The sequence below is a fragment of the Nuphar pumila genome, chromosome 2 (genome assembly GCF_984573655.1).
Source record: "Nuphar pumila chromosome 2, dmNupPumi1.hap1.1, whole genome shotgun sequence".
Classification (NCBI taxonomy): domain Eukaryota; kingdom Viridiplantae; phylum Streptophyta; class Magnoliopsida; order Nymphaeales; family Nymphaeaceae; genus Nuphar; species Nuphar pumila.
Window position 1 is genome coordinate 138,057,817 of NC_143250.1, and position 72,089 is coordinate 138,129,905.

The window sequence follows — 72,089 nt, forward strand, 5'->3', positions numbered from 1 at the left end:
CTGTGTCAAGTTCAATATCTTTGAGCCCTTTTCTCTTTTTTTTTGGATTTCCCTGATCATGTCTGAGTTATTTGTCATCATCGGCGTCATTAGATTTTCAATGTTGTTATTTATCATTATTATTATTATTGTATTGCTGTTGTTGGTTTGATTAAGTTTTCAGCAAGTCTTGCTTTTCGGATTGTGTTAAACATGAGTTACTATAAAATTAAAAAAAAAAAAAAATTTAACTCTGCCATTGGCATATCAACCAATGCCAGTCCCCAGCCTGAAAAAAGGAGGGGAAACCATTTGTAGCATTGCATTTGTATTAGTGATGCTTGGCCTCAGTTGTAATAATTTCCTAAAAAAATTTGTTGTATCTCTTGAAACTGTTCCATTTCCCATGTCACTCAATGAAGGGTTTTTCAAGCGTTCTTCCAATTTATTGCCTGGTCCACAATTGAGAGGATCTGTGCTTCACAACTTTACACATTTCTTGCTTACGCACAACCTAGGTACATGGATACATGTTAAAGATGCCTAGTAATATGTTATGCATACATTCATGAATATGAACAAGTTAAATGCTGCACAGAACATACATGGACACAGTTAGTTTTGCTTTCTTGAATTTATGTTCTAATCAAGGGACATGCTTTGCTGAAAGAATGACAGCACTTGAGTTTGTCTTTCTTCCTGAATTTTGAATCTATGTTCTATTTTTATAATTATGGGTGAAGTCTAGTTATAATGCAATTTTACTATCAGAGAACAAGGGAAAGTGGGAAACGTGTGATATATGGGCTTCTTTGCATCACAAAAGTTTTAACTGCAGATCGTATGTTTAATGCCAAAAGTGAATTGTTTTATAGTGGGAAACGCTGTATGATATGGGCTTCTTTTGATTTTTCATCTTGAAAAGATGAATTATACTTCAAGTGTTATAGTTACTTGTCTGTGAGTGTAGGAGAATACATGATGGCTTCGTGGTTGGGAATAATGGTATGTGAGACTCTTTCTGTTGCATTATAAATCATGATCAACAAATATGTGCAGGATGAAGTAGCATTTCTTCAATTGGATGGCCGCCATTTATGAACTTCATGTCAAAGTTATATAGTTAACTAACAGATCATGATCATTTTTATTTTTATTTTATTTTGTGTTGTGCCAACTTTTGAAGTTCATACAATTCCATTTCTATGTTTATAGAAGAAAGCACTAGAAATAATGGTATCTATGTGGTTTGTTTAAGTTGCATCGTCAGGCAAAATCTCTGACATGCTATGTCACATGGGTGTGGGTGCGGGTGCAGGGGTGCGGCAAATATATATATATATATATATATATATATATATATATATATATATATATATATATATATATATATATATATATATATATATATATATATATATATATATATATATATATATATATATATATATATATATATATATATATATATATATATATATATAAAGTCCAAAAGTTGAACATAAATGACCCTGGGTGCGGTCAACACACCCAGGGAGGTTGACCACACCGGGTGCCGCACCCGCATTGCATCGACGTGGGTGCGGCACCCAGTTTGCCGAGTCCCTGTGACATAGCTGATATGCATCTCTAATAACATTATTGCAGGTGCTACTTGTATTTGGGCTTGTGCTTTCTGGTGAGTTATCAAGGACACTAATCTATTATTTGACTCTTCTTACAGTGAGAGGCTCAAAGTATGCATCTGATCCATGAACATTGACCCCTCAATGTCATTATTTACGACTGCCCTTTCTTGCAGTGATCCTGAGGCTCTGTGTTACCAAAGTAGCGAAGTCATCTTTGGAAAAGGCTTGTTACACAAAATGTTTTGAAGTGGACTCGTGCTCAGCTGGAGAGGGAGTTTCCGTTAAAGGATGTATATAGGATTGAGGATATGCCATCATATAGCTATCTTGATTATGATGGTCTATTTGGATAGACTGTTGCAGCTCACCATTTGCATTGCAAGATTAGTAACAGGATTTCCCTGTTTTGTTGCAGCTGTAGCAAATTTTAGTTGTAGTTATACTCTTCTTGTGATGACCAGAAGAATGACAATGTACAAACTTAGCGAGGTGTTGACACTGTCCAGATTAGAGTTGAAATGTTCCAAGGGTGGCCAAAAATTGATGTTTATAGGAACATTCACATGTGGTTGGAAAGTACTGCCAAGGGTGGCCAAAATAGAGTTGAAATGTTTTTTTTTGTTGCTTTCTGTACACCATGCATATTTTTATTGTGGCACATGAACCATGTCTATAATTGAGTGGAGGAAGGCCAATATCTAATTATTAATCGGTTAGGGAGACCTGGGGGATCTTACAATTTTGATATTTGTTGTACTGGTTTTTGAACTAGCCAACTCAGGCTTCAACAGGATTGATGGTTCAACAATACTATCAGAACTGACTATCAGGTACTCATCTGATTGATCTGTCACTTGAAGATTTATGTAATTTGTGTTGAATGTAATAAAATATTTTATTTTATATAATATATATTCAACATAAACCTCTGTTGAGAGGAGTGGTTCATGAGAATACTATATACAATTGTTTCCAATATTTTAAATATGTAAAGCATTATGTGCAGAGTATAGATGAATTTATGGCACACCTAGGTATTTGGATCCAATTCGAGTTCCATATATGGGCGCAAAAATTCATGATTTTAAACATACATTCATAATTGGATCCAATATGATACCAATTATATCTTTAGGACATTGAAAAAATTATTGTGTATTTGTTTTTACATAAGTTTTATATTGTCTTGGTATTTGGATTCAATTTGATATCCATATTCAGGGCAAAAATTCATAATTTTAGACATACTTCATAATTGAATCCAATTTGAGATCCATATCCAAGGTTAAAATCCATAATAAACTTGTTACAATATGGATAATGGTGGGCAGATATGATCCAAAACAAAGTTAATTGATCCATTACCCATTTTAGAAGGTCAAGGATAATTTGGTCATTTACTATAAAAACAATGCTTTAGAAGGCCTTCTTAACTAATGTGCCAAACACATCATTAATGTTTAAAAGTCCTTTCAAGTTACCGTTTTCAAACAACTTCTTTATCCTGCAAATGAACTTTTAAACGGTGTCGTCCCAAGAACTGACTTCTAAAAAAAATTATCCGGGGTGCCAAACGTGGCCCTAATCTAGCATTCATGAGCTAATGCAACGGTTTTTCTTTCTTACAGCTAATATAAACTAGACACTATCAAGAATAGGTTCTCCTCATTAAAAGGGAGGGGGGAGAATAGGTTCTCCTAAGCCTTGTTTGGATGTATTTTTATTTATTATGTACAAACATAAATAAAAAAACATTTTATAAAGAAGAGTTTGACCTTTATTTATAATCAAGTGAATGATCGATCACAGACAATTTTAAATAGAAAGAAAGAGAAATAAGTGGTGATTGGGAGAGAATGAACAGAAGGCATAAAATGTGAAGATTAGGAATGTGGTAGTGGACTTAATGTCAAAACACGGTGGTGGTGATGGTGGTAGTTTTAGTTTTGACGAACGAGGTAGTGGCAGTGATGGTGGTCTTGGATTGAAGAAAGCGAAGTGGTGGTGGCAGTCATAGCGAAGAAAGCGGTAGCAATGGTGGTGGTGGAAATGATGATAAAGGGTGGCGGTGGTGGTGGAAAGGATGACAAAGGAAGGGTGGCAGTGGTGATGGAAAGGATAATGGTGGTGGAATGGAAGAAGAGAAATAATAGTATAAAGGAAAAATAAATCTTCCCCTTTTTCAAGAGTATTTTATATTTAAGTTTATGAAAACTTGTTGAAAATTTAAAAAATAAAATAAAATAAAACCACCAAAGAAAAAAACTTGCTATACAAAATAAATATAAAAAGCAAGAAGCTATTTAAAAAACATCCAAATGGGGGGTTAATAAATCTGTTTGGAAACGGATCTCTTTTATCATTGAATTAGCCCTGTTATTATCGTCGCCCTCATCCGTCAGTGGTGTTGGCTCTTCCGCTTGGTTGTGGGTTATGGAACATGTAACACTTGAAGAAATAGGGAAGAAGACAACAAATCAGTGATTGTCCATTTATTGAAGGAGCAACAAATAGTTCTACAATTAATCACAAGCAGAATGACAATGTCAACATAAATGCTTAACCTGGAAGAATCTTGCATCTTTAATTTTAAAAAATAAAAGAAAAAAGAAAGCCAAAACCTAGAACTTTCATAAAAAAAAAACATTAAGCATGTTTGCATGCTTTAGGCACAAGCCTTGCCACTAGCATGATGCTGGGGAATTCTGATAACGAACACATTGTTTTCCCCAAATTACTGGCTTTTCATTTATCGCTCAAGTTGAAACATAAAGAACCCTCTGAAAAGTTATGCCAATCGATACATATATTTTCACCCAGCAATATATATACTGAACACATTCAAAATTTAAACATAATATACAAATAATACACTAGTAAATTTGTGCCGATCAATACATATATTTTCACCCATCAATGTATACACTGAACACATTCAACATTTAAACATAATATACAAAGAATACACTAGTATGGAAACAAGGCAGTAACAACAGAACAATTACATAAGGTATGTGTTAAATGGCCTTGTCAACCAGGTACAAAGTAATCCATTTTGTCCACGGGAAGATTTAGAACGGATGTTTCAACCTGTAACCATAACAAGATATTTTGAGTATCTGGCAAGAAACAACGTCAACAAAAATAGTTTGGGGAACATGAAAATAGGAACAGCAGCCAATGAGATTTCACCTCTTCAAATGGGACAAACACAAAAGGTGCCAAACCCCTTCTGTGGGAGATAGCGGGGACATCAGGATTATGTGTCTCATCATCTTGCCACTGTTCAACTATTCCAAGCATGTCTTCATGTTCATCAAGTTCATTATTACTTATTCCGCTAGTAACTAGTGAAAGAAGATCCAGCCTATTGTTTGCTCCCACAGTCGTTCCTCTCAGCCTGTTAATATTCACTTTGGTATCTGTAAACAACATACGATACCAAGATGCAAACAAGGACACTTTTCAAGTATATGAAATTCATGGTTGCATTATACAACCTTAGGCGAATACGAAGAACAGTGGGGCGCAAGCCTGGGTACAGAATAGCAGCCTCCACCTGCAAGAGGTTCACAAATCAAAATTTTGTTGGAATATAGATGCAAAAGATGTCGAATGTAAAACCCATAAAGTGCATAGCTAAAAACACGTACTGAATCTACGAGAAGCTGGAGATGCCTAAAAACAATGGAGCAACTAAACAATATGAAAGGTAAAACAGCTCATCTTAAAATAGGGCTCAAACCCTATCAAACTACACTTGGACAAAAAACAGACTTTGGCCTCTTTAACACATACTCAGGATGTCATTTCCATGTATTTCAGGAAGCTCTCAACTACGATAATGCAATCTGGGGTTTAATATGAAGACACAAACTATCAATTTCTTATCTATAACTGATTTTCTTAATGTCTTCTTTTTTCTTACTTTCTTGGAAAGCACGTGTTCATGGATTTTCTCTAAAAAAGCATATAACCCCTTCTGATTGACTATAAGTGCAAGAAAATTACCAGTTAGGCACTCTAATGCCTTGGTATAAGAAGCAATTTTTATATCAAATAAAGTCCAAAAAATGGAAGTCATTTTCTCAAATTGAAGTCTTTCTGCTAGCAGCAGAGTTTTCCTTCTGGTTGTTCCTTAACTCATGTTCAGATTGAGATGGTGCATTGGAAAGCTGAATTTAACTCATTCAGTAATATAGTTCGTTTAGTTCCATATTGAAGGTTTTGCAATGTAAACATTGTAAAGCCTGGATGTGGTATATGCATGCATGTGTGCATGCGAGCCTGCATGCTTACTAGTAAGTGTAAGCACACATAGTTACACATATACATAAATACAACCCACCCCACACCTACCAAGAGTTCTTTTGAAAAAAATAGATATAAAAGCAAAATTTTATTTCTTTCATAACAGTAGCAAATACGTCAATGTTTCTAAGCAACTTTTTATTCAGTATTCTGTAAAACAAAAAGATCCCCATCATTAGAATGTACTTCACAAGCTAAAGAAACTAACGGAAGAAAATAATCAAATATTACAACTAAAAATGTTTCCATTAACAAATTATAAGAAATCTACTTCTTACGAACCTGGTCATGTGTCAAAGTGTAGTGACCGCTAAAAACACAATCAGCCTTTGATGCACGAAGATTCATACATTTTGCAACTTCTTTAACACGTTGAGAAGAATTCTGATTAACAATTAGCAGAATTTGAATAACAGTAACATTATTATTTATTCTCAATGGCAAAAAAGTGTACATTTTCTGAAAACTGACCTTGTAAAGAAATTTTCCTGATGGAAAGAACCTTATGTAGCGGTAGTAGCACACCTGCATCACCACAGATAAGAAAAACAGGCATACATAACGAAGATAAGATGGAAAACACATCCTACAAATTTTATTCCCTGTTGTAGACAAGGTATACAATCCAATCATATATCTATTCTATCCAATGGAATTCATGCATAGAACTGTGAAATCCAGAACGTAATGCATGATTTACCTCCCCTTGCCTAAATGTAACTACATATCAATTCCACATGTGAGAATTAAGATATATGCAAATTCAATGCATTGCCATATATAGAACTGTAATGGAGTACAAGAAAGGTGTGAAAAATACTGAAGCTACCAAGAGCTATACAATTACAAGAGTGTCCACAATACAAAGCCACTAAGGCAATAAAAAAGTCCACCAAGGGCAGCACACAAAAAATATACTTTTATTAATAAGAACGCTTAAGAAAAACATGATTTACAATGGGAAGAAACCCATATATATACATGAAGAAGAGGACAAAAGAGAAGGCATTCTAGCTATTAGACATGCCTAACGGCTAGTCTAACGTTGGGCATGGCTTATGGCTAGTAAATATGCCACAAGGGTGTAACAGTGGACGGCCTTTTTGCTTGAATATTGTATTGTCCCGTAGTGGACTATTGGTTGTGTAATTTTTTTTATTTTGTTTGGTTTAAGTCCTTTGTGGATTTGCCATTCCATTTGTTTCTAAACATGTGCTCTTGAAAGTTTATTTAATGGTCCATAAGCGACTTTTTTATTATATGACTGATATTGCTTCTAAAATATAATTGATCTTTGTAATGATAGAAATCATTTCTTATATCTTCCACTATGTGAAAATAATTTATAATCCTTGTGAATTTCTTCTTCATGATATCAACGATGTTGAAAATTTCATTATTAGATACATAAGTGCATGTTTTTTTATGACTTTATCATTACCATTATTTGTATTCCTTTATTCTATCATGTTCTCTTATGAGTTAAGATCTTTTGATTAATTATCTATTAAGTTGAATCTTTAAACGACTGTTGTGTTTAAAATTAATGATTTTTCAACATTCATTTAAAGCAAGGTTGCCAAACTAGGAAGCGGAAGCGAGACACGATACGGGAAGCGGAAGCGAGAAGCGAGGCATTTTAAATTTATACGAAGCAGGAAGCAAAGTTTCAATTTAAAAGCAAAATATGAATAAAAAATGAAGCAATATGGAATCAAACAAGAAACAAATAAAAACTAAAATAAAATTGATCATTCTTATATTTCATGATTTTTCTGAAAAAAAAAATAATTTTTTTGTTAAAATCTAACAATGTTGGTTACCAATTTAAAGAAAGTACATGGAAAGTGAGTGAAAGCGTGAGAGAAAATACATGAAAAAGATGAAAAGAAACGTGAGAAAAGTATATAGCATGCATAGACCATGTATATGAGAAGCATAAAAGAAGCATGGGGGAATCGAGCTTCCCATGAAGTTTCGGAAGCGAGGAGTATCGCGCTTCCGAAGCGAGTTTCGGGGAAGCAAGCTTCCCACCTACCTAAGAAGCTTCTGGTAACTCTGATTTAAAGTAAAAACTAATTTTGAAAAATACTATTGTGTGTTTGGCCATCATCTCTCCATAATTTATATAAGTATAGTTATTTCTTGTTAGATTTTTTTTGTTAGATCTTCTTGTAGGTTTTTCAAGTATTGATGACATTGACGATCCTCTATGTTATGGAGTGAATGATTAAGCACCATTTAAAAAAGCACCAAATGGAAGAACTTGACGAAGTCCATGGAGACATCTTATGTAATGGGTTTCTTCGTTTGTATTTTCAAACTTACAGTGAGTTACTATAAGTTTGAGGGGAGGTGTTAAGATAAATGTATCCTTGGTATGTATACATATATGTATTGTACATATAGTATAAACATATATTTATAATATATATATATATATTATATATATAATATGGTCAAACCAAGTTGACTGAGTTCTAGCCGTTGGAGGCTAGTCCAACGGCTAGAATTCTAGCCATCGGACTAGTTTCAATGGCTAGAAGGGTCACTTTCTTCCCTTTAATCCCTCTCTCTTTTCTCTTTTTAGGGACTATAAATATAAGTGAGTGTGACATTGTATGTGAGAGAGTGATGGATAGTTTTTTAGGTTTTGAGTGTTTTTTAGTGTTTATAGTGAGGCTCCTTTGTAATTTTTCATTTCTTTTGTATTATTTGAATTTCATCCTTAATGAAATTGTTTATTTTTAAGTCTTGTCTTTAATGGGTATTTCGATTGTGAATGTTTGTTAAACTACATTGTATTTTTAGCGTATGGGACGCATTCCGAGTGCATTGGGATACGTGACATTTCATGACAGCAACAACTATGAGAATTTTAACTAAAGTCAACCTAACTACAAAGGCAAAAGTCTCATCATAGTCATATTTTTTAGAGTAACCTTTCACTACTAATCTAGCTTTATATATTTTTAATGATTCATCACTTTTAGTTTTGACTTTGTATACTCATCTACATGTGATTGTTTTTTTTTCTCTACAGAGGTCCTTTATTTCCTAAGTTTTAGATTTATCAAGGGATTCTAATTCTAAGTTCATTTCTTCTATCCACTCATTGGCTTGAATGAACTCTAGCTAAGAAAGCTCTAAACTAGGGAGAATAACTCATAGGAACCTATCTGGAGGTCTAGAAATTCTATTAGAACGCCTAAGGTTATGTTATTCTTGTTCTCCTAATTCAGAATATTTTTCTAATGCATTGGGTTGTCTATCATTGCCTTTTCTACTATATTGAATTAGGGTAGGTTCAGTTCTTACACTATCATTATTTTCACCATCTTCGATATTGAGTTGAGGTTCTTCATTAACAATATCATCCACAAGAGTATCATTGAATTAACATTCACTATTACAATTTTTAGGTAATAATTCTAACAGAAAAAGCATTCAGTAGCTTTCTTTGGCACATTATGATCTTAGTTGTCATAGGTGGAGCCCTAGGTGGTATGCTAAATAAAAAAAATTAAAAAAAACATAATAAGAAACATGTATACATCATAAAATCAATCAACAATAAGCAATAGACAAATAATACGTCAGTTGAACACTGTAAAGCAATTATATTACATAACCTTAACTTACTTAAACAAATTAAGAATAAATTAACAATTGAATAAAAAAATCATATAACTAACAATGTAAATGAATAATACACAAAAAATTAAAATCATGTATACAAAAAAATTAACAATAGACAAATAATGTTCTCTTCTTCTTCTTCTTCTTCTCAACAATAGACATAATACAAGCAATAGATAAATAATGTCTTCTACTTCTTCACGACAATAGACAAATAACATGTCTTCTTCTCCTTCTTCTTCTTCTCGAAGAAGAAAACAAATGATATGTCTTCAAAAAAAAACCTAGGCTCTAAAAAAAGCCTAGGCGGCAATATAGGGCCCTACCACCCAAACCTGGTTGCCCAAGTGGTGGGGTTATGCCTAGGTCGCCTAGGCGGTGCCTTTGACAACTAAGATTATGATTAAAGCACTCTTTTTCAATAAATGAAACATTTCTTAAAACATGGAGTTTATCATTTTTAAAAGCATAACATCTAAATCCCTTTTGATTTTCACCGTATTCAAGAAAAATGCAAGGTATAGCTTTAGGTGATAATTTAGCATTTTTGTTAGTTAATACAAAATACTTACATCCAAATACCCTTAGTCTCAAATAATCAGGAAAATTTTCATACATACACAGTTATAAGGGTGGCTTCAACCCAAAACTTTGTTGACACATTGTTTAATGTAAGAAGAGTCCTTATTTCAATTATATGTCTATGTTTTCTTTTTGTTAAACCATTTTGTTGAGGTGTATTTGCACATGATTTTTGGTATAAGATTCCACAAGTTTCTAAATAATTTTTAAATTCATTTGACATGAATTCTCCCCCTGAATCTGAATCAAAAATAAAAATGTTTGAATTAAATTAATTTTTAATCGTATTATAAAAGATCTTAAAATTTTCAAAGACTTGATTTGTGCTTAAGAAAATAAATTCAAGTATATCTAGAATAATAATCTATGAAAATAACCTAATATACATATCCACCTTTAAAAGCAATGGGAGCGGGGACCCAAACATCGGAGTGCACAAATTCAAGGGGTTTAGAGACAAAGAAATTTCCTTTTCCAAATGATAATGCTTTCATTTTTCCAAGGATACAATCCGTACATGAGAAATCTTCATTGCAGAACTTTTTTAAATGAGGTACAAAAGATAGTTTAAATATGATAGGATGTCCTAGCCTTTTGTGTCACAAAACAATATCTATATTTTGTACATTACAACAAAAATTGTCTTTAAAAATAATCAATTGATCCATGTAGTGAAGACTTCCTTTTCTATGGCCTTCCCCAATTAGCTTCCCTAACTAGTGATCTTGCACCCAACAACGGTCTAATGAGAATGACATTACAACCATGGTTGGTGATTTGGGAAACAAAAAACAAATTCAAATTTAGTTTGGGAATAACTCTAATTTTGGGAATTAAAAAGTTTGAAAAATTTTCAATTCCTTTAATATCAATGGATGTTCCATCTCTGAGAAATCATACCAGAATATGTTGCTGCAGTGAAGAGAGAAGAGTCGTGAAAGGGGGTCGTCGACTGATGATTTTGTTCACTACTTCATGTCGTGCCCTATAGCCTCAATATATAATACCTAATGCACAATGTGGGTCGGGTCGGGTATGCTACATCATACCCAAATACAACAAGACCCAAATAACATTTACATGATATGGATCGGGTCCTAGACCTATAAGGAAACAATACTGATACCAAAGCAATACCCTCCCTCAAGTTGTGCATGGTGTTGCACCATGGACAACTTGCTTTTTAAGAACCAAAATTTTACACTGGTAAGACCTTTGGTGAACAAATCAGCTACTTGATCTGCGGTCGGGATGTAAGCAGGTTCAACCTCTTTGTCTTCAATTTTCTGCTGAATGAAGTGCTGATCAATTCCTATATGCTTCATGCGACTATGATGAATGGGATTGAAGGCTATTTGTATAGCACTCTGGTTGTCACACAAGAGTGGTGGGCAGAACATTCTCCCCCAATTCAGTTAGAAGATGTCTCAGCCATGTAGCCTCTGTTGTGGTTGTTGCCATAGATCTATATTCAGCCTCAGTGCTAAGTCGTGCAACGGCACACTGTTTCTTGTTGTTCCAGGCTATTAGGTTCCCATCAATGAAAACACAGTATCCTGATACTGACCGCCTGTCATCCAGGTCTGCAACCCAATCTGCATCTGTGTATACAACAAGTTGGTATCCTCCACCTTTAGTTTTAGATTGATGATAAACTAGGCCATCCCCAGGAGTTCCTTTCAAGTATCGAAGAATCCGCTTAACGGCATTCATATGCTTTATGCGTGGTTCGTGCATAAACTGAAACACTTGATTTACGACATATACAATGTTTGGTCTTGTGAATGTAAGGTATTGAAGCTGTAAAAGTATCTTCAACAAGATACCAAGAACAATATTACAATATTCTTGGAAACAAATGTGAATACACACGCACAACAAGAACACTTGTGCACAAAGAGCACAATACAAACTCACAAATGCGCAAATGCAAACCCCAAAGTCATAAGTTTCACTAAAAGAGCTTGGGCTATAATCCCACAAGCTTAGCAAATACAAAGGGGAGAGCCCCTTATTTATAGAATGCAAGAGGCCTTGGAGAGGCCAAACATGTAGACGTTGGAGCCCCTCCAACTGTCACAATTGTGACTTATGGAGGGGTCCAACGTCTACATGGTTGGGGCCCCCATGGCAAGTCAAAGTCAAAAAGAAAAAAAGAAAAAGACAAAAGAAAATAAAAGAAGAAAAAAGAAATTACATGCATATTCGAAATGTGAATATGCATAAAAATAAAAGGAAATACCTAAACTACCCCTATGGCTAATATTGAGAAAAATACATATTTTATATATATAAGTACTATATATACATATACATATATATAGTATATGGATATGTAGTACTTATTATATATATAATATGTATTGTATTACAAGATTGAGATACGTAATTTAACACCCCTCCTCAAACTTAGGGCAGAATAACCGAGAGTTTGCCAAGAAGAAAGTTGAATCGCGGAGCACACAATGCTTTGGTGAAAAAATCAGCCAACTGATATTCTGATGTGACATATGGAAGGTCAATGACTCCTTTCAGATACGCCTCACGAACATAGTGACAGTCCATCTCAATGTGTTTAGTCCGCTCATGGAAGGTGTGATTTTTTGCAATGTAGATTGCACTTTTGTTGTCGCAGCACAACTTGGTGGGCCCTTCTATTGTGATCCCCATGACTTCTAGTAATTGATGGATCCATACAATTTCCATTGTAGTAGTTGTCATGACACGGTATTCAGCTTCAGTTGAGGAAAGTGATATTTTTTATTGCTTCTTGCACCTCCATGAAATCAGTGAGTCTCCTAAGAACACACAGAAACCAATGGTGGAGTGACGGTTATTTGGGTCACCTCCCAAATCAGAGTCAGTATAAGCAATTAATTTTAAATCAAAAGAGGAAGACAGAAAAACTCCCTTATTTAGAGTACCCTTTATGTATCTTACGACTCGTAAGATGGCACTCATGTGGACTGAAGTTGGTGCATGCTGAAACTGGCTTGCAGTATGGACTTCATAAGAGATATCTGGTCTGGTAATACTCAGATACATCAAAGACCCTACAAGTTGTCTGTAGGGGATAGGATCTGAAAGAGGAATCCCATCATCAATTTTCATTTTTGCTTCTATTATAACAGGAGTTTCACAAACCTTTTCATCTGTAATGCCCGACCTGTCAATGATCTCAGAAGCAAGCTTAGTTTGAGATAAAAAGTATCCTCTATGAGAGTAAGCTACTTCAATACACAAAAAATAAGTTAGAAAACTCAAATCAAACATTTCAAATTTATCTTTTAAAACTTACTTTATATTTTTAACCTCATTAGTATCCCTTCCTGTAATGATCATATCATCCACATACAACAGCAAAATCACAATCCCTGTATTGGATTTTCTAACAAACAAAGCAGTGTCAGTAAAGCAAGAAGAAAAACCGTTTTCCAACATCACAGAATTAAACCTATCATACCAAGCCTTAGGGGCTTGCTTTAGGCCATAGAGTGCTTTCTTAAGACGAAACACTTTCCCTTTGGGAGCATTCTTAACATCCATTTGATAGATGTTCCAATTGTTAACAGATGCAACAGTGATGAGACATCGAACAGTGACCATTCGGGCCACAGGTGCGAAAGTTTCTTCATAGTCAATCTCATACTCTTGACTATAACCCTTGACAACTAATCGAGCCTTATATCTCTCAAGAGATCCATCGCTCTTAGTTTTAACCTTAAAGACCCATCTACACCCTATTGTTTTCTTACTCTTAGGAAGATCTTGAAATTCCCATGTCTTGGCCTTTTTTAGAGCTTTGAGTTCATTTTTCATCGCAACTATCCATTGAGGACTTTTACTAGCTTCCGCAAAGTTTTTAGGTTCTACATAAGAATGAATAGCACTGAGACAGACTCTATATCTGGGTGAAAAGGAGTCATACAATATGAACCTACAAGGAGCCTTTCTGTGTCTTTCGGTTCTACAAAGATTTTCCTCTTCATGAACAGTCTGACTATCATATCTTTCAAGAGCACTTCTAAAGGTGCTTCTATCTCTATGAATATAGGTGATGGGATCTCTAGATGGTCCTTCATTGATAGGTTGTTGTGAGGAGATTTCCTCAATATCAATATCACTTGAGTCATTCTGATTTGACTCATCATCACTAGAATCATCATCTTTGGCTAATAGTTCAAATAAAAAGGAATAGTCAACATTTTCATTATGTGATTTGAAACTTTCAAAACCACTCAGATTTTCCAAAAAAAATCACATTTCTGGAAACATATAGTTTGTCATTTTTAATGTCATAACACCGAAAACCCTTATGGATTTCTGAATACCCAAGAAAGGCACAAGGGATGGCCTTTGGCGAAAGCTTATCATTTCTACTTGTAAGGACAAAGCACTTACATCCAAACACCCTTAACCTGCTATAATCAGATTCTTTTTCATATAACTTTTCAAAAGGAGAAATTTTGCTCAAATTTTTTGATGGAAGTCTATTTATGAGATATACCGAGGTAAGGGCGGCTTTAGCCCAGAGTTTCTTTGGAATGTTTTGCGAAATAAGCAAGGTTCTAGTAGTTTCTATAATATGCCTATGCTTCCGTTCGGCTAACTCATTTTGTTGCAGGGTTTTTTCACAGGATTTCTGATGGAGAATACCGTAACTTTCAAGATAATTCTTGAATTCATTTGAAAGATATTCACCACCAGAGTCAGACCTAAGAATTTTTAAACTTTCATTAAATTGATTTAAAATCATCATATGAAATGTTTTAAAAGTTGAAAAAAGTTCATGTTTATATTTAAGAAAGTAAATCCAACAAAACCTAGTGAAATCATCTACGAAAATAACATAATACGAGAATCCTCCTTTAGATATTACAGGAGCGGGACCCCATACATCGGAATGAACAATTTCAAAGGGTTTTGTCGAAACATGGATCATTGAGAAAAAGGTAGACTTTTCATTTTTCCAAAAATACAATCATTACAAACAAAATCTCCTTTACAAAGATGTTTAACAAAAGGCAAATAAGAGATTTTAACAATGTTGGGAAGACCCAGTCTCTTATGTCATACATGAATATCTTTGTTTTGAACAACATTACAAAATTGATTCTTGGGAACTTGAAGAAAGTCAATGTAGTAGAGGTCGCCTCTCCTAGAGCCTTCCCCAATCAATCTCCCGGACTGGCGATCCTAAATCCAACATTTATCAGAAGTGAATTTTACATTGCAACCATGATCCGAGAGTTGAGAGACCGAAAGTAAATTTAAATTTAGTTTAGGTATAAGACGGATTTTGGGGATAAAAAAATCTTGTTTTTCAAAATTTCTTATTCCTTTAATTTCAAGAGGTGTTCCATCCGTCGTTGAGACAAAGGATGGAATAGAATTTTTAGAAAATTCGGAAAGGGAACAAACACTTGGGGTCATATGAAAAGATGCGCCGAAATCTAAAAGCCAAGATATCTTACCGAGAGGCGAGGAGGTAGACATAGCGGCTCCGGAAGTTCCTCCTTTGAGGAAAGGTTGCAAAGCTTATACAATTTGATGAAGAGAAAGAGACCCATTTGATGTTGATGGTTGTTCCTCCGGTTGAGATGTCATGGCCATAGCAAGAATTTTCTTCTATTTAGGGTATATAGGTTTAATGTGCCCCGGTTCTTTACAAAAATGACATGTAAGTTTGCTATAGTTTTTTTTCACTCCTTGACCACTTGAGTTTTGATTCTTGAAATAAGGAGGCTTGTAGGACTTTAAATTACTCCCCGGTCTTGATACGACATTAGCACCTTCATTCTCTTCAATGTGACGAGTAGCAAGAACACTTAGATGGTTCTTGCTAATCCCCATGTGAGTCTCTTCCTCACTAAGTTTAGTAATTACATCTTCAAGAGAAGGGAAAGTGAAAGCGGATAGAAGGGAAGACCGGATTTGTTCAAATTCGGGCCTAAGCCCATTCAAAAAATTGAAGAACCTATCTTCTTCCAATTGTTTGTGGCGAAGCACTATTGCTTCTTCACTCCATTTTGGTTCGAGCATAGCAAGCTCGTCCCAAATAGAAGAGAGCTTCGCAAAGTACTCTCTTATAGACATCTCCCCTTGTTGAAGCGTTAGCGCCTTCTTTTGAAGATAATATTTATGGGATAAATCTCTAGACGTGTACATCTTCTCAAGATATTCCCAAGCTTAGAGGCCTTCTTGAATTTGATGATATTTGCATTGATTCTTGTTTCTACGGAGGAAAAAATCCAAGAGAGGATCTTAAAATTCCTCATTTCTCATTCCTCATGTTTTTTTAAATATTTTTCAAGAGCTTTGATTCTTTCATCTCCATCGAGAATTTTGATTTCACCCTCATTAACAATGGTAATTTTTTGTTCCGGTTCGGGGATTGTGCCTTGCACATAGCCCCATAGACCCTTCCCCTTTATGTGAGTCTGCATGTTCCCGACCCAAACATGATAATTGGATCCATTTAGCTTAAAGCCCAGAGCAAAATGAGACTCTTTTTCACCCATTAAGGAGTAAAGAGAGAGGGAGAAATACGCACCAACACAAAATTTAAAGCTCTTTCTTGCATAAGATTCTTCCAAAATATTTGAGAAGCAAGCTCCACCACTTCAATCTTCAAATATCCGAAGGCATGCTTTTCGAGGCACTCGAAAATCAAACAAATTCACGATCCTTTATCACTAACATGGCTCTGATACCATGTAAAAGTATCTTCAACAAGATACCAAGAACAGTATTACAATATTCTTGGAAACAAATGTGAACACACACGCACAACAAGAACACTTGTGCACAAAGAGCACAATACAAACTCACAAATGCGCAAATGTGAACCCAAAAGTCATAAATTCCACTAAAAGAGCTTGGGCTATAATCCCACAAGCTTAGCAAATACAAAGGGGAGAGCTCCTTATTTATAGAATGCAAGAGGCCTTAAAGGGGCCAACATGTAGACGTTGGAGCCCCTCCAACGGTCACAATTGTGACCGTTGACCGTTGGAGGGGTCCAACGTCTACATGGTTGGGCCCCCCAAGGCAAGTCAAAGTCAAAAAGAAAAAAAGAAAAAGACAAAAGAAAAGAAAAGAAAAGAAAAAAGAAATTACATGCATATTCAAAATGTGAATATGCATAAAAATAAAAGAAAATACCTAAACTACCCCTATGACTAATATTGAGAAAAATACATATTTTATATACAAAAGTACTATATATACATATACATATATATAGTATATGTATATGTAGTACTTATTATATATATAAAACATGTATTGTATTACAAGATTGAGATACATAATTTAACAGAAGCATACCTACAATGTTGCAGTATTGTGTGGGATCTGCATATGGTTTCGCATCCTGAGAGCTAAGCTTATGATTGAGCACATTAGGGGTAGAAAGGGGTTTGCAATCTTTCATTCTTGCCTTATACAATAGATCCAAGGTAAATTTATGCTGAGTTAGAAAGAGACGTTCACCTTGTCTATCAACTTCGATGCCCAAGAAATACCACAAATTACCCAAATCTTTCATCTTGAATTTCTGACTCAGTAAAGTTTTTGTGACTTCTATATGGGCATTCGAATTCCCAGTAATGACAATGTCGTCAACATATATAAGAAGCAGAGTGGTTACCTGATGATCTCGAAAGAAAAATAGGAAATGATCCAGATGACATCAAAGAAATCCATGCCTTTGAATTTCAAGAGAGAAATTGTCGAACCATGAGCGAGAGGCCTGTTTTAAACCATAAATTGACCTTTGTAGTTTGCAAACATGTGTGTTAGGGGTGTTTTCTGCATAACCAGAGGATTGCTCCATATACACATCTTCTTTCAGATTAAGAAAGGCATTTTTGACATCTAGTTGACTGATGAGCCACCCATAGTTAACTGACAAAGACAAGATTAGTCGAATGGTTCCCATTTTGACCACAGGGCTAACAGTTTCTTCGTAGTCTTGTCCGTATTCTTGTGTAAAGCCCTTAGCTACTAACCTCGCCTTATAACGTCTAATAGATCCATCAGGTTTATACTTTATTTTATAAACTCATTTAGATCCTATGACATTGGTATTTGAACTAGGAACAACCTTCCAAGTTCCACACTCATGTAAGGCTTTCATCTCCTCATTCATAGCCTCTACCCATTTGACTGATTTAGATGCTTGTGAGAAGGTGACAGATTCGTCCAGATTCGCAACTTGGGAAATGAATAATTGTAATTCTGTAGAGAAGTTATCATAACGAACCCACCTTTCAATGGGATGACGGGTCCGCGCAGATTTCCTGGGTAGAACATCAAGTTGTTGTTCATTGGTCCTGTTCCGCAGTGTATAGACAGCTCCTTGAAATCTTGTGACCTCTGAAATGGGCCCTGAACTAATTTGTTTATCTGGCAGTTCTTCCCTTTGACACGGTGCATCTGTCCCATTCTGTCCAACAGATTGTATAAGATGTGAGGAAGTACCTTGTGTTTCTAGATGATCAAATAGTTCAGCAGCAAGCCATGGCTAGTATCCTTTAACATCTTTGTTGTGCCTGTCTGCACTCATTGAGGACTTCAAAATTAGTCTAATCGAAAACAACATTCCTTGAGACCCTGTTGCGGTTAGTGACGGGGTAATAGCAACGATATCCTTTGTAATGATCAACATATCCCACAAATTTGCATCTACAGGCTTTGTTTTGGAACTTGTTACGTTGAGAACTGTCAATATGAACATAACACACACCCAAAAACTCGTAATTCATTATAATCAAGGTAAACTCCAAATAATGTAAAATAAGGAGATTAACTTTCTAAAAGCTTCATTGGCAGGCAATTTATAATATGCACAGTAGTATGGAAGGCTTCTGTCCACAAACTAAGAGGAATGTGGCTATCATGTAACATACTCAATGCACTTTTCACAATATGGCGATATTTTCTTTCTGCTACACCGTTTTGTTGTGGTGTATGTGGGCAAAGATATACAACCACTTATTCCATTATCTTGAAAGAATTCAATAAATTCCTTTGATAAATACTCTCCACCACCATTACATTAGAAATGTTGGATTTTAGACAAAAAATTGTTACAAACTAGAGCATAGAATGAACGAAAAAGCTTAAACACTTCAGACTTATGCTTCATAAAGTAAATCCAGGTATATCTGGAATAACTATCGATGAAGATAACGTAATAACAACTTGCAGATAAAGAAGATTGAGGGGCAGGCCCCCAAACATCAAAATAAATAATTTTAAAAGGAACAGAAGTTCTTTGATTTATTGAATTAAATGGAAGAACATGACTTTTACATAATTGACAGTTAAAACAAAGTGAAACATCTGACTCAAGACTCACACTGGACTTTGGAACAAGTCCTCTTGACACAAGTTTTTCAATAAAAGAACAGCTACAATGAGCCAAACCACGATGCCAGACTTATAACTTATTAGATCGAGAGAGATTAAAAATATCTTTAGCCGATAATGCCAGAATGGACTAAGAGCTCTGTAGGTTTGAGGAAGTATCACGAACTGAAGAAGACTCCTTGAGGACATACATATTTCTCTGTCGTTCTCCTTCAACGAGCGTCTTCTTTATGAGAAGATCCTTGACACATACAAAATGAGTAAATTCGACAAAAGAATTAGTATCGTCAACAAGTTTAGAAATGGAAACAATGTTTTTAACTATGCTGGGAGAATAATAGACATCAGATAAATGTAGGGAAGAATTAGATAATGGAAGAGTATTTCCAACATGAGATATGGGGTGGAGAGTACCATCTCCAGTTTTAATACTGTATTTACCACGATAAGGAACAGGTTTCGAAATCTTACCAACATCACTTGTCATATGTGCAGCAGCACCAAAGTCAATGTACCAAGTCCCCTACTCACTCTGTTTAAAGCTCAGGTCTGAAAGGGCAAATATTAAGAGATTCTTCACATTGTCCTTTTCATCATCTTTAGATCCTTCTCCTGATTTTCCTCTGGCCAAAGTCCCAACACCATTAAATTTGCCTTTATTATGTGGATTAAACCAACAACAACTACGCCTTCATCCCAAAATAATTGGGGTCGGTGATATGAACCAAGTAAGAAAATCATTCTGGGTCTTCCACATGAATCCTCTCCTCCAATCATTTCTATCCAATGTCATGTCATCGGTGAGGTTCAAAGCATTCATATCCTTTCCTATCATCTCCATCCAAGTCTTCTTAGGCCTACCCTGACTTCTTTTAACTAATATATTTTCCCATTACTCCATCCTTCTAACTGGGGCATCATTAGGCATTCGTCGAATATGTCCAAACCACCATAAACGATTCTCTCTCATTTTATTTTCAATGGATGCAACGTCTACCTTCTTACGTATCTCCTCATTTCGAATCTTATCTTTTATTGTATTTCCACACATCCATCGAAGCATACGCATCTCAGCTACACTCATTTTTTGAATATGATGTCTCTTGGCAGCCCAACATTTCGTACCATATAGTAAAGCGGGCCTAATTGTCGTCTTATAAAACTTTTCCTTCAACCGCAATGGCATTCTACAATCGCACAACACTCCAGTTGCACTTTTCCATTTCATCCACCCAACCTTTATCCTATGATTTACATTTTCATCAATTTCTCCATCCTTTTGAATGATAGATCCCAAATATTTGAAATAGTCATCCACCGGTATTTCTTGCTCACCAAGCTTCACTACACTCTCATCACTACTTCGTTGCTTACTAAACCGATATTCCATATATTTTGTCTTACTCTTACTAGTATTAACCTCAGCTCTAGACTCATCAATCAAACCAATATCATCAGCAAACAACATACACCACGGCACATTTTCTTGAATTGATCTCGTAAGCTCATCCATCACTATAGCAAATAGTAAAGGGCTTAATGCAAATCCTTGATGTAACCCAACCGTTATAGGAAAATTGGTTGTCACCCCTCCACAAGTGCAGACATTGGTTACTACTCCTTCGTACATATCTTTAATTATACTAATGTACTTGGATTAAACCAACAATTTTCTTTAATGTGCACTCTTTTGTTGCATTGAAAATAAGTTGGTACATTCCTAGTATTTTGGTTCCCTGATAAAGCATTAGGTGTCATGTGAGGGGTTGGGAGTAGTCCTCGACCCCCTTGACCATTTCTTCCTTGCCCACGTCCTCCTCGGAAACCTTCACGTCCCCTTCCTGACGTCATCCCTGTGACTAGCACATCATGAAGTCATCTCCTCGCCTCTGACGGTGACTTCATACTGTAACAACTTTGCATGTAGATCTTCAAAACTAGGCAATGAAGGTAAACACAGGAGAGATGTAACTAACATGTGATATTCATAGCCAAGTCCATTTAATGCATGTTGAACTTTATCTCGGTTAGAAACCTCGCAACCCACTATAGTTAATTGGTCTATAATGCTCTTGACTTTATATACTCTGTGACAGATAGAGTCATTTCTCAAAAGTTGAAACTCACTTTTCAAGTGCAAAATTCTGGCCTCTAAGATCTGAGAGTACGTCTGTGCCAATTTTTGCCAGAGCTCCATAACCGAACATTCATCTGGAATGGCCACCAATACCTCCTGAAACAGAGTAGAGGTAATGTAGGCTACAACTGCTTGATCTTTTCTCCTCCACGCCACAAAGTCTGGATTCCAAACCAACTTGGTAGAGGCCAACCCTTTATCATCTCGCTCTTCTTGCAGAACAAATTCTAGCGGGGCATGAATCAAGGTGTCCAAAGAGATCCAAACTTCTAATGAAGGGCAAAATTTACCTATTTCAAGTGAGGTAATTTGAATTATTGAGTTTTTCATAAATAAGTTGACCAAGGAAACTTGACGGGAGAGAAGGAGAATCCATAGATAAAGGAAGTGTAAGAATTTGATGGAGGAGGCAAGTACTTAAATAACAAAAGAGTCCAAGAGTTAAAAGGAGCAGTCTGTTTGTATTCCTTTTCCCTTTTTTTTTTTTTGAGAATCAGGCTCTCGACTCAGACTTTGAATAAAAGATGTTGCTCAAACGTTGAATGAGAGACGTCCGGCTATATCCTTTCTCACGCTGTTATTGGGCTGCACAGGTAATGATTCTGATCTGCACAGAATGTAATCAGACCTGACACCAACTCCAAAGATGACAGCACAGATCAAAAATAAAAAAAAAAATAAAACTAACTGAAGAAAAGAATTTGGATTTGACGTGACTGAGAAGATGCCAAAAGAAAAAAAAGAAATTTGGATTTGGGTTAAAATGTATATGTTTTGTTTCGATTCTGATGTAAAAAATCAGATTCAGTATTGAGAAGGACAAATCTGATAAGCTAATCAGATCCTAAAGAGTCGACAGACGCAGATCTGTGGACTGATCAGATCTGAAAGGGATGATCAAAAAAGGGATATTTAGATCAGGAGATGACGGCAGAAAAGTATAGATAAAATCAGATTTGAAAAATGAATGAGAAATGAAACTGAGAATCGGTGAGTCTTGAAGGAAAGACGCTGATTAAAAACAGATTACGCTCTTGAATAGAATCAGAAATCGAGAATCAATAGATTAAGACTGGAAGGGAAGACATTGTTTAGAATATGTTGATTAGAATAGAGAGGAAGTTGATTACAGTAGAGGAGGGACAAAATCACAATAACCTGGGATTCGAAGATAGATCTCTCAAGACACGCCTTCTAGGATCAACTTCACGCCCTTGAATAGAGATTAGATGAAACCCTGCTCTGATACCATGTGAGAAATCATACCAGAATATGTTGCTGCAGTGGAGAGAGAAGAGTCGTTGTGAAAGGGGGGTGCCAACTGATGATTCTGTTCACTACTTCACACCGCGCCCTATAGCCTCAATATATAATACCTAATGCACAATGTGGGTCGGATCTGGTATGCTACATCAGACCCAAATACAACATGACCCAAAGAACATTTACATGATATGAATCGGATCACAGACCCGTAAGGAAACAATACTGATACTGAAGCAATACCCAATCTCAATACCATCAACCCTAAAAACATGAGATTTACTTGAATCATGGTATGTCCTTAGCCATGAATCTTATTTTTGTTGGTCAGACAACCAAATTTAACTGCAAAGTTGCATTCTCCCTTGTTAACTGTGTTGTGCAGGATCAGCTATCAGGGAGGAGGATTGTATTTGGCCTCAGGAAGGGTGAGTGACCTATATTATTGAACATGAGCAATCTAGTTGGTTTGGGAGCAGCTAGTATTGATGAATCCTTTTTGTGGCACCAGAGACTGGGATAGATCTCCAACTCTAGGTTGTAGTACTTAGTTACTTCGGGTTAAGAAATTTGAAGTTTGTAGTTTATTTTGCCTCGCCATTTGGTTTGAGAGAGAGAGAGAGAGAATCAGATAATTCATTTGAACTTGTACACTCAGATGTATGTGGACTATCCCCTGTCTTGTCTAAAGGTGATTCATCATATCAAGTTTACTTGGATTTACTTTATAAGAAATAGAAACGAACTCTTTGACATTTTCAAGAAATTGTATGTGATGATTGAAATTCAATTTTCTACTATAACTAAAGTTATTTGTATTGACTCTGGTGGAGAGTATACTAGTGGGCATATTTGAGAGCTTCATGTAGGATAAAGAAATTGAACATCAAAAGACTTGTCCCTACACACTTGAAAAAAATGGCATGGCAAAGAGAAAGAACAGACATTTTCGAGACTACTGAGGCATTAATTTTTTATGGAAGGGTGCCTAAAGAATATTGGGCAGATGTAGTTTATATGGCAGTATACCAGATCAATCGTATGCCATCAAGGGGGATTAATGGTATATATCCATTTCAAAAGTTATATGGATTGGTGCATGATGAAAGTCTTTGGATGCACTGAATTTGTTTTATTGCCTAGTAGATATAGAGATAAGCTTTTATCATGCTCTGTAAAGTGTTGTTTTGGGGGGGTTTCTCATGAACAAAAGGGATATAAGTGTTATAATCTAGTGAAGAAGCATGTATGGATCTCAAGGCATGTGGTATTTCATGAGGATACTGTTAAATTGTGTCTCTATTTTTGTATACATATATTTATATATATAAAGAGAGATGCATACATGTATATGTATCACATACATATATGTATGATGCATATATGTATATGTATCTATCATTATATATATATATATATATTTCACATCATGTAACCCCCAAGGGTATTTCGGTATTTTCCACTTTTTGCGCATATGTTTGTAAACTTTTATCTCTTTTTCCTTTTTCTTTCTTTTCTTTTCCTTTTCCCCTTCTTTCTTCTTTTTCTTTTCTTTTTGTTGACTTAGTCAACTCTTGGAAGGGGTCCAACGCTAGACGTTGGACCCCAACAACGGTTAGATTTCTGACCGTTGGAGGGGCTCCAATGTCTAGTGGGAGCCCCTCCAAGGGTCCCTCTTTAGTATAAATGGGGGTGAACCTCCCTCATAAATGTATTCAATGCTTGGAGCATTGTTCTCTAATTGTTCAATAAAATTCTTTATATTTTGGTATTTGTGTTCTCCATTTGTACCTTATGTACATTTTGTTCTAAGTGTTCTAGTGCCTCCGTGCACATATTCCTTTGTGGAGGTGGTGCTTATTTTGCACATTATCTCTTTTGAGATATCTTCACATGGTATCAAAGCAAGGTTGAAGATTGAAGATCGTGTAATTCTTCGTACTTACAAGTGCCTCGAAAAGTGTGCCTTTGGTTTCTTGGTGAAAGGCGTGAGGGCTTCTCTTCCTTCATTGTTTTAGAAGGATTTTACGTCAAGTAAGATTTAAAAGTCCCTTTGTGGTACATATTTTTTCTCCACTCTTTCCTCTCTAATGGGTGAAAAAGAGTCTCATTTTTCACTTGGTTTTAAATTAAATGGCTCCAACTACCATATTTGGCCCGGTAATATGGAGGTTCACATTAAAGGGAAAGGTCTTTGGGGATACGTCAAAGGAACCATTCCCAAACCCGAACCTAAGATCACCATTATTGAGAGGGGTGAAATAAAAGTTCTTGATGGTGAAGAGAAAGAAAAAGCCTTTAAAGAATACAACAAAAGGCATGAAGAATGGGAGATGAAAAACTATAAAATTCTTTCATGTTTCTTTTCTTCCGTTGAAACGAAAATAAATGCCAATATTTTGAAGTGAATGTATACTTCAAGAGATTTGTCCCATAAATATTATCTCCAAAAGAAGGCGTTAACTCTTCAACAAGGGAAAATGACTGTTAGAGAATATTTTGCCGAGTTATCCACAATTTAGGATGAACTTGCTCTCCAAGAACTGAAATGGAGTGGAGACGCAATTGAATTGAAAGCCAAATAATTAGAAGATCATTTCTTCAACTTTTTAAATGGGCTTAGACCCGAGTTCGAACAAATTAGGTTCTCTCTTTTGTCTTCTTTCTCTTCTCCTCCATTGGAAGATGTGCTTACCAAACTAAGTGGAGAAGAAACTAGATTGGGGATGAATAAAACCAATCTAAATGTGTTGGTTGTTTCTTCTAAGGATGAAGGTGTTTATGTCGTCTCAAGACCAGGGAATAATGTCAAAACCTATAAACCCCCTCACTTTTGGGCATTATGGAAGAAGAGATTATAGTAAGATCATATGCCACTTTTGCAAAGAACTGGGACACATTAAACCGGTATGTCCTAAATGGAAAAAGATGGTGGCTATGTCTACAACTTTTCAACCAACCAAGGACGAAGGCCCTTCAACTTCCAACAATGTTACTTTGTCTCTAAATCAAATCATGGAAGCTCTTCAACCTCTCCTGAAGGGATCCGTTTCCGGAGCCGCCATGACCACCTTCTCTCCTCCCGGTAAGACTCTTTGGCTCTTAGACTCGGGTGCATCCTTTCATATGACTCCAAATGTCTTTGCACTTTCTAAATACTCAAAAAAAAAATCACCTTCTTTTGTCTCTACCGCGGATAGGGCTTCTCTTGAAATAAAAAGAATTGAAGATTTTGAAAGACAAGATTTTTTTATTCCTAAAGTTAGATTTATCCCAAAACTAAATTTAAATTTGTTTTTCGTCTCTCAACTATCGAATCATAGGTGTGATATCAAGTTCTCATCAAATAAATGTTGGATACAGGATCGTCGGTCCAGGAAGTTGATTGGGGAAGGCTCTAGAAAGGGAGATCTATACTTTATGAAATTTCTTCAAATTCTAAAACAATATTTTTGTAATATTTCCCAACATAAAGATATAAATGTTTGGCATAAACGCCTTGGGCATCCAAAAATTGTCAAACTTTCTTATTTACATTTTGCTAAAACTTTATGTAAAGACAACTTCAACTGTAATGATTGTATTCTTCGTAAAATGAGAAGCTTACCTTTTGGACAAAGAACTATGTTTTCATCTAAGCCCTTTGACATTGTGCATTCAGATGTATGGGGACCGGCACCCGTAGTGTCTAAGGGAGGTTTTTCATATTATGCTATTTATGTTATGATTTCTCAAGATATAGTTGGATTTACTTCCTCAAACATAAACATGAGGTTTTCTCTAGCTTTAAGGTTTTTCGTACGATGATACAAGATCAATTCAATAGTAAATTACAAATGTTTAGAACCGATTCCGGGGGAGAATATCTTTCAGATGATTTCAAAAGTTGCATTGAAAATAATGGGATTGTTCATCAAAGGTCTTGTCCAAAAATACCCCAACAAAATGAATTTGCCGAACGAAAACATAGACATATAATAGAAACTACAAGGACCTTACTCATTTCTCAAAAAATTCCAAAAAGATTTTGGGCTGAAGCGACTTTTGCATTGGTTTACCTTATAAATCGACTTTCATCCAAAAATTTGAATCAAATATCCCCTTTTGAAACCTTGTATAAAAAGGAACCCGACTACAATAGACTAAGAATTTTTTGCTGTAAATGTTTTTTGCTCACCGACAAGAAAGATAAACTATCCCCCAAAGCTATTACTTGTGCATTTTTGGGATATTCGGAAACACAAAAAAGATTTAAGTGCTATGATATTAAAAATGGCAAACTATATGTTTCAAGAAATGTAACATTTTTAGAAAATATGAGTGGTTTTGAAGAACACAAAACTCATGAAGATAAAGCGGATTACTCTTTTTTCTTTGAGTTATTATCTAGAAACAAGGATTTTTTTAGCGATGATGAATTAAATGAGGATGAGGACATAAGTGAAAGTATTCCACAACCCATCCAACATGAAGAAGAAATGATAGTTGAACCAATTACCTATACACATAGAGATAAATCATAAAAGTACCTTTAGAAGTGCAATAGAGAAGTAAAGTGGCCCTAGTGAACCTTCCAACCACTCTCGAAGAACCAAAAGATCTAGGAAAAATCCTTCTAGATTTATATCCTATGAAACTTTTTCTCCAAAACATAGGGCATGTCTTAGTGTCATTCACTCCTTTCCAAGAACCTAGGAATTTTGAAGAAGCTAAGAAAATGATAGAATGGAGGGACGCCATGGATAACGAACTTAGAGCCCTCAACAAAGCCAAAACTTGGGTCTTTCAATATCTTCCAAAAGGAAAGAAATCAATAGGATGCAGATGGGTTTTTAAAGTTAAAACCAAGAATGATGGTACTCTTGAAAGATATAAAGTTCGCCTTGTTGCAAAAGGATATAGTCAAGAATACGACATTGATTACGAAGAAACCTTTGCCCCTGTTGCTTGAATGGTCATTGTAAGATGTTTGATCACCATTGCATCTATTAAAAAATGAAACATCTACCAAATGGATGTTAAAAATGTTTTTTTAAATGGGGATCTTAATGAAGAAGTTTACATGGATGCTCCTCCTGGCATAGACGTACCGAAGAAAAAAGTCCTTCGTTTGCAAAAAGCGCGCTATGGTTTAAAACAGGCCCCTAAGGCTTGGTATGATCGATTTAATGAAGTTATGATTCAAGATGGTTTTACTTTATGCTACACTGACACTGCTCTGTTTGTCAAAAAGTCTAATGCATGAATTGTGATTTTACTGTTGTATGTTGATGACATGTTGATAACAGGTAGTGACATAAAGGGCATCAAAAGTAAACCACTTTAAAAGAAAGGTTTGAAATGTCAGACTTGGGGTATTTGACATACTTTCTTGGTATAGAGGTAGTTTACTCTCATAGAGGCTATTTCTTGTCTCAAACTAAACTTGTGTGTGAGATTTTTGACAGATCAGGTATTTCTGACGATAAAATCTGTGAGACCCATGAAATTGTGAGATCAAAAATGAAAATCAATGATGGGATTCCTTTGGAGGATCCTACTCTCTACCGGCAACTTGTGGGGTCTCTAATGTATCTTAGCATCACAAAGCCAGATATCTCGCATGTTGTGCACACTGCAAGCCAATTCCAGCATGCTCCTACATCCGTTCATATGGGTGTCGTTCTCCGAATTATCAGATACATAAGGAAAACTTTAAACAAGGGAGTTTTTTTTCATCTTCTAAGTTAAATTTAATTGCATATACTGACTTTGATTGGGGATGTGACCCAAATAATCATCACTCCACTACAGGTTTTTGCAATTTTTTAAGTGAATCCCTGATCTCATGGAGATGTAAGAAACAACAAAAGGTGTCTCTATTATCCACCGAAGGAGAATATCAAGCCATGGCTTCTACAACCATGGAAATTGTGTGGATTCATCAACTGCTATAAGACATGGGGATTCAGGTTCAAAGACCCACAAAGTTATGTTGTGATAATAAGAGTGCAATCTACATTGCTAAAAAACACGCATTCCATGAATGCACAAAGTATATTGAGATGGACTGTCAGTACGTTAGAGAAGCATATTTGCAAAAAGTTATAGATCTTCCTTACGTGACCTCAGAGTATTAGTTGGCAGATTTCTTCACCAAGACGCTTTGCTCTCCAAGATTCAACTTTCTTCTCGGCAAACTCTCGGTCATTACGCCCTAAGTTTGAGGGAGGGTGTTAAATTGTGTCTATATTTTTGTATACATATATTTATATTTATATATATATAGAGAGAGAGAGAGATATACATATACATATATGTATGATACATATATATATATATATATATGTATCTATCATTATATATAAATATATATTTTTACATCATTTAACCCCAAGGGTATTTTGGTATTTTCCACTTTTTGCGCATATTCACATTAGTGAATATGTTTGTAAACTTTTTTTCCTTTTTCTTTTTCTTTTTCTTTTTCTTTCTTTTCTTTTCCTTTTTCTTTTTCCCTTCTTCCTTCTTTTTCTTTTCTTTTTGTTGACTTAGTCAACTCTTGGAGGGGGTCCAACACTAGACATTGGACCCCAACAACGGTTAGATTTCTAACCGTTGGAGGGGCTCCAACGTCTAGTGGGAGCCCCTCCAAGGGTCCCTCTTTAGTATAAATGGGGGTGAACCCCACTCATAAATGTATTCAATGCTTGGAGCATTGTTCTCTAATTGTTCAATAAAATTCTTTATATTTTGGCATTTGTGTTCTCCATTTGTACCTTGTTCTAGTGCCTTTGTGCACATATTCCTTTGTGGAGGTGGTGCTTATTTTGCACATTATCTCTTTTGAGATATTTTCACAGATACACCTTATTTCAGCATGGTCAAACCTAAGGAAAAGGACTCTAATGACTTCTCTTTCCTAATACCTTTTTGTAAGTCAAAGGGGTGGAGAGTAATGTGAGAATTCAAGGGGAGATAACTCAAGAGGAAGGGGGTAGGTTTGGTCTATCCTGCTTCAAAAGGCAAGACAATGTGGTAGACATACCATTTTTGGATTAGATAGAATATGAAGCCGAAAGTCTCAAGGCAAATTTTGATCCTCTTCTAGCTTATTTAGAGTACATCAGTCAAGAGCCCTCCTCTTTTGCACCTTTTCCACCTCAAGTACATCATAGTTCTCGAGTTTTTGTTCCTCTTACTTGTTTTGTGTCATATGAGTCTTTTTCTCCTTAGCGTCTTGCTTGCGCTTTAATTCATTCCTATGTCGAGCCAAATTCCTTTGCAAAGGCATCCTCACAAGAGGAGTGACAGCAGGCAATGGCAGAGGAGTTGGAAGCTTTTGAAAGAATGCATGCATGAGACCTTGTAAATCTTCTACATAGCAAGAATGTAGTAGGGAGCAAGTGGGTATATAATATCAAGACGAAGGTAGATAGGTCAATTGAGAGACATAAGGCAAGACTTGTAGATAAAGGTTATAGGCTTATAGCCAAAAGTTTGGCATTGATTTTGTTGAGACGTTTTTTTTGCACATCATCTCCAGTGATAAAGGTTAGACTTGCAAAGTGGCTACCCCTATGGAAGACAATGTCAAGTTAAGGGCCACATATGGTGAGAAACTTGAAGATCTTGTGTTTTATAGACAGCTAGTGGGTAGTTTGATATATTTAACTATCTCTAGACCTGACATTACATATGTATTACAAGCAGTTAGTCAGTTTATGAGTGCACACACCTTAGTTCGTTTAGCAGTTGTGCCAAGAATAGTACATGTGAGGGACACTATGCATTTTGGCATGTTCTTCTTAGCTTAGTCTTCTATAGATATTAGAGCATATTGTGATTCAGGTTTTGGGGGATCAACCAAGGACTCTTTCAAATACCAGATTTTGTGTTTTTCTTGATAGTTCTTTGATATCTTGGAATAGTAAGAACAACTTAGTGTTGCCTTGTCTCCTGTTGAGGCAGAATATAAGGTTATGGCATAAGTCACTGTGAAAATCATTTGGATAAGATGGCTTCTTAAAGATTTTGGAGTGGAAGTTTGTGGAAGTACTTCCTTATATTATGACAACATGAGTGCAATTTATATTGCCAAAAATCCATAATTTCATGAGAGAAGAAGCATATTGAAATTGATTGTCACTTTACAAGAAAGACTTATGAAGATGGAGTTATTTCATTAGAGCATGTGAGTTCTAAAGAGCAAGTTGTTGATATATTGACCAAAAGTTTGGCTCCTTCACAATTTCAACCCTTTCTTTTCAAACTTGGGATGATTACGTTAGCATCATCTCAAGTTTGAAGGAGAGTTTGAGAAGTGTAATATGCTTTGTATCATATGTATCACTATTTTTTGTGCCACCCTCAAAATGTTATGTACATAGATTATTTAATGAGGCCATTTTTGTAATCTAGCAAGTTGTTAGTGGTTTACCAGTTTCTTCTCTTGTAGTGTAGCCAAGAGGGGTGTTTCCCTTTAGATGTATTCTTTTCTTTTTTAGCAAGAAATGAAGCTTCCTTGTGCTCCTCTCTACATTCTCTTTTCTTCATCTTCAAGTATGCTTTCCTCTTGACTTCAACAGCTGTTAGACTAGCCATTGGGCATGCCCAACGACTAGTAGCCAACAGCTAGTTTCAAATATTATTTAATATATATATATATATGTATATGTATATATATATATATATTATAATATATGTATAAAGGATATACATATACATATATACATACATATGCTTGTATGTATATACATACATATAAGCATATACATAGTTATATGTATATAATGAAATAGATCAAATATTAGCAACATATACATTGACAAGAACAACTTAATGTTTGTCTAATTGTATTTATGACAAATTTTATTAGTATGAACAAATGGATGAATTGGATATTAACCAAAAAACCTTTCAAATTTGTGGCTGCCACAAATATACAAGCACGGGTACTTGAACATATCAAAGCAATAGAGTTCCAACCATGAGAAAGATAGCAAAGAAGATGAAAAGAGAAACTTCATTAAGTGAAAAGAAAAAGATTACACCATATAAGGGGGACACCCCTTCTACTACACTGCAGGACAAAAGTTGTTGACTTAGAGCTACTTTTACATGGACAAGAATACCCCTGAAAAGAATCCAATGTACAGGTAAATAAATAAAAGAAGGGCAGCACAATAATAATGATACACATATTATACACAACTCTTAACACAACACATGCATGCAAAGGGAGGAAGAAAGTAAGGAAGCTTTTAGACAAAATTTTGAATTTGTTGTGCATAATGCGAATACTTTGAAATAAGAAAAAATATGACTCATGATTGATTTATCAATACATTCTTCCAAGAAATTTCAGTTTCTTTCATCTTATATATCACGAAGAGTTTTTTGAGAAAAAACACTCTTCTAATTCTCATGAGAAAAAGCCCTGTTGAAATTATTGGGAGACTAGCACAAAAGATTGTGATACATAACAAAGAATGCCCACACACCAAGTGCACCGGATTTGTAATTTTCCACTCTGCAACTCCAGCTCGGACGTAGGTATTTCTACTCACATAAAGACCTGGTGAAAGAGCAAGAAATCTTATGAGTCTTCAAAACTCTGATAATGGCAATTAAAAATGTCAATCTCAATGCACAAAAAATGTAAAATCCCAATGCACAAGATTACATCTGAAAAGCATATACAAGTAAAAAGGTTGTACATGCTTTTCACAAACCCTAGGAATACTTCGACCTCAAGTATGTGATTTAAAACATATATGTGATTGATCATTGGTTCATGCATGAACTATGAAGCTTGATTAGAGACAAAGATGATGATGTTAGGCCTAGTAAAGGGTGCTTTGATGTTACAATAGCACTTGGCAATGGCAATGGTCCATTATCATTTTTGAGATTATCATTTTGAGGTACAGTGTCATATGTATGAGAATCTGGTATGCATACAAGAGAGAGATTTTGTATAGAGCTTCTCTGTGTGGTTATTTTAGTCTTTTGCTTGCACCTTTGCAAATGCCTTTTAACCTCCTATAGTTAATGAAATAGTGCTTTAAAGTTTAAACTCCTAATAAGAAACACATGATATTCTTTTGTTCTCTCTCTTCCTTTCTTCCTTCCTCTTCTCTTTTCCCATTAATGCCATTAACTGCTCAATATTACACACACGCGCGCATGGTTTGCTCCTATAAAGCAATTATAGCCCTTTATGGACAAGTTTCTGCAAAAGGCAGTCTAATAACATTTATAACAATATGCCAAAATTTGTAGCCTTTTGTAGTGTCATTCTAATGCATCACATAGAGACCATGCCATATCATGGATTCTAAGCTAAGATTTATCTAATCATGTACCCAAAAATAAATAAATATCACATAAAAGATTTTAAAACCTAGAAAATGAGAAAGCTACTACTACCACAAAAATATACATCACATAAAATATGTAGTCAACTGTAAGAAAAACTAACATAGAAGTCATGTTGCTTAGGACCAAAGGAACAAATAATCTTAACAACCCTACAGGTACCCAAGGTTGTCCTTTCAAAATTGTGTTCTAATTGTTGCCACAATTCAAATAACCTTCTTCCTTTTGGGGGGGGGGGGGGGGGGGGATAAGCAAGCTGGGAGATAAGTGAGATTCAAACTCAAGGCCCTCGGTGATGAGGGTGCAATCTATAACTTGAAATCGTAGCCATAAATATTGTTTAAAATACTTTTTGGGAGTTTTTCCAAAAAGTGGTTTTCCTCGAGAAAATCTCAGAAAAATCTCGGATGCTTTTAAGAAATTAAAAAAAAATGTAAATAAAAATTAAAAAGGATAAGAAATATTATTTTTTACAGCATCCTGTTTTTATGAAAACATAAAATAAACAATTAGAAAAGTTTTCTAAAAAAAATAAATAAACAAAAAATTATGAAAAAAACTTTTTAAGTATACAAAGTAAGATTTTTTAAAGTATCATGGTATCATTACAATATTTTTGTTATAGATGATATTTCGAAATTATCATGATATATATGTTGACCTGTGTTTCTTGTAAATATCAAGATATTTTCAAAATATCGGTGATTTCGGGCTATGCTTGAAACACAATCAGGAACAGGTTCAACAGGAGATAAAATTTCATATTCTTGACCTATCATCAGAAAATGCTTTTTCTTAACCAACAAAAATAGCAGGTTATTAGATGTGACTGACCAAGGATAACTAATATTTTTTCGTAATATGCAGCCAAGCCTTTCAAAAATGTTAGAAAAAGAAAGGGATCCACTATGCAAGAACATTAAGTTCATCCATACGGGCAATGGGTTGGCAGAAGAATGGAGATGAATTCTTTTGTTATAAAGCTGTACATATTTCCATTAAGATTATCATATACAATAGAACGTCAACTGCTTTTCCTCAACATCTGTAGAATATTCTATGAGATGAAATTCTGTCATGCGCCATCATGTCAAAGGAAAATTAAAACTTGGCCAGGTTACAGTCTATAGGCAAAGTAATGTTGCTTAATTAAACGCAATAAGAAACAAAATTTTGACCAGATTTTGTTGATTAGTAAGATATCCCAACTCACAAATCAATCATGTTTCAATATACACAATGAGCATAACTGAAAGACATACCATCAGTACGAACCCTCGGTCTTAAGAGCCACATTTTCCTCCATGAACCCTCATAGAGGGATTGGACAATCTTGTAATTTTCTACTGCTCCAGACAACTTCAGAAACAACTCAACGGCTTCAGATCCCACAATGTGCACAATGAACAAAAAATGAAAATATACAAAAAAAGACCGTGAGATTTAAGACTACCTGCCATGTTTTCAGACAGGCATTTCGCCAAAAGACAGGATTGCGAATAGTGTACCGCCATTTTCTGCAGACACATGCTGCCCTTCCCAAGCTGTAAGTTGTCATCCTCATGAAAATCTGTCAAAAAAAACAAATCCATCGGTACGAAATATGTTATCTCTAGGATATGATAAAATTCACAATCAAATATGCATCACTATTCACTAGTATAGTGAACCATCAATATGAAAGCTCCCAACAAATCCACATTTGATAACACAGATACAGAAAACAGAAGCATGCAACTAGCTTTTCCATCCATGAAGGGTGATTCAGGAAATGAAGGACGAATCAAAACAGATGACAATTCAAGATTTTCACAAAAATACAAATCTGAAACCATGACCATATAAAAGAACGCTGTGTGTATCATCTTATACAGCAGAATTCTTGGTGATGCAATTGACTGCATATGATTAGGTCCTAGTTCTTCGGAAGCTGCATGAGAGGGGATTACACAGGTAGGTTACTCATGGTATCATATTCTCAGACTGAAATGCGAGATCGATCTTCATGATACTGCTGCAATAGCGAAAGTCAAGACCTGGATAGTTCTGAAACTGAAATTCTCACATACAAAAAGAATTCATGGAAAGATTCTATGCAGACTAAAGGCCCTTTATCTAATCAACCAGCAAAAGAACCATGGTGTCAAAATGCTAGATTCTCATGCAGGACATCTAAACAGTGCTAACCAGGAGACATCCATGGTAATCAGCAGTCTTTTTTATATTTCTTTCTTTTCTGATGAACTAGTTTTCCATTCCTTATTTAGTGTGTGACGCATTACATGCTCCTATAAATGGATAAGAAATGCTGTCAGTACACAAAATTCATTGAGGAAACCTGTTCAAGCCCATTCTGGAATGCAGCAAAGGTTGTTTTTGTAATAAAATGGTGGTCTTCAACAAATGCACAAATAACTCACAAACAAGTGTCTATTGGAGACACTACAAGCATGACCCTTGAAAGGGTATAAAGGGAAGAACACTTGAAAAATAAATAATACTTTATTCATGAACAAAATGCTTAAGAAGCATGGTAATTTACATTGAAGGGGTTCACCCCTATATATACAAAAAAATGGGAGAGAGAGGAGAGCTCATTTTGAGCTCTCCAAAAAGAGACGTTGGATTCCAACGTCTCTTAATATAGCTCTTGGACTACAGTCCAACAACATTTATTATTATAGCTGTTGGACTATAGTCCAACAGCATTTATTATAGCTGTTGGACTACAGTCCAACAGCTACTTGCACAGTCAAGTTCCAACAGGAACTTGACTGGATCAAAATATCTAGTTTCTATTGAACTAGATGCTAAAAAAGAAAATAAAAAAATAGAAAAAGAAAATAATAAAAGAAAATATAATAATATTAAATAATATATATATATATATATTGCAGTTTACATTTTAACACTCCCCTTCAAACTTATGGTACAATGAGCGAAAGTTTGTCTAAAAGGAAGTGAAATCTGGGAGCAGCGAGAGGCTTGGTGAAGAAGTCTGCTAATTGATATTCTGATGTAACATATGGCAGATCAATGGTTCCATGTAAGTATTCCTCTCTGACATAGTGACAGTCCATCTCAATGTGTTTAGTGCGCTCATGGAATGTCCGGTTGCTTGCAATGTAGATCGCACTTTTGTTGTCACAGCACATTTTTGAAGCTTGCGTTGCTTTAGCTCCCATATCCGCTAGCAATCGTCTGAGCCAAACAACCTCCATAGTGGTGGTTGCCATGGCTCTATATTCAGCTTCGGTGGAGGAAAGAGAGACTTTCTGTTGCTTCTTGCACCTCCACGAAATTAAGGTTTCACCTAGGAACACACAAAAACCAGTAGTTGAGTGTCTATTATTGGGATCACCTCCCCAGTCAGCATCAGTATATGCAATTAAATTTAATGAAGATGAAGCAGACAAGAAGAGTCCTCGTGAAAGAGAGGATTTTAAGTATCTAATAATACGCAAAATCGCTCCCATGTGCACGGAGGTGGGAGCATGCTGAAACTGACTGACTGTATGAACCGCATGAGTTATATCTGGCCTAGTAATGGAAAGATAAGAAAGAGCTCCAACAAGCTGTTTATAAGGAGTAGGATCATCAAGAAGTTCTCCATCATCAATTTTCATTTTAACATTGACAACTTCTGGAGTGTCTACTTTCTTATCATCTGTAATTCCAGACCTGGAAACGATATCAAGAACAAATTTAGATTGAGATATCAAATACCCCCGAGGGGAATAAGCAACTTCAATGCCTAAAAAATATCTTAATAAACCTAAGTCAGTCATTTCAAAGTGAGTTTTAAGAAGAGATTTGATATTTGCAACTCCCTGTTTGTCGCCTCCGGTGATGATTATATCGTCCACATAGAGAAGAAGAATAATGATGCCTGCATCAGATTTCTTAACAAACAAAGCAGTGTCAGTTAAACAAGGTTGAAAACCAATATCAAGCATAACATGACTAAATCGGTCATACCAGGCTTTTGGAGCCTGTTTAAGACCATAAAGAGCTTTTTCTAGACGAAGAGTTTTACCCTTAGGCATACTAATACCAGGTGGGGCTTCCATGTATACTTCTTCAACGAGATTCTCATTCAGGAAAGCATTTTTGACATCTAATTGAAAGATAGGCCATGTTCTAATGGAGGCCAAGGCTATTAAAGTTCTAACAGTGGTCATACGGGCCACAGGAGCAAATGTTTCTTCATAATCGATGCCATACTCTTGGGCATATCCTTTTGCTACTAAACGGGTCTTATATCTTTCCAGGGTCCCATCACTTTTGGTTTTGACTTTGTATACCCACCTACAACCTATAGGTTTCTTACCCGGAAGAATATCTTGTATCGTCCAAGTATTGGCCTTTTTCTAGTGCATCCAATTCTATTTTCATGGCTTCTATCCATTCTATATGTTTTTTTTGCTTGAGAATAGGATGATGGTTCAACATATGATTGTATTAATGTAATGGCGGCCCTATACGTCGGTGAAAAAGATTCATAAGACACAAATTTTTCTGGAGGTTTAGAGATTCTAGACGTTCTTCTAGGTGAGACTTCAGAGTATTTTTGTAATGCACATGGAAGATTTTGCTCTCTACGTCTTGAATATTGTAGACTAACGTCCCTATGGATTTGCTCTTCATTATCATCATTTTCAACAACAATAGGACTTTGATCATTGTCAAGGTCACATCCAACATAACATTCATTGGATTTTGAAGTTGGATCAATTAAAAACGAGTATTCAGTGACATCCTTGGATTTTTCAAATTCAAAGAAGCTTTCTTTTTCCAAAAAAGATACATTTCTTGACACATATAATTTGTCATTTTGAAAATCGAAACACTTGTAGTCTTTTTGATTATCAGCATATCCTAAAAAGGCACATGGGATTGCACGCGGAGAGAGTTTATCATTTCTGTTGGTGAAAACAAAACATTTGCATCCAAAGACTCTTAATCTAGAATAATCTGGAGTTAAATTAACGAGCTTTTCTATTGGAGTTGTATTCTTTAATGAAGAAGATGGCATCCTATTAATGAGGTAGGTGGCAGTTAGGACCGCTTCAGCCCAAAAACTTTTTGGAACTTGATTTGCAATTAGCAATGTCCTAGTAGTTTCCATAATGTGCCGATGTTTGCGTTCGGCTAGGTCATTCTGTTGTGGAGTGTGTGGACATGATCTTTGATGTGTAATACCATGTAAATTGAGATAGTCTTTGAATTCGTTGGACATAAATTCTCCCCCTGAATCAGTGCGAAAAACAGAAATATCATTTTGAAACTTATTTTTAACCATTTTATGAAATATTTGGAAGTTAGCAAAGACATCAGATTTATGTTTAAGAAAATAAATCCAAGTATGTCTAGAAAAGTCATCAACAAAAATGACATAATATGTATAACCACCTTTGGAAATAACTGGTGCGGGGCCCCAAACATCCGAATGTATTAACTCAAGTGGTCGTGAGGAAACAAAAGTTCTACTAAGAAATGGTAACCTTTTCATTTTGCCAAGAATGCAGTCTTTACAAGAAAAATTTTCAGAATTACAAAATTTTTCCAAACTTGGAAAATATTGAATTTTAGACATATGAGGATGGCCTAGCCTTTTGTGCCATAAATCCAATTCTAATTTCTGAATATTATAACAAAATGCACTCTTGGGTAATTCTAAAAAGTCCATGTAATAAAGTCCTTCTCTATGGCCTTCCCCAATCAGCTTCCCTGACTGGCGATCCTGTACCCAACAACCATGAGAAGAGAAGGAGATATTACATCCATAATCAGATATTTGCGAGACAGATAAGAGATTCAAATTAAGTTTAGGGATATATCTAACTTCTGGGATAAAAAATCTTTTGGATTTTTGAAGATTTTCAAAACATCTTATTCCTTTTACTTCGAGAGATGTGCCATCGGCTGTAAAAACCTTTGACACACTTGAGTTATTTTTAAGACATTCGGATAGACTATTAACATTTGGGGTCATATGAAAAGAAGCACCAGAATCTAAAAGCCAAGGAAAGTTACCTGAACCGGAGAAAGATGCAACTGCCGCTCCAGTTGAGGCTTCGGTTGAGGAAGATACCCCTTTGAGAAAAGGTTGAAGGATTTCCATCAGTTGAGCCATAGACACAGGTGCATCTTGATCTTTTGACTCAGATTCAACAGATGCAACTCTTTTTTCTTCTCTTCTTTTTAACTTTGGACATTGAGGCCTATAGTGCCCCGGTTCATGACAATGATGACAAATAACTTTTCTTTTATCAAAGTCGCCGTTTTGCCTTCCAAAATGAGGCGGCTTGTAAGTACGAGTATGATTCCCCGATCTAGATACAGCTAAAACGGAGTCATCATCAACTTTTGGAGTACTTTTTCTAAGTCTATTTTCCTCCATAGCTCTTCTATAGTATCAACAATAGAAGGAATTTTTCCACGATGTAAAAGGGCCGATTTGGTGGATTCAAACTCCGGCCTTAGACCATTCACAAATTGATAGAAATGTTCCATATCGAGTTGCTTTTGGCGAAGCTCGATGTCTTCGGCACAATGCCATTTGGGCTCAAGAAGATCCAACTCTTCCCAAAGTTCGGACAACTCATTATAATATTCTCGAATAGTTTTATCTTTTTGAGTTATTGTCCGAACTTTATCTTGTAAATTGCATACATGTGCAATATCTTTAAGGGAATACATGTTTTTGAGGTATTCCCAAGCCTTATCGGCATGCTCAAACTTAGCTAGACTAGAGCATTTTTTAATGTCTATGCTATTGATGAGCCATGACATAATTTTTGCATGCCCTATCCTCCATTCTTTCCATTTCTTTTCATAAGTGGCTAACGCCTTACTCTTCTCTTCTTCCGTTAGAGGAACCTCTTTCTTGGTAAGAAATAGTTTAGGTTCCAAATCGGAACCATCCACTATACCCCATAAACCTTTTCCCCAAATGTGGTGCTTCATAATCGAAGCCCACATTACATAGTTAGTATCATTTAGCTTCATAGGAATGATGGTGATCTTATCATTGTCATCCATCTTTTACAAGGGTAAGAGAGGAATAAATAGGAGGAGAGAGAAAGAAAAAGAGTAGACAAAGGAATAAGAGAGGATACAAAACCAAATTTTTTTTGTAGCACAAGTTCGCCTTTCTTCAAACAAATCTTCTTGAGCCAAGAACAAGGTGATGAAACACCTTTTGTAAATGTGGCACGAAAATCGAGGCGGAAGCACTTCAAGATCTAAGGATTTCGTAGCTTTGATACCATGTAATAAAATGGTGGTCTTCAACAAATGCACAAATAACTCACAAACAAGTGTCTATTGGAGACACTACAAGCATGACCCTTGAAAGGGTATAAAGGGAAGAACACTTGAAAAATAAATAATACTTTATTCATGAACAAAATGCTTAAGAAGCATGGTAATTTACATTGAAGGGGTTCACCCCTATATATACAAAAAAATGGGAGAGAGAGGAGAGCTCATTTTGAGCTCTCCAAAAAGAGACGTTGGATTCCAACGTCTCTTAATATAGCTCTTGGACTACAGTCCAACAACATTTATTATTATAGCTGTTGGACTATAGTCCAACAGCATTTATTATAGCTGTTGGACTATAGTCCAACAGCATTTATTATAGCTGTTGGACTACAGTCCAACAGCTACTTGCACAGTCAAGTTCCAACAGGAACTTGACTGGATCAAAATATCTAGTTTCTATTGAACTAGATGCTAAAAAAGAAAATAAAAAAATAGAAAAAGAAAATAATAAAAGAAAATATAATAATATTAAATAATATATATATATATTGCAGTTTACATTTTAACAGTTTTGAGCATGGTAGTCCAATGAAGAACCTTAAAAAATTTCAATTGGCAATGTAGGAGAGAGATACCTCATGAAGCAATTCATCAGGTAAACAACGATGTATGAGAGCAGAATCAATGAATGGCCTACTACTCGCACTTCCAAAAGGAGGCACGGGACGAACTCTGATCCCATAAAGACCTAAGCATAAACAACAAGGAATAACCGGTTAATCGTAGCCGATTGAAAACATCTGTGAGCAAACCAGCTACAGCATACCTACTCTCTCAGTTCAAACACAATTGCATCAACAAAACTGATTATGAAGTATACTAAAAGACTAGGTAAATGAGTAGAACATCTAAAGTTGCATTTTTAAGCAATACCAACATGGACAATCACAGTTCCCCTTTTTCAGGAGGGATAAAGAAACAAATATAGTTGCACCAAACATGACATGCAGATAAAGATTAAAATCAAAGGAACTAACAACATGCTCCACATTTCCATTAACATAAAAATATCTCATTCAAGTAATCCAAATTGAGGTCAAAAGAATCGAATTCAGAAAAAACATATGTGGCTCCTGAAAGAGCCATGCCTGATTCTGACTGCATAAAGTATGGAATTATTAGAAAGACTAAATGGTCGAAACGTTTTGGTTCAGACAGCTGACCAACCATTCAAAGTGACATGCACTCAAATTTTGTTCAACATGAGGTTGCAAGTAAGAGATGTTTCTTCTAGATTATGCTCTAGCCTGGATGTGACCAAGTGACACTGAACTGAAACTTATAATTTGTAAATTGCTATAACCCCAGCATGGCTACAATTTTTTGAGCCTACAGCACCTTCACTAAATATTAGTCATAACTACTTTTATGGTCTTTAGCATGGCAAGCAAAAGAGCCACAATTAAAGGAAAAGACAGCAAAGAAATGTCATTTTCAACAATTAAATAATTGTCAATTAAGCTTTTCAGTTGCACCCATATCTCGATTATTCTGTATTGTGTATGTGATCAGCATCTTCAAAGAGGCAGAATATCTCTTTTATTGGGCATTTTTGGTGACTTTTGATTCAGTATAAACAATGCTGATATCATGTCTCAGACACACTTTTGGGAACAAATATTTAGGTAAAATTATGTCAGCACCAAAAAAAGAAAAACTGTTGAAATCAATGTAACTCACAAACGTAAATTTAGCAAAATAAGAAAAGAAAGAAATTTGCAGCCAACATTTGGAACTTACTAAGCCAAGGTCTTTGTGTTTCCATTGACAGAAAAGAACCAAATAGAGCCCCTCGCCAACTCTGACGGAAGTTAAAAAGGTCAACCCTGCACCTTAATTTTAGATACACAATCATTTAGGCATACAGCTTACTGCTAACATCAATATGAGCAAAAGTATAACCATGCAGAAGGTAATTTTATGCTATATGAAGGCCACATCTTGAAATCAGAAAAAACAGCATTCCAGATCACAAGCATAGTAAACTACTAAAATCTAAAATCTCATACAACTCCTCTAACTTTTGCACCATCTCTTCCTTTCCTACTTCATTGAACGCTAAATCTAAGAGTTGAACATGGAGAGCAAAATTTCCACCCAATAAATAATGTGTCAGATTAATTATTTCTATATTGATAAACAGAAGGTGTTGATCTTTGACACATATGAAAGTTACCATTATGGTCAAACAGGAAACAATCGCCTCAGACCATGGTGGAAAATCACTCATTTACCCATGTAATTATTTGAAGAAACAAAGATACCACAGAAAGGAAAAAATATTACCATTTCCATTAAAGTTCACTTAAGGTTTGTATGGACATTATTAAGCAAATGTCACACATAATTTTTGCAGCTGAGAAAAAACAAAAGCGATCTAGACTCTCTTTGCTTTGTGCCAATAGAACCAAACCTCACTGATTATTATGCAAAAATAGAAAATAGCTGCCACATAATTCCCAAAAAGATTGCAGGGGAAAGGAAACCATACAAAAGAATTACAAGTGCAATTAAAAAGGAAGAAGAGGATACAGGGAGAGAGATGCCAGTTCCTTATTAAATAAGCAAGCAACACAAGCAGGGCATTTTTTCAAGGAACATATATGCCATGCAGTAAGCACATAAACAAGTCCTTTTTTATTTCTGAAAATGCCATATCTCTTGTTAGAGAACATCAAGAGTTTGAACCAAGGTTGCCAAACTAGGAAGCGGAACCAGAAAACAATACGGGAAGCAGAAGCGAGAAGCGAAGCATTTTAAAATTTATAGGAAGCGGGAAGCAAAGTATCAATTTAAAAGCAAAATATTAAAAAAAATCAAGCAATATGGTAATTGAATAGGAATCGAACAAGAAACAAATAAGAACTAAAATAAAATTGATCACCCTTATATTTTGTGATTTTTCAGTAAAAGAGTTAATTTTTTGTTAAAATCTAAGAATGATGGTTACTAATTTAAAGAAAGTACATGGAAAGTGAGTGGAAGCATGAGAGAAAATACATGAAAAACATGAAAAGAAATGTGAGAAAAAACATATAGGAAGCATAGACCATGTGTTTGGGAAGCATAGAAGAAGCGTGGGGGAATCGAGATTCCCATGAAGTTTCGGAAGAGAGGAGTATCGCGCGTCCGAAGCAAGTTTCCGGGAAGCGAGTTTCCCACCTACCTAAGAAGTTTCCGGTAACTCTGGTTTGAACGTTAAGCTAATAAACAAAAAAGCAAAAAAAAACAAAAAACACAAAAACAGATGAAGGCTGGCTCTTGGTCATCCTCCAAGGTGGGACACAAGCAAAAGAAATCCTACCAATGATGCATGCCCAGGTAAGGGTGTTCTTAATATATCCATGCAGTGTTGTGAAAAGCGTTGAGGCGTAGCGAGGCGCTCCACCAAAATCTGAGGCGAGGCGTAAGCCTCGAGGCGTAAAGCGTAAGCCTCAAAGTTTTTTTTTAAACTTAAAAAATATATAAAAATTATCTAAAATTATAAATAAATAAAAAAATCTTTATTGATGAAGCAACAACCAACAGGAGATAAAAAATCTCAAAAAATAGTGAGTTCATCAAAAATAATAGTGAGTGAGTTCATCAAAAATAAAACTTTAAGCCTTAGGATTTTTCTTCATAAGCTTGAAAATACAACACACATATCTCCAATATTTAAGCCCAAACAAGAATAGTGAGTTCATCAAAAATAAAACTTTAAGCCTTAGGATTTTTCTTCATAAGATTGAAAATACAACACACATATCTCCAATATTTAAGCCCAAACAAGAATAGTGAGTTCATCAAAAATAAAACTTTAAGCCTTAGGATTTTTCTTCATAAGCTTGAAAATACAACACACATATCTCCAATACTTTCAAACTATCACAATGTTTTAGCAGTATTTTCATGAAACATTATTAAAGTATTTTGTCATCATTTTTTCAAAATAATGAAAATTTGAAGCATGCAATGATATTATCATGAAACATTGTGATATTTCCCCTTCCTAGATTTCTGATTTAACATCTTTTTCTCAATTTCATATTATTTCTATCTATTATCTTTTTCTATTTTCCATAGTTTGGCATGAAAGACAGCCTATTTCCATTCTATTTCCTGACTTTTCCATTTTTTCTCTCTATCCACAATTGCTAAGCTTTTCTCATGGAAAATAGGTGTGCTTGAGTTATCTCATCTAATCGACTCACTGAACATTGACAGTGATATCATGACTAGCTCAAAAATTATATCTTAGTCAGTAGGTTATGTATCCCCTTAACTTAAATGTTAAAGTTTAGCATAAACATGATACAAGATCAACAATAGCACCTCAACCAAGGTGACTGTAGTCAATCATGTCAAAAGGCTCATCAGAAGCAGAAGAGCTGTGGCACTCCACAATCATCATCATGTCTGATTGGTGACTATGCCCTTAAGTAGCAGAGGCTCTAAAATGAACAAAGTCCTTCACACTGTTAAAAGCTGATAATCCAAAAGCCATTGAAGGAAGGCAAAATGTCAGCCAGCCATTGAAGGAAGGCAAATTGGGGTGCGTGGTTGCGGAAGGGTATAAATTTGCGTGATGCAGCACCTTTACTAAGGGGTGTATGGTTTTCCACATTAACTGAAAACAAAAAGAATAAATTAGAATAGTTGAATGCATTTTCTGTGCATGAACTACAGCAAAAAGAGGTGTGTACACCTCAGTCTGAGGCGCGCCTCGCCTCAAGGCGTGCGCCTCAAGGCCTATGAGGCGCACGCCTCATGGGTATTGCGCTTTATACCAGCGCCTCAAGGCACAAAGGCCCTCGCCTTGAGGCGAGGCGCGCTTTTTGCGCCTTGAGGCACGTTTTTAATAACACTGTATCCATGTAAGGATGTACCCTATGTAACCCCATCAATCCAACTCTTGTGGAAGAAACATGCTGTAGGTTAACAGACCACAGATTGAGTCCCATCAACCATGTTATCATAATAATATTTTCGTAAGATATGAGGAAAATTATATCACACAGACACAATAGTTGCAGAAATTGGTGACAGTAAGTTAATGCCTTGTATTGAAGTTCCTCACAAAGATGAGCATTTCCACCCAAAAGATGCAAATACCATCTCCCAAATAACATCAAGTAATTAGATTGTTGAATAGAAGCAGAAAGGGCTAATCCAATCATGTATTCCATGGAAAATGAGAACACAAAAGAAAAAGAAAAAAAGAGGTTTTGAAGATAATCAATACATGACTGTTGAATCTTCTGAATATTGACATATGCTATATTTAGTGTGACATTTACAAAAGGTTAACCAGATATAGGGTTTTTAAGATTGTATGAACACACAATACACATTCACATGCATACATAGTAATGTGTGTGCATGTGCATGCTTGAAAGCCAAGCAAAGAAAACAGTATGACAGATGGGAAGAAGGTAGATGAAAGATGAGAAGTCATGTACAATACCAAAAGTGTTGTATCAGACAAGGCTATTTGTCCCAACATCCATCTAAAGCACTTCAATCCAATTATCATATCACGATGGCCGATATATGGATGCACACACCCTTAGATCATGTTGAGTTTGGTCACGTGCAGCATAAGCAAGCAACTTCGAAACATGCATACCTTTCCAACCAAATGAACTGACAAGTGGATGTATTACCACTACCAAGATTTCAATCACTGCATCCCACATGTTTAATCCAAGCTCAACAGGGATACATACAGGGACTAACCATTATATAAATAAAACAAACAAGGCTTTTGAGCACCATATTTGTCAACAATTCTCCTTTCCAAAGATGGTCTAGATTTGCCAACAATTTAATGAAAGGTTTTAGTGCTTCAATTAAACCTCCATGTCCACAGTTCCCTAGATTGCAGGTCACAAATTACCCAAGGACACTGGTACGTGAAACTAGGGTGACATGACTACATAGGCACCAGTGTGCAGGGTACACTTTGCCGCAGGTCTTAGGTTGCAACAAGTTGATAAATAAGGTCATTACATGAATGCCCTTCATATGGGGCATTATTCGTCCATAAGGCTCAATAGCAATACCTGAGCAAGAAGTTACTATGCACACCTTATCTTGAACAATTTGTAGTTTTCATTAGAGACATGTTACGAATTCTTCATATGTGAGTACCCCTCTCAACCCAATATCACCAAGATCCCAAAGAGCTGCAAAAAGCCGCCTCACCTAATCAAGGGTCAAGGAGAACTTGGTTTCGATGCAGAATCAGACGTGGAAGATAATTATGAAAAGATGCAGAGCTGGTGCATGTTCTGTGCTGATTACATCCATAAGTAATAGTTATAGAAAACATAACCTATGAAATCCAAAGAAATTTAGCAATATTAATAAACCAAGTTTAGCGGCTTCTTTTCTTTTAACATTTCCTATGAACAAAACTTGCTATTAGCGAGATGACTCCTTCTTCTTCGATGAAAAGTACAATAACCAAATTGGCTTTTGCACTTCTTTTTTTCCATCTTTTTCATTTTATTGGTTCCCTTTGGTAATGGCGGGCATGCTGTCTTTCTGCAATCTTCGTTTCCAGAACTTCGGATGGTTCTTCCACCCTTTCTTGGAGGCTGTCTGGAAATTGGTACGCGCTCAGTGTATAATTCTCAAGACGATGAGTCCCTCTTATCAAGCCGTAACAAGAGAATAGGTGTAACGCCTTTTCAAAATTGAAAGTTGGGGAAAAAAAGAGGGCCATATCAAGAACAATTCCAAGGCGTAAGGCAATTGTCACAGATCAGGGAAAGACTTATTAAAGCGTTTTGCTCTCTTCGGTTCCCCGTTACCAATTGATGTCCTGGTAATGCCCGAACCCCTAAACATGAACAGAAGAGAGACGACGAAACGAAATCTTTACACTGATTGATCCTTATGATTGCAAATTCCCAAAACTCCCGAAATTTACACCTGACGACGAATTTATGACTATATTTCATACTCAATTTCATCGCGAAAACATGGGCGTGCAGTTGTAATTACAAATATGTGCACGAAGAGCTATTGAATTCGCAAGAGAGATCGAAAATTGCAGAAACCCACAACAAAAGCGTAATACGCCTTATCATTCCGTCGTCTCCAGGGAACAAAAGAAGCGCGTGCCATGAAAGAGGCAAGAAAAAATTGAAACGAGAAAAAAAGAAGAGGAAACCAAGAAAAAGTACCTCCTTGATCAGGAAGCCCTCCGCTTCAGGACCAGTTAAAAGAAGAAGATGGAAGACTCTGGAAGAAGAGGGCGCTCTCTCTTCTCTCTCCCGGAGAGAGAAAAGCGTGGGCCTGGATATTCAAGGGGAAGAGTAGAGAGGGTGAGCTTTTGGAACCGAACCTTAAAAGGTCCGACCTTACCAGGCTTGCCGCCAAAAGAGAAAGGGGGGAGGGGAAATGGGTCTCGAGTGACCAACATAAGAAGTGGGTGATGAACGCAGAGTTGCAAGAGGACCGGATATGGACCGGGTCACAATTGACCCGAACTATATTCGTTTTTTAGTAGTGGATCGTGTTAGTAATACGGATCCGATCATGCAGCTATCTGGTATGCGAGCGAAACCATCCGGATAGGGCATGTTCATACTGGGTTCATTCATGAATGGACTGAGATTAGGGCTTGACCCGTTCTCGTGTCTAGCCAAGCCGAGCTTGAGCCCAGCTCATCCCTGGATGAGTCAAGCAGAACACACATGTTGGCTCATATATGGGAAGGGAGACCGAGCAACCAAAAAAAAGGTGCAACATCTATAACCAATGATCGTGCAGCGTTCTTTCTTTAACTATCAAGTTTTTTTTATCGGCTTCACATACTGCATGTTTATCATTTATTTAGTAAGAAAAATATGTTATATTATAAATATTTAATATTTAGATGTATTTTTTTAAAGCGCTGAAAATCAAGAACCAACAATACTTTGTATTATAAATTGGTGAGCCTTCAATTTTCATGTTTTGAAAAACATGTCTAGACGTGGTGAAATCCTTAATATAAAGAACAAATATATAAGGTTTGATCGATGAAACGCTCCACCAAAGAAGAAGAGTTGCCTGATTGGTTACAGATGTTACACCTTTGGTTGCACCGTCCCCATTCCTATATATATATATATATATATAGGAAAAGATCATCCATGCTAAATGATTTTTCAGCTTTTTTGTTGCTTTTTTCATGGTTCTGGCCCTATAAATGTTTTGGGCATGGTCAACTTACTAAGAATCTACTGGATCATATGTATTTTTAATGAAAAAATAATATTTGGAGCGTGAAAATTTTACAAAGATTTTGGCAGGTTGATTTTTTAAAACCTTATAAAAACTCACCTATGTGTCATAATCGAACACTCAAATAGTTGATCCCTATAAAATCAAGTACTGTACTTGATCACATTTGTACGGTCAAAATCTAAAAGGGCATTTTTTATGCAGCACGAGAGAGAGAGAGAGAGAGAGCGCTTACCCAAACCAAGCCAAGCATAACACTCGCACAACTCATTTAAGCTAAACGAGTTGCGCACGGCTCAACTCATCAGCTATACAAGCTGAATCTAGCCAAATCACAAGCTACTCGGATCACGTGAAAAAGTTAGAATGGGTCTAATGAAACTATCCCAAGTGGGCAAGGGGAGAAGTATTTTGGGGGTTTTACACCATGGATAACAAAACAAGACCATGATTAACATGACACTTCTTGGCTCATACCATGACTTTTGAACTGTAACATAAAAATAACTAAAAATGATCGAATTGTACAATAATTTTTTACGTGTTTCCTTAAAAAACCCGCAATTTGCTAAAATTCTCCCAATATCCAATTTCACATGTTTTTGACTATTTTAGGACATTTTTGCCCTTAGCATGTGTGAATGTCTTTTAGTTTTTGTGTGTTACATCGCAACGCTCTCGTATTACTAAATCTCACTCAAAATAAATTTTGCATGATATTTCTGCAAAAATCATGAATTTTGTACAAATAGTACGAATAGCATGAGTGAATTTCGACAAGAATTTTACGTTGGGTTGCGAAAGTCTGCCTTTTGATGTAGAATTCATAAAAAGTTTACAGAATTTACAAACTTTCACATGTCAACTTTAAGCGATACGAGATTTTATTTTAGCATGCGAATTTACCTGTATATATAACCGTTTAGAGTATGAATTTCATTTAGAGTTTCGAGTTGGTGGTTGCGAAATTTCTAAAAGGCTTGCAAAAGTCGCAAAGTTTCGCATTAGGTGATGCAAAAATTCTTTTCATCATGAGAATTCTGCCAATATTAAAAGTAATATTTCATTTCTTAAAACCTTTTATGTGCAACCCATGGCTATTTTTGCATAACCTAGGGTTATTGTGGTTTCCAAACCTCTTCTTTCCCAGCAAATGGTGAAGCACACATCAAGAGCACTTCGTTGGCAACTATTTTAACCAATCTTTCAAGTTTTTCCGGTAAGGTCATTTTTCATGGGTGAATCATTTTCTTTTTCAACTTCCAATCATCTTTGCATGTATATTATCCATTGTAATCAGTTGTTTTCATTTGTTTCTCACATTTGCATGTGAATGTTTGTTTGTCACTTTGTTTCCTTGAACATTGGTATACCTCTATCATCAATTTGGTTATAGTTGGAAACATTGTTCGTTTGTCAATTTATTTCTCACATTTGCATGTGAGTGTTGAGTTTTTTTCAGCATCTCAAAAGTTTGAATATCGTTTGTCACGCATTTTCAATAGTCTATTTCACATTTATGTTATTATAAGAATTTCTTATTTTGAATACTTCAATATGATACAAAACAAGAGGAAAAACACAACCTACAATATGTTTGCCAAAGAAGAGTAAAAATACTTCAAACAAACAACCTAAATTACTTGATAATTCTTATGAAGTGGGTCATATTTGCTATATTAAAATATACAATAAACTTGCCATCTAGGTAGAGAATGAGCCTGATCCATGGCAAAACATGAGTGTCAAATGTAATGTATAAAAAAGACACCCTTGCCAAACTGAACCATAGAAATCTTTTATCAACCCAATAATTGCTAGCAATTCTAAAAAAATAACAAGTAGCAGTTTAAGAATGGCCTAAAGATGCGACTAAATCTGCAAAAAGACTGATGAAATTATAGCCAAGATAGTCTTCCATCCTAGAAAAAATGATCACAAACACCTATATACAAGTAAATTTGCATGCTAAAATGAAATCGAACATCGCTTAAAGTCAACATGCAAAAGTTTGTAAATTCTGTAAACTTTTCATAATTTTTGCATCAAAAATAAACTTTCACAACCACCAATGCGAAACTCTTGACAAAATTCACACTCTAATCGCCTATATATAAGTAAATTCACATGCTAAAACAGAATTTTGCATCGCTATCAATCGACAACATGCAAAAATCCTTGAATTATGCAAACTTGTTATGAATTCCGCATCAAAAGGCAAACTTTTGCAACAACTAACACAACACTCTTGACGAAATTTGCAAGTGACAGATTTTCGCAAGCAGTTGTGAGATATTTGTACTATTGTGCAAAATTTGTGATTTCTATGAAAATATCATGCAAATTTCTTTTTTTAGTGAGATTTAACGAGACTGGAAAACATTGCAATACAACAGACACAAATCAAGAGACATTCACACATGCTAAGGATAAAAATGTTCTAAAAAGTTGAAACCTTTGAAATTGAACATCAGGCAGATTTCAAAATTTGTGGGGCATTTGGAAAAACACATCAAATTTGTTGTACAATACGGTCATTTTTCGTAAAAATAAAAGTGGTATCTCATTGGCAGGCTGGTCTGTTTTAGTGGTTGACATAATTCAGTTTAAGTTCGTATTGCTTTGTATTAGAATCGGTTCAGGTCTGTAGCAATTCTCATTGAGCTTAGTTTAAATATGAATCAAAGCTATTGCAAGTCCATAACAGTTCTTGTTGAGTTTAGCTTAAATATGAAACAGAGGGATTGCAAATCTCGTTGGACTTGAAAGGGTTAATAGCAAGCAACGGTGCATACACAAAGAAATGACTGATGTTTATGTTGAGAAATCGAGGTAGATGCATAGAATAAAAATAAAAAATGCTAAGATCACCAATGAGTGAAAAAAAAAGAGAATGCCATTTAAAATAGTTTAAATATGTGCAAAGACAACAATACAATAAAGGTTTCACAATGCAAGTAAAAGAAATCAAGAAAAGGGGAAGACCAATGAAAAGTCAGGAGCAGGTATTGAAATGAGATATAAATGCATAAAGACCAAGGTTGTAACTCTAAATATGAAGGAATTGAGAAACATAACTCATAAATATAGTCCATGTAAGGTTTCATGATGACGAGGTGTATATATAGATTATAGACATGCACTTCATTAAGAACCTGTTTTGAAGGTAGGCAGGTAAAAGAATCATTGAGAGCTGAAGTAGATTTTGAAAATCAAGTATTTCTCAGGTTTGTTTTCCCATTTTTTGGTATAAGGAATTTGGAAAAAATAAAAAACTGAGAATGAGATTTTACTCCTATTAATTCTTTTGTGTCCCTTGTTTTGGATTTGAATGATGAGTGAATGTACACCTGGATTCAAATCCAGCTGATAATTCTCTCTTCTAATTTTTTTTGCAATTTTTATAAGGTTACAAATCTGAAAATTTGAGATGTAGGAGTCTCATACAAAGGGGACAACTTTTCGCCTTCTGAAATTTGTAGGAGATTTTGAACTCAATATTCCTGGCTGTGATAAAATAATCGAAGTACACTAAACTGGGTGCAGAAACACTATCAAGAAAATGCAGTCCCCAGAAGCAAAACTTAGCTATCACCAGCCGCCCCTTCCTGAGATGATGCATCTGCATCTAGGACAGCATTTGACATAGGCTTCTCCGTTAACTTCTCCCCATTTAGCGGGGTCTCCTTAGGTCCTGGACCAGCAGACACTTTAACCATGGCTGGTCTAAGAAGCCGGTCTTGAAGCAGGAAACCACGTCTGAACTCTTCAACTATGACACCTTCTTTGTAAACAGAAGACTCCCCGCGTGCAATGGCCTCATGAAGCTTCAGAAAGTTTCAAAATATACAAGCAAAAGAGTAATTAGGAAGCACCAACTGAAACTAATAACAGATTGCACCACACATGAAAAAGAATGGAATGCAAGCGCTCTACTGCACTAGCTACCAAGGGTCATTAAGCACTGATTATCAACCTATGCCAACGCATGAAATGTATGACTTATAAATTCATCAATCTCAATGAATAGTAACAAACAGAAACAAAAGGTACGGCAGCAACATGTAGAAAAATTTAGAACACAACTTACAGAAGGATCAAAAGGCTTGCCAACCGTCTCAACAACCGAAACCCGTAGACTTCTCATAATCTCCACAAACTGCTTGTATATGCCTTGATAACTAGCATCAATCATTTTCTCCTGTTCAGTTTCAAGCTTGATTTGCTGTTTGGCCCTCTCAAAATTGTCTACCATAGGCAGGAGGCTCTCAATGACTTCTCCCTGGACATCTGATGTCAATGATAATCGCTCCTTCTCCGATCTCCTTCTGAAGTTCTCAAAATCAGCTTTCATTCGGAGGTATTTATCCTTTGCTGATGTTGCTTCTTCTGACAAATCTGCAACTTTCTTTAACAAATCCTTCTTCTCATTCTCAAAGATGTAAAGAGTTGTTTCAATGTCGGAAGCAGACTCCAGATCTCCACCCAGGATAGCCTCCTTGTAAGCTTCTAGGAGGCTCCTCAAAGTAGGGCCAGTTTCCTCATTAATAGCACCATTATCAGATTCTTCCTCACTCTCTTCCTCATCTACATCCTGCAACAAGCAGTTAAGAATTTGATTCCAGGTAGGAAAAAAGTTATAAACCACCCAAAAAGTCTTAGCAAACTCCAAAGGAAAAGTTACAAATTTTGGTTCTAACCAGGTGCTATAAAGTTTCATTACAGGAGATGGACTTGTTGCAAAGGAATTCCCACAGGGTAAACTCATATCAAATTGATACAATTTTCGTTCACAGTAACCCTGGAGTCTAAGCAAGCAGAAAATAGGGCTCACTTAGTGGATCCTGAGTAAAGCCAGCTTATGAACTTTACCTCAATGTTGTTTGAACTCAGCCAAAAACCGATCCCATTCTATACCGCTGTAAACATATTTCAGTATCTCTTATGATGACAAATAAATCTTGCTTTTTCTTAACAAATAAAGAATTAGATGGGAAGAAAGTTCAGTTGATTTTGTATTCTGAGAACTGAATATAATCCATCTCATTTCAAAGTTCACCATAATCTGAATATTCAACAAATTTAATTGAAAGAATAAAGTCCAACAAGACAAATTTTTTGGGGCACAATAAATACAAAAATAAATGGCATTCTTCCATGCAAGAAAGTTTCCTAACAATAACTGCTAAATGTATTTTTTTTCCTTTTGAAATCCCATGAAATATAAAAATCAATCAAAGATGTTCTCTAAGCAAGAAAATGGCCTAATCAACAACAAGAAGAACCAGGAGGCATTATCCTTTATAAATTAGCATTTTCATTTGCTGTGAATTTTTGTTTTTCAATTTTAATACCTTCTCCTGTAATCCACAATTAAGCCATTGCTACTGAATAAGGACATCCCACAGCCACCTTAAAAAGCCAAGCTAAACACACTGGTGTACCGTCTCAACCCATTCTCACCTCTTTCTTTTCTTTGGATAGGAATGACAAAGCAACAAGGACTGAAAAGATCAAATTGTACAGATCTGGCTCAGGTATCGTGTACGGTCAACCATCTTATGGAACTATGTGTTATTGCCAATACAAAAGGCTCATGCAAAAAGGAGGGTAGGGCCTCCTATAACTCCATAGCAATCATGTGCCTTGAGCTTCTCCTCCAAGCCACCTGTCTTATCAAACTAAGGATCTTTCCAATGCAGGACTCGGAAAAACAGAACTGGGTTGGATGGCAGGTCACTTGGATTTGCAACTGGGACCGGCATGACTAGGAGATTATGTTATCTTAGAAGCCTGTAGTTAGTTTTTCTATAGGGTTCGATTTTGGAATTTATATGTTATCTTAGAAGCCCGTAGTTAGTTTTTCTATAGGGTTCTATTTTGGAATTTATTCACTTCTTATTTAAATATATTATGCCTTACCTGTGTCAGGGTAAATCATAAATGAGAATGTTTTTTTTTCTTAAGAAATTAGTTGGTTCAGGAATATGAGAAAACACTAGCTGTTATTTGTGAGGAATAAAAGGAGGGAAGAAAGACAAACAAAAGGAGTGGCTGGGAAAATAGTGTGCACTAATCCACTTAAGTAGGCTCACATCTTAACAACAACAACGCCTTCATCCCAAACAATTGGGGTCGGCGATATGAACCAAAAACAAAATCATTTTGGGTCCTCCACATGAATCCTTCTCCTCCAATCATTTATATCCAATGTCATGTCCTCGGTGAGGTTCAAAGCAATCATATCCTTTCTTATCATCTTCATCCAAGTCTTCTTAGGCCTACCCCGACCTCTTTTAGCTAATAGATTTTCCCATTTCTCCATCCTTCTAACCGGAGCATCATTAGGCCTTCGCCGAATATGCCCAAACCATCGTAAACGATTCTCACTCATCTTATTTTCAATTGATGCAACGCCTACCTTCTTACGTATTTCCTCGTTCTGAATCTTATCTTTTAGTGTATTTCCACACATCCATCGAAGCATACGCATCTCAGTTACACTCATTTTTTGCAAATGATGTCTCTTGGCAACCCAACATTCTGTACCATATAGTAAAGCGGGTCTAATTGTCGTCCTATAAAACTTTCCCTTCAACCGCAATGGCATTCTACGATCGCACAACACTCCAGTTGCACTTTTCCATTTCATCCACCCAACTTTAATCCTATGATTTATATCACCATCAATTTCTCCATTCTTTTGAATGATAGATCCCAAATATTGGAAACAGTCATCCACCGCTATTTGTTGCTCACCAAGCTTCACTACACTCTCATCACTACTTCGTTGCTTACTAAACCGACATTCCATATATTTTGTCTTACTCTTACTCAACGTAAAACCTCTTGCTTCCAAAGTTTGTCTCCATAATTCTAACTTAGCATTAACCCCAGCTCTAGACTCATCAATCAAAACAATATCATCAGTAAACAACATACACCACGGCACATTTTCTTGAATTGATCTCGTAAGTTCATCTATCACTATAGCAAAAAGGAAAGGGCTTAATGCAAATCCTTGATGTAACCCAACCGTAATAGGAAAGTTGGTTGTCACCCCTCCACAAGTGCGGACATTGGTTACTACTCCTTCGTACATATCTTTAATTATACTAATGTACTTGAGAGAGATACCTTTCTTCATCATTGTCCACCAGAGAACATCCCTAGGTACTCTATCGTATGTCTTCTCCAAATCAATAAAAACCATATGCAAATCTTTGTTCCCCTCTCTATATCTCTCAATAAGTTGTCTAAGAAGATGTATAGCTTCCATAGTTGATCTTCCAGGCATAAAACCAAATTGATTCTCCGATATCATGATCACCTTCCTCAACCTATACTCAATCACCCTCTCCCAAAGTTTCACAGTATGACTCATGAGTTTTATACCACGATAGTTTGCGCAATCTTTTATATCACCCTTATTCTTATAGAGAGGCACCAAAGTACTCTTCCTCCACTCATTAGGCATCTTATTTGTCCGTCAAATCTTGTTAAAAAGATTTGCCAACCATACTAAACCTTTCTCCCCCAAGCATTTCCAAGCCTCGATAGGTATACCATCCGGGCCAACTGCTTTTCTGGATTGCATTTTCTTCAAAGCCTCTGCAATTTCTTTCTTTTGAATCTTGCGCATGAAGTCACGATTCATTTCATGTAAAGGAATGGAGAAGTCGCCAAGATCCTGGGCATGCCTTCCATTAAACAACTTATCAAAATAATCTTTTCATCTCTCCTTAATCTCCTTATCTTTAACTAAAACCCTTTGCGTTTCATCTTTGATACATCTAACCATACCCAGATCTCTCGATTTCATATCTCTCATCTTTGCAAGCTTATAAATATCCTTTTCACCCTCCTTGGTATCCAACTTGTCATAGACTTCCTTATATACCTTATCCCTTGCGTTTCGAACTACATTTTTAGCTTCCTTCTTTGCTAACATATACTTCTCCAAATTTTCATTATCACGACTCTTACTGAGATTTCTATAACACTCTCTTTTAACCTTAATAGCTAATTTGACATCTTCATTCCACCATGATGTATCCTTACCTAGCGGTGCACCACGTTTAGACTCACCCAAAACCTCCTTCACCACCTTTCGCATGCAACCCACTATCTTATACCACATTGATTATGCATCCTCCTCGAGACACCAATTAGCTTCCTTAGCTACCTGTTCTACAAACATGTGGTCCTTTGGGATCACTTCTTAAGAAATAAAAAAAATAAGGGAATCATGTGGTCCTTTGGGATCATTTCACATAAATGTAAATAGGTAAGTGCAGATGTTACTAGCTCCAATGGGTTGGAGAAACTTCATCGAAAACCACCCTGCATGAGGACTTATCACCCGCACGCCTGAAGGCTGCATGTTTTAGTTCATCTTTGTCCTCACCACAAAAAACTCTATAATGCAAAATTATCCATATCCTGAATCCAAGATTATTATGAAAGCAAAACTGTAATCCCTGCAAATATAGAATGCAAGATACGTTCTTGGACAAACTTCATCTGCAAGAATAAAGGCATGCCTCAATTGGGGATCACTTAGCGAATTCATGAGGAACAATTGTGCATATCCAAAAAAAATATCAGTTCTGACTTGCGTTTTTCATCAAGAACAGATGCAAGGCGCTACATTTTTTGCCTGAAAAGGACCCTCTAGAGTTTCTCACTAACAGAATTCACCCATAATTACAAACACTCCATTTGTACATTGCAAAGCAATTTCAAGGAAAATGTCCAGGTTACTCCATATGGGTGAATTTCACCTTATCATAAGTGAGAGAAAGATATCCTGATCACTTTTTTTTATGCAATAACTTCAAGAAATGGAAATAGAGCAATTCTCAAAAACTCCGCAAGTTAATTTAGCAGAAATCTCACATCCAACAACCAATGAACCACGAAAAAAGAAAAGAAAAGAAAAAACGCCAATCATTCCTATCCGAACTAAAAATTCAAAAGAAAACCACAAGAAAAAGGTTGGAGTACCTGGGGCTGAGCGGACTGCGTCTCCGCCACTCCTGCCGCGAATGTAAGGCGAGGGTGAGGGTGAGGGCGATGGCGGGGGCGTAAGCAAGAGGCGTTGGTGGTGCGCCAACCGAGATGCCGACTGCCGGCGGCGGAGGGCACCGCCCGAGAGAAAGGTATCCGGGAGGGATAGGAGGCGATGATTGACGAAGGAGGAGGAGAGGAGAAGCGACCGAGGAGGTGGCTGTACATGGCAAGAGCCATGGGTGCCCGTCGAAACACCAACAAACCCCTTCTCTCCCTTGAATCCCCTTAGAGTTATCTCGCGCTAGGCTACCAAACTCTCTCTCTCTCTCTCTCTCTCTCTCTGCGATTGGTCAGATTCGGTAGCGAAAATCGAATCCTAATAGCAGTTGGATCCAGACTCGGTGCTGAGGCTTGCATCTGAATCTACTCAGATCTAACAAAATGAAAACATGTAAATGCTGGATTTTAAGCTAAGTGGATTCACCCTTTGCACAAGCAGAAGCCGCGACCCAAGAGTTTTAGGCTGTCAAGACAATTACTGTAAGTACAGTAGGCAGATCCTGTGGGTGTTTTTTTCCTATAAAATTTTAAAAAACAAAAAAGCTATTAGGATTCGGATTTCTGGTAGTTGGGATGGAATCATATGCGTTTATCTATTGAAGAAGTGGCTGCTACCAAATCCATTTTTTAGTGTAAATAAAAAATAAAAGGACCTCACTTTTCATTCCAAATTTTATAAACACCCATCCCGATTCCCAATGTTGTCAGTATCGGTATCAGCCCTGAATCGTTGGGCTGCCGATTCAGATGCATCGGGCCGAATACTCAGCTGAATCGTTCGGCCCAAAAATAATAATAAATTATTATGTATCAATCATTACATGATACATATTAAAACCATTAAAATAATTTAAAAATAATACTAAAAATATTTTTTGATATTTTTTTTTGCATTTATTAAAAATTCACCGTATCTGTCCTGAAGCGTATCAAAATTCTGCGGATACGATGCATATTGGCCCAACCCGATACTGATAACGTTGGCCCATCCCAGCTACCAGATTCTAAACGGGACCACCAAGGTTTTGCCTGGAGAACACCAAACACATAAACGCCCATCCCAGCTACCAGATTCCAAACAGGCCCTTATCTCATTCCATCCAACTTTGAATCCAATTACATCAGATCTGATAGGGTTGGATTCGGTATTACCTAGATCCGTGGGGGCAAATTAACAGCATTCAATATCTCGTGAGAAATTCAAAATGTTCGTGTTTCTCATTGTTTTTTCGTTCACTGATAAATGAATTAAATAATTATGATAAGATTTTATTTTGAAAGGCAAACTGGGATTTGGCACTCTTACCGGTTATACAGTGATACCATTGGGATTCGAACTTGCAAATTCCCAACACAAGGTAACGTACACTAGCCCCTCCTGCCAAACAAGTGAGGACCCGTTGGTAATTATGATAAGATGTTTGAGAACAGAGTAAAATAATAAAATACATAGAAACAAAAGGCTTTTTAATATATAACAAATAATAACGGAAATATCATGATAAATCATGTTATTGTGAAAGAAGAAATAAATATCATGTACTTTTAGCCGTTTAAAACAGCTGATAAACTATATCACGATTTTCACAATATCTTTGTAATCTCATGATATTTGTGACTATTCTGGGGTGTCCTATCCTACATCCTATATATTATAAAAACAGACGTGAGGGTAATAAGTTCCAAAATTTAGAAAATTAATGAGATTTTTTAAATTGGTTAAATAAAATTAAGGCAATATAAAGTTTTTTTTTTAGACCCAAAGGGGTTTGGCATAGTGGGATGGAGCCTAACAAGTAGGGATGCTTTAGTGGGGAAGAAGAGAGAAGGGACCCGCAGAACACTCACGTCCACGATAAGATTTTAGCACTTAAGCTGAAGGTCACATGGACACCTATTCAACCACTTGACTTATCTTAGTTTTTTTTCACCTCACGGATAGAGGTAATTTAATGCATTTTCTTAAAAATCCTACCATTTTTATATTTGAACTTTGTTCAAAATCGTAAATATCTAAATTTAAATAGACTTTTTACCCTTCAATTTCATAAATATAGGTGAATTTCCTCTCAAATATATGACTTCTTTTGCACAATAGTCTTTATTCTTAGACATGTATCTCTCTCATCCGACGTCGAAAACTTGAGTTTTTATAGTCATTGGAAAGCTGGGACATAGGCTTATAACTTTGCAATTTTAAGTTAGAGCCAAAAACTACTCTAGAGTTCATATTTTTTAGCTCCAAAATCAGAATAGAAGCATGCTATGCAAACTATAACAAGCATTGTTGCGCATTTTCTGTCTTTTATATGTTATTTTTCAGTTAAATTCACTGAAAATCAAGAGAAAAAAAAAAGACAAAGATAGATCAAAACGCTATCAAGATCACCTTGATTTGATAAGTAATCGAGGAGAAACGTCATCCAAAAAATAGATTGTTCAGTTATTCTAGTTTATTGAGTATGCTTCTATTATAGTTTTGGAGCTCAAAAACATGATTCTAATAAGGGTTTTTAGATCTAACTCAAAACAAGGAAGTTATAGGTTTATGTCTAAGCTTTCCAACAACTATAAAAACATAGGTTTTTGACATTGTAGTGGAGAGATACCGCCATGAGAATAAAGATTATTTTGTAGAAAATATATATGCAATTTTCACATATCTTTTGTGATTTTCTCCTATATGTGCAATTTTTGCATATATTTTCTATAATTTTCTCTTAAATATATGAGATTTCCTCCTATATATGTGATTTTTCTTCTAAACATTTGATTTTTTCATAAATATATGCAATTTTTTTCTTATATGTAAGATTTTCTCTGAAATATTGTGGGTTTTTTCAAAATATACATAGAGTTTCTTCTAAATATATATAATTTTTTGTTCATAAAATCATGTATATTAAATAAAAAAATCACATTTTGAGAGAAAATCGCATATAAAAGACAAAAATCACATGTATTTATGAGAGAAATTGCATATAAAGGAAAAAATTGCATGTTTAAGAGAAAAATCATATATATTTAAGAGAAAATAACATATGTAGGAGGAAATCACATATATTTAAGATAAAATCAAAGAAAATAAATGCAAAATTGCATATATAGAAGGAAATCACATACATTTAAGAATAAATCATAAAAAAAATATATGCAAAAATCATATATATATATATATATATATATATATATTACAAAATAGTCTTTGTTCTCACGTTTGTATCTCTCTGCTTCGATATCAAAAACCTTTATTTTTAAAATCATTGGAAATATGAGACATTGGTCTATAACTTTCATATTTTGAATTAGAGCCAAAAACTCATCTAGGAATGCCGTTTTTAAGCTATAAAACCAGAATAAAAGTATGCTATGCAGACTGGAACAACCGAACAGTCTATCTTTCGAATGATGTTTCTTCCCAACTGCTCATCAGATCAAGATGATCTTGGTGGTATTGGAAAGCTAACATTTTGATCTATCTAATTTTTTCTGTATTTTACTTGAGTTTTAGCGTATATTGCTGAAAAATAACATAGAATAGACAAAAAATGCACAGTTGTGCCTGTTCTAGTTTGTAGAGCATGCTTTTATTCTGATTTTGGAGTTTAAAACTGGAAACCCTAGAAAAGTTTCTGACTCTGATTCAAAACAAGAAAGTTACAGGCCTATGTCTAAGCTTTCCAACGACTATAAAAACATAAGTTTTTTACATCGAATTAGAAATACAAATCTAAGAACAAAGAATGTTTTGCAAAAATAATCACATATTTGAGAGAAAATTCACATATATTTAGGAAATCGTATGTGCGAAAGATATAAAAGTATTTTTAAATCTAGATATTTGTGATTTTGGATATGGAAAGAATATAAAAAATTATAGGGTAGTTAGAGAAACATACCAAATTACCCATACCGTATGGTCATTTTCCATAAACCTTATTCACTAGTCAGATTGCTTACATGGCTGCTCTTAGCTCAGTTTGTTGAGCTTGCTTGACAAGTTTGAACAAGCTTTAGGCAAGCCAAATTGAGTCGAACTACGATCAGCCATATATATGCTCAACCAAACTCCATATCTAAAGTCTTGAATCATGTTCAACCCATTTACATGTCTTTGTTAAATCACGCTTTGCTCATTTTGGTCATATGTTGATGCAATCCGAGAGCTCAATTTATGAGGAAATATAACCAACTACAAATTATTTAGAAAAACAATAAATAAATCTGAACATAGCTACAAAATCAAGAAATTGTTAAAAAAATAATGGAAAATTGCAAGAAATTAATCAAAAATAGAAAAGTAATTAAATAAATTAAAAATTAACAAATCCAGAATCCAACTCTAGCCTCCTCTATTCTTAGATCTCCCTATATTTACAGAAAAAGAACCACAATCCTAATTGACATAAACTACCTTTTTTGATAAGCATTCATTAAGAAAGCAAATCCTAATTCTACTAAACTACTAAAATGAGATATTAATCAATTATTGAAATTCTATATTCATTACAATTATCCAAAAAAAAATATTTAAACCTAAAATAATATGGATCTCAAATGATCCAATGTATCATATGGACCCGAATATGTGTCACTATGCTCCTCCATCATTCTCCTTGGGCTGGAGAAGACTTGCCCCCAAGACTGGATTTCTCTTACGCTTCTTTTTTATGCACTATAATCATAAGAAATAATGAACCATTGGGACTTTTAGAAGGCATAGATCCGATGTCACTGGTGCGATTTGATCTAAAGAATATCCAGACATTATAGGAATGGTGATCTGACCCTCTGGTGGCTGTAGCTGTTGGGAGAGAAACTGTTCTTCAAGTATGATATAAGCCAAACTCGAGAGATTCATTTCAAACACATTTGATTGGACCCAAGTGCTTCACAATTGAGTTTGGGTTTGGACCTAGGTCAAATAGGTAGGTTATGCTGTTTAAGTGGGTTGGTTCTAAGTGTTTTGAAACGGACATAGGTCCACGATAAAGGTAATGGGTTCTAATGAAGGCATTGGGCAAGAGCAAAACAGTTTCAATTGGTGTTTTGTTGTATATGGATCCAAAGTAGCATTGAGCAAGATACGTAAGGTTGGAACCTTTAGATTTTGAGTCAAATTTGAGCAAAAGATGTGAGGTTGGACCCAACTCAGTGGACTTGGATAGTAATTATGGTCCACTGAGGCAAGAACCGGTGGGCTTTGAACCAGAACCAGTCTCAGATCCAAAGAAACCAAGGACTGGGCATCTAAACCGGTTTGTGGTCTAGTATTCCAGTGAGAACCAGTTCATCTGGATCCCCACTCACGTGGGAGTCCACCCATGGGGCGCCTCCCCACCCAAAGGGGAAGGGGAGAGGCCCTCCACAGCAAGCAACCAGGAGATTGGATCTGGGTTGGGTTGTCTCCCGCTAGAATAAAGGGAGTGGTGGTGGCTGGAGGGTGAAGAAGAATAAGGGAAAGATGATGGTGGTGGTGGTGGTGGTGGTGGTCTACCTTCTTTCATTGTTCTTTCATTAGCACACACAATCATCATAAATATTTTACTTATCCCTTGTTGGGACCATGAAGATATGCCTTGTAATTGATAAAACCAACAGGAATGTTCTTTGAATGAAATCGGGATGTTGATCTCTTGCTTTGATTCCAAATTGATATAAAGAATATCAAACCAACTATGAATTATCTAAGAAAAACAAAAAATGAATCTAGAAATTGCTAAGAATTCAAGAAAATTGCTGAAAATAGTGGAAAATTGCAAGAAATTGATGAAAAACAAAAAATAAGTCAAATAAAATAAAAATTAACAAATCTTGAATCCAACTCTAGGCTCCCCTAATCCTAGATCTACATAATTTATAATAAAAAAAATCATAATCCTAATAGATCTAAACTACCTTTTTTGACAAGCATCTATTAAGAAAGTAAATCTTAATTCTACTAAACTAGATTTAATATCTATTACAATAATTTAAAACATGAAAATATTCAAACTAAAATAATATGGATCCTAAATGACCCAATGAACTATAAGAACCCAGATATGGGTCGCATGCATCAAACTGTGAGTTATGCTTAAAAGTGTTGGATCTAGAGCAGGACCTCCTTGGATTAATTACTTGTTGAAACGAGATCTTGAAATATAACGTTTCAATAAGACTGTGTTGGGAGCCATGAATTATTGGAGATGTATCCCCAATACTCTCATGCTCTCTACTGTTTGAGAGCGACAACGTTGCCAAAACACTCCATTGTTAATGGAGTTGGCAGCCCCAGCACCACATTTCAACACAATTCACAATATGTTTTTGACAGCTCCATTTTCAACACCACTTGGATATGTTATTTAGTGTTTTTAACTTATTTTTGTCTCCTTTCATCTTTTAATATGCAATCATATATTGTTGTTTTAATTCATTATGGCATTTAGAAACTACGAATAAAAAGGATAATTTTATCCAAAGCTGGCAATCTTTTCATTTATTTACAAAAGGCATCCCAATGTTTGGGTCATTACCTTCAATCGTCTTCTTTATTCTAGTGCATTATAAAAACTTCCTTGAGGTATAAAAAAGCATGCACCTTATGTTATCTTAGAATATTTTCTTAATTAAAAACCCGTAAATAAGAGTGTTTTTGTCAATTCGTTAACTAAACAAAGGTCAATTGACAGATTTTAAGACCAAGTTTGACCTTGAAATATGAGTGACACTACAAGAAAAATGCTAATTAGCGACGGATAGTAGCGACGGAATTTTTCTGTCGCCAATTAGCGACGGCTTAGCGACCGTCACTAATCCATCGCTAAGTTTTGTGATATTCACAGATGTAGCGATGGAAAATGGTCCGGTGCTAAGCCGTCGCTACGTAGCGACGGCTTAGCGACGGACCAGTTTTGTCGCAACAACATGTTGCGGTTAGCGACGGATGGGGCGACGGTATTTTTCCGTCGCTACTTAGCGACGCCGTGAGCAACAAACATATTCCGTCGCTAAGGAGTTGTATATATTTACGTCGGCTTAGCGACGGAATTATTCCGTCGCTAATTTTCGCGTAAATCTGATCAGAACCCTTTTCCCTCTTTTCCTGTTTCCTCTCTCCCGCCCTCCCTACGCAGCCCGATGCCTTCTGCCGCCCCGTCGCCTGCCGCCCCGCCGATCGACCGTCGCCTCGCCGGAGACAGGTTCGCCCACCCTACGCGTTTCAAGAAAGGGATAAACCCCCTGCCTTTCCGGCATGGGGGGTCGACCCCCTGCCGGAAAGGCATAGGGGGTCGACCCCCTGCCGAAAAGACAGAGGGTTTAACCCCCTGCCGTGCTTTCCGGCATGGGGGGTTGACCCCCTGCCGGAAAGGCAGGGGGTTAAACCCCCTGCCGTGCCGGAAAGGCAGGGGGGTCGACCCCCTGCCGTGCCGTAAAGGGCTGACGGCACGGCAGGGGGTTTAAACCCCCCTGCCTTTCCGGCAGGGGGTCGACCCCCCATGCCTTTACGGCAAAGGGGTTTACCCCCTGCGTTTCCGGCAGGGGGGGGGGGTCGACCCCTTGCCAGAAACGCAGGTGGGTTAACCCCTGCGTTTCCAGCAGGTCGACCCTGGCAGGGGGGTTGACCCCCTGCCGTGCCGGAAAGGCAGGGGGGTCGACCCACTGCCGTGCCGTAAAGGGATGACGGCACGGCAGGGGGTCAACCCCCCATGCCTTTACGGCAGGGGGTTTAACCCCCTGCCTTTACGGCATGGCAGGGGGTTTAACCCCCTGCGTTTCCGGCAGGGGGGGTCGACCCCCTGCGTTTCCGGCGGGGGCGACCCCCCCTGCCGAAAACGCAGGGGGTTTAACCCCTGTGTTTCCAGCAGGGGTTAAACCCCCTGCCGTAAAGACAGGGGGTTTAACCCTCTTCCGTGCCGGAAATGCAGGGGTTTAACCCTTGCGTTTCCGGCATGGGGGGTCGACCCCTGCCTTTCCGGCAAGGGGTTAACCCCATGTCAGAACAGGCAGGGGGTTAACCCCATGACGGAACAGGCAGAGGGTTAACCCCTTGCGTTTCCGGCAGGGGGTCGACCCCCCTGCCTTTCCAGCAGGTCGACCCCGGCAGGGGGTCGACTCACTGGCGGAAAGGCTGGGGGTCAGTTAACCCCCTATGTTCCGTAAGGGGGTCGACCCTCTACCGGAACAGCAGGGGAGTCAACCCCTTGCCGGAACAACTTCCTTTTTTTTGTGACGAGTTTTTTTTAAAACTGCATTTTTTTGTGCAGATTTTTCAACGGAACCAATTCGTGCTCAGCCACCTGTGGTAAGAAAATGACAAAAACAATGCAAATCGGGTAAATACCCGTGGTGAGCAAGTGATGCAAGTGTATCACATGTTATTTAATTTATTAGATGTAACACTTTATTGTTCACACACTCACTTAGTTGTTGATATTTAGGGTTGCTTTGTTGGAGTTCGGAGATCATGCTAAGCATGATTTTAATATAGAAATATGGAAGTGTTCTTATTTTTTGAGTACGGAGTCCATGCTAAGCATGGTAGTAGTTAGTGAGATATTGAAGTGTGTTTGCTGCAGGTACATGTTTGTCATTTGTTTGATATGAATGATTATTATATATGGCAATGTTTGATGTAATTGTATCCATGCTTGCATGTAGTTACTTTCAATTTGATTTTGACTTCCATGTGAAATTTTATAATAAAAGCATGCTTCAAATGATTGTATCGTGTCATTAATAGTTTGCAAATGAAAATATTAAGTTATCAATGCATGTATCAAAATTCTTGTTATTGTTTGACATAGTATATTGCATGATAAATTTGATATTTTCTTCATCGTAGCATTCTGATTGTTTTTTTTTTAATTCGTTAGGATACTATTCGTAACATCATACGACAGAATGACTGCAAACCGTGAATGGATGTACCGTAGGATTGTGGACAATGAGTTATCGCATGAATATATGGATGGTGTTGACAGTTTTATTGAATTTGCAATGGCAAGTGTCAATAGAGTGGATCCTACAAGTCATATTAGGTGTTCCTGCAAGATTTGTAAGAATAATCAATTTGTAGAACCTCATAGCGTTAGACATCACCTATATAGAAAGGGTTTTGTGAGTGATTATCAGAACTGGATGTTTCATGGAGAAGAATTTAGAAACGATTTTGATGCACGGGTGAATATGGTGCACGATAATCCATATACGGATTTGATATTTGATGCTGCAGGAACATAAATGGGTTCTGCTATGAGTTCTAGTGATGTAAGAACTGTCGTAGATGAAGAATCACCAAACGATGCAGCTAGTAGATTTTATGATTTACTTAGAGATGTTGATGCGCCACTTTGGAACGGTTGTGAGAGTCACACTATTTTGTCTGCAGTTTTTCAACTAATGAATTTGAAGTCCGAGTATAATTTGAGTCAATCATGTTTTGACCGTTTGTGCATGATTGTGAAGAGTATGTTGCCCAAAGATGAGAAATTGCCACAAAATTTCTATCGTGCGAAAGTTATGGTCAACGCTCTAGGTATGGGTTACAAAAAGATTGATGCTTGTCCAAATCACTGCATATTGTATTTCAAGGATCAGGAAAATGACATATCATGCCCGTCATGTGGGCATCCTCGGTTCAAGCCAATGACAAGAGGCAATGGTAGCACGAGATCAAAAGAAGTTTCATACAAGTCGCTCCGCTACTTTCCTATCACTCCTAGATTGCAGCGATTGTATATGTCTTCAAGGACAGCTAAACACATGAGATGGCATGCAAATAAAGTTCGACACGATGAAAACGAGATCACGCATCCTGTTGATGCTGAAACTTGGAAGCACTTTGATCGTACTCATCAGAACTTCGCAATGGAAGTGCGAAATGTTAGACTCGGTCTATGTACAGATGGACTTAATCCATTTGGGGGTAGATCAACTTCATACTCATGTTGGCCAGTATTTGTAACTCCATACAACCTTCCACCAAGCTTGTGTATGAAACGTCCAAATCTTTTCTTGTCTCTGTTGATCCCTGGTCCGACCTCACCTGGCCAAAATCTTGATGTATATCTAAGGCCATTGATTGATGAACTAAAAGTACTGTGGGATGACGGTGTTACCACGTATGATGCCCACAAAAAACAAAATTTCAACATGAAGGTCGTTGTTCTATGGACAATCAGTGACTTCCCTGCATATGGTATGTTATCTGGTTGGAGCATACATGGGAGGTTGGCTTGTCCGTACTGCATGGAGGATTCCAAAGCTTTTAGATTGAGGCATGGAAGGAAGCCTTGCTGGTTTGAGTGCCATCGTCAATTTCTACCCTACGATCATCCGTTCCGACGTCAAAAGAATGCATTTAAAGCAGGCACAACTGAAACGGAAGGTCCATCCTCAAGATTGTCTGGCATAGAGATTCTAAGAAGATTGCGATACTTTCCAAATGTATTAACAGATGCCCGCAGTCCTACACCCTTCCGTGGATTTGGGAAGGATCACAATTGGACGAAAAAATGTATTTTTTGGGAACTACCGTATTGGCCGGCCCTATTAATACTACATTATTTGGATGTGATGCATGTAGAGAAAAATGTGTTTGATAATGTGTTCAATACAGTAATGAATATTAAAGGAAAAAAGAAGGATAATCTGAAGGCCCGTATGGATTTAAAATTAATATGTAAAAGACCAGAATTGGAACTCAAAGAGTATAATGGCAAAGTACTGAAACCAAATGCGAAGTACGTGTTCGGACCTGATCAAATAAAACATGTATGTCAATGGTTGAGACAACTGAGATTTCCAGATGGATATGTCTCTAACATTGCTCGGGCTGTGAAGATTGACGATGAACAATTATATGGGTTGAAAAGCCATGATTGTCATATCTTTATGCAATGATTGATACTCCTAGCATTCTATGATATGTTAGACAAACCTATATGGGGGGTATTGTCTGAGTTGAGCGGATTTTTCAGAACATTGTGCGCATCGGAGGTCATTGTATCAGATGTAAAGAATCTCGAGGACTCTGTCATCACCACTGTTTGTCTACTAGAAAAGATATTTCCGCCAACATTTTTCGATGTTATGGAACATTTGATCATACATCTGCCATATGAACTAAGGGTTGGTGGCCCTGTGCAATATCGACAGATGTACCCATTTGAAAGGTATATGTTTTTTATATTTGTCTCTTTAATGACAGATATTTAAAATTTGAAATGTATATTATTGTCAGATGCATGTTCGACCTAAAAAAAAAGGTTCGTAATAAAGCCAGAGTAGAAGGCTCTATTTGTGAGGCGTACACTTTAGAAGAGATTTCAAATTTCTTATCTATGTACTTCAAACCTCATATTCCAACACGTTACACATGCCCGCCCCGTAACGATGATGGAGAACAAGTAACTGTAGCTGACAAGCTGTCGATATTTCAACCACTTGGGCATGCATTTGGTAGTTGCCAATCAAGGCTATTGACAGATCGAGAGCAAGACGCAGCACACATCTATATTCTTTTTAATTGCTCAGCGATCGACCCATACATCGAGTAAGTATATGTATATGCAACTCAATTATAAATCCTTTTATGTTCTATATGTGGATACATGGCTCGATAATATAAGTATTTGTGGTTTGCAGACGATTTGATCTGGAGTTGCAAAGCGAAGTTTCACATCTCACTGATGCAGAAGTACAAAAAGAACGTGAAACTAAGTTTGTGGAGTGGTTGAAACAGTTGGTAAAGAAGCTAACATAAATTTTGTACTTATAAACAACACTAAGTTACTTAATTGATCGTGATCACAATCATTGTTTATGTCTGTGCGTAGGTTCGCCATGGTGATGTTAAAGATCAAGGAATATGTGATTTAGAAAATGGTCCGACAAAAGTTGTGCAATGCTACAACGGGTATATCGTAAATGGTTATCGATTCCATACAAAAGACTATGGTATAAACAAATCAACGATAAATAGTGGCGTGTGTGTCAAGGGTAGCAACTACGGTGAAAATGAACATGATTACTACGGTGTTATAGAGGAAATAATGGAGTTGACTTACTTAGGCATGAATAACAGGGTTACGATATTCAAGTGTCATTGGTTTGATCCAACTGCAACAAGACTCGACAAAGCTTCAGGCATTGTGGAGGTGAATCATAAATCTAGGTTTGGAACATATGAACCATTTATATTAGCCTTGCAAGCTCAACAAGTTTATTATACTTCATATCCGAGTATAAAAAAGTCAGATAGAAATGAATGTTGGGCAGTTTGCAAGGTGAAATCCAAACTATACCCCGAGTATGATCAGTTACAGGAAGATGAGTTAGCTGAAGACAGTGATTACTATCAATCATATGATGTCTATGACTTCGCTTATGGTCACGATGTTGCGCATGATATGCATGTCATATCTCCATTGGCCGATAAAACATTCATAGAGGAATGTGATCCAAATGATGTACCAAGTGGATGGGCAAACAATGAAGAAGAAGAAGAAGAAGAAGAAGAAAGTCAAACTAGTGATGAGGAAGAATTCTCAAGCTAGTGAGCAAAATCTTATACTACAAACCTCTATTGAAATGCATTGTAATACTTGATGTGAGTTGTATTGCAATACTTGGTGTGAATGATTAAAAATTTTATTTGAATGTATTGTAATACTTGATACGAATGATTCAAATGCATTGTAATACTTGATGTGAATGATTTCAATTATCTGAATGTATTATAATTTATGCAATGAATGATTTGAATTAGTGCAATACTTGATGTGAATGATTTGAATTATTTGAATGCATTGCAATGCTTGATGTGAATGACTTGAATGCATTGTAATACTTGATGTGAATTATTTGAATGTATTGTATGACATATGTTATTTGTTAGAATATGGTTCGTGGAGGTTATAGTGGTCGCCCATCCAGTAGTAGTCAGGCTCAACCTTCATCTTCACGGGCTCCTGTGATAGGTATATCATATAACTAATTGGATGCTTGATTAGTTCAAATGCGCATTCTGAGAATTTCTAATGTATTTTTTTACAAATGATGTTGCGCCTGTACACGACCCACCTACACCAGTTGATCACACAAGTCAACAGCCAACACATGAAACATGGTCTTCTCAGGCTGGCACAAGAAGACTCATTCGAATAGTGTATATCGATAATCGACCGTAAGTATTTTGTTTTCAATTATTGCATATCTTTTAAATATTTTATATTGATATTTACTGTGTAACAATTCATGTGCAGCACGAGGTTTGAGCCACAAGAAGTAGTACGAGAGATTAGGAATTCACTTCTTCAACATCTACCAAGACCAGTTGCTCAATGAAAAGAGTACCCAAAGGAGGTGTTAGACAGATTGTGGTCCTCATTCATGGTATACAGTTGTTCCTCATAGTTAATGTGTTTCATATTTAATTTATTTAAGCAATGTCTACTAACTTTCTGAAAATATTTGTAGGCCTTGAATCGCTTCGCAACTACGGTGGAAGAAAATGATGCAAGGAAGGTGTGGCAGAAGGTGGCTGTCAATCGATTTGCAGACATGTTGCACACTATGAAGACTGCAGCAAAAAAAACATCTGGCGTAGTAGATGATCCATTATTGTGGAAGGGCCATGGTCCTATTACTATCAGGAGAGATTACTGGGATGAAATGTGCGATAAGTGGGCGGGAGATGCATTTAGAAATCGCTCTGCGAAGGCTGCACAAAATCGATCGAAGATGCCCGAAGCCCATCTACACACAGGTGGATCTAAGATATTTGGGAGCCACCTAAAGAAAATGGTAACTCATCAATATATAATATTAATTTTATAAGTATTGTTGCAAACTTGTGTACTAAATTTTTTGTCATTTAACTTCGCAGGAAGCAGAAAAAGGAGGCAGTGTACCATATAAGGATGTGTTTGTAGAAACACATAAACGGAAGACCACGGGAGTCTTCGTATCAGAGAAGGCGAGAACGACAACGGTATGTATTAATTCTATTAATAATCATTGCAATATATATGCAAGTTATCATAATGTTATCATTAATTATTAATGAATACTTTAAACATTATTTTGTAGGAGGCATATGAGCAACAGATGGTAGAGCGATATGGCAATGACGCTACTCAGCATCCATCATTTGATCCTACAGCATGGGTGACTGCAGCAGCTGAACCCAAAAAAGGTCGCGTGTTCGGGTT

General features: G+C 36.3%; 2 protein-coding genes across 4 annotated transcripts; both read right to left on the reverse strand.

Annotated features, from left to right (window-relative positions):
- Nucleotides 1-4,440: 4,440 nt before the first annotated feature.
- FBP7 (F-box protein 7) lies at nucleotides 4,441-47,967 on the reverse strand. 3 transcript variants are annotated; one of them, XM_089996906.1, is made up of 11 exons: nucleotides 47,775-47,967; nucleotides 42,343-42,428; nucleotides 41,178-41,290; nucleotides 34,727-34,843; nucleotides 34,536-34,632; nucleotides 32,397-32,470; nucleotides 6,390-6,443; nucleotides 6,201-6,302; nucleotides 5,108-5,166; nucleotides 4,800-5,007; nucleotides 4,441-4,697 (listed from the first exon to the last, which is right to left on the reverse strand). In XM_089996906.1, the coding sequence occupies exons 2-11, from the start codon at nucleotides 42,365-42,367 to the stop codon at nucleotides 4,638-4,640; spliced, it is 909 nt and encodes a 302-aa protein (XP_089853032.1). In that variant the 5' UTR covers nucleotides 42,368-42,428; nucleotides 47,775-47,967; the 3' UTR covers nucleotides 4,441-4,637. The 3 variants fall into 3 exon arrangements, with proteins under 3 accessions (XP_089853032.1, XP_089853031.1, XP_089853033.1); XM_089996905.1 differs by having other exon boundaries at nucleotides 42,343-42,434; XM_089996907.1 differs by lacking the exon at nucleotides 6,201-6,302 and having other exon boundaries at nucleotides 42,343-42,434.
- Nucleotides 47,968-52,098: 4,131 nt separating this feature from the next.
- On the reverse strand, nucleotides 52,099-58,392 carry LOC149847285 (uncharacterized). Its single transcript, XM_089996908.1, has 3 exons — nucleotides 57,826-58,392; nucleotides 52,910-53,413; nucleotides 52,099-52,646 (listed from the first exon to the last, which is right to left on the reverse strand). The coding sequence occupies exons 1-3, from the start codon at nucleotides 58,066-58,068 to the stop codon at nucleotides 52,404-52,406; spliced, it is 990 nt and encodes a 329-aa protein (XP_089853034.1). The 5' UTR covers nucleotides 58,069-58,392; the 3' UTR covers nucleotides 52,099-52,403.
- Between the last annotated feature and the right edge of the window lie 13,697 nt (nucleotides 58,393-72,089).

Coding starts and splice junctions, on each gene's coding strand:
- FBP7 (XM_089996906.1), bottom strand. CDS start 42,367: ATGGAAACACAAAGACCTTGGCTTA. Junction 6,444..32,396: donor TTACAAATCCGGTGCACTTG/GTGTGTGGGCAT, acceptor GTGGTGATGCAG/GTGTGCTACTACCGCTACAT. Junction 5,167..6,200: donor ACACTTTGACACATGACCAG/GTTCGTAAGAAG, acceptor AACCTCTTGCAG/GTGGAGGCTGCTATTCTGTA.
- LOC149847285 (XM_089996908.1), bottom strand. CDS start 58,068: ATGGCTCTTGCCATGTACAGCCACCTCCTCGGTCGCTTCTCCTCTCCT. Junction 53,414..57,825: donor CGCAGTCCGCTCAGCCCCAG/GTACTCCAACCT, acceptor TGCTTGTTGCAG/GATGTAGATGAGGAAGAGAG. Junction 52,647..52,909: donor GCAAGCCTTTTGATCCTTCT/GTAAGTTGTGTT, acceptor AACTTTCTGAAG/CTTCATGAGGCCATTGCACG.